We start from the raw sequence: 72,089 nt of genomic DNA on the forward strand, positions 1-72,089 counted from the left end.
GTTATGTAGGATTCTTAGTAAGCATCTTTGTAAATCTTAATGACTGTGAAGTGTCTGTCATGTCTCTGAGGCAGTAATGTCAAAACTCTGATGTAACACAGGAGGAGTGTTTAACAAGACCATGCATTGCTCTCTCTCTCTTCTCTTCAATGAATTCTTCAATGTGAACTAGACATCTGGTGCAGGAACAGGCAATTTGTGGAGGCCTAGAGGATAGGACACCCTCATTAAGGACCAGGGATCTTTCAAGATTTCCTGCAGTTTGGCCTAGAAACTTCCTTGTGCTAAGACTCCTTTCTGATGGGTCTTCAGTGTGCCCAGGGCCTTCAGGAGTTTTCTGGGTGTGCTCAAGCGTGTGTTGGGTATTCTCTGGTTGTGATACATTTGCCAGGGAATTTATGGCAGAAATTGTTCTTCTGCATCTATCTAAAGATCATATTTAAATGAGTTTTAGGAAATAAAGGTTTTTATAGAAACCATTGCAGATTCTCAAATGAGAGACTTCTCACCTATTTTAAAGGATACGATGTCATAATAAGATCCTAATGATCTATGTTTAAAAAAAAAAATTTAATGAGGATGGGATACAGTATGAGTATACCTTGCTTCAGTATGACAGGTTCTAGAAACTGCTAAATTGTCATACTTCTTGAATGGCATTCACAAATGGGATTCAGTGTAATACTAGGTGGCATTCTGCATTTTACACAGTTATTTCAGGTTTACGTTAAAGGCAAAGCAGTTAGGATAATAAATAATTAAGAAGCGGAAATATGTTAGTCTAATGAAACAATCAAAGATATATATATATGGCATGTAAATTTAAATTATTAGCAGATATCCAATCTGGCCTCCCACCCTGCTCGCTGCAGCTGTATGTATGAGTCAGCTCTATACTTGATTATAGATCTTTTTAATTCCTGTTTCTTTAAGGATTCCTGAAGTTACAAGGTAAAATAAAACCATAGATTGATTGAATCTTTATCCTTCAACATAAATACCTTAACAGGAACCAAAAAACAGATGATCATCGGTATAAGCTTATAGGTTCAGGTATAAGCGATCATTTCACAGGGTTAGTCAGATTTTGAGACAGTCTGATCACTCATAGTTAGGGATACTGACAAATTTGCAAGACTCCATATCTGCTATACACTACTTCCAGGAATATTTTATGTTTCCGGGTTGCAAGAACAGCTGAGAGAAACTGTTCTGTGGTACAGAATAGCAGAGTTTCCAGGTGGGTAGAAACTCTTTGGCACCATGTTATTATGAAGAGTGGCTTAATGAAAGCACAACTGCAGCCTCTGTCTGAGGAGAACAGATTTAAAAAGGATTTTTGTTGCCTTTATTCACTAGAAGAAGCAGAATCAGCCAGTCAATGAACCAGAAACTATATATCTGACTGAAGTTCTGTGCTGGGTCTCTTAAATAATTCCTTCGAACAATAAAAAGCAGGTTAGATCTGGTGAGTGGAAAAACAATCCTTTGATGTCAGTCTTTTCTCTTGGATAGATAAGCTTGACTTTTTCCAAGGGGCAGGAGGGAGAAGGTAAACTCAGGTTCAAAAATAAGTGTAGACTGTGGCACACTACTAGCTTTTCTGATGATGTTCTACTTAAATAAAATCAATATAATTTTAAAACATTTTATGATGTTCCTTTGTTGATAGTAGAATATAATTATCTTCCCACATATTTGGAAACCTAGAGATTTATTTTATTAGAAAGGCATTTTTAACTTCAATTAATCTTCTCCACAATACTATAAGTTATATATCTATTTTTATAATTATGTTCTCTGGAAACATCACTTTCTAACAAAAAATAAATCTTGCAGATAGCAGAATTCCACTTAAAACATGAAAGTAAGTTGCTAATAATGGGTTCCAAAATTAAATTTGAGTACTATGATCATTCATTAACAAAGTTTAACCATATGCAAAAGTAGAAACCTACAGGAAAGAATTAAAAAATATTTTTCAGTCACTTTCAATTATTTTCAAAACCAGCTTTTTTTTGCTGTTATTAAGATGCTTATCCTAAAAGTCAATAGTGACTTTGAAAATATGCATGTTAATTCTGAGCATTTTAATTTTCAGTTACTGTTTTTGAATTTTTTGTAGATAGTTAAGTAATGTAAAATTAAAACAAACCTGCATTTTTGAGTGAAATAAAACAATGCAGACTGACTCAAACCGATTGTTTTCCTATTTCTTTCTCCTTCATTATGCCAAAAACGCCCACTAAAGTAACATATCAAAATTATTTTTCAAGTCAGCTGCTCACAAAATAATACCTCTTTTGACCTGCATTTCAATAAGGATCCATATTATTTGGTTTTTATCTTGAAATCATGCCAGATAATCATTGTAAAGTGACATAATGCCTTCTGTCAAGCCCTGTTAAAGGAAAAAATTGTGATGGATACTTGTTTTTTAATAATATAGTTTAAGTAACAAATTTTAAACTGTATTAACAGCAGATGTAGAAAACTGGCTTAGTTCGCTAATGTCCTTTCAATTATTCATTGATAGGATGGTTCTAAACTAGTTTAATACGGAAATTGCTCTGGAAGTAACAACTACAGTGTGCCTTTTTACATGAATTGGTAAGCAACAGTACTCTAACTCTTGGACAAGTTCTGATAATCTGTGATTTATTATTATTATTATTTAGTCATGTATGCTATGTAATGTGTGCTACTTGGACACATTCTAGATCTGCAGAAGAGGTCTACCTGTAAATCAGACCTCCAAAGTCTCTTAGTAAAATCTATGGAAGCTCTGGTTGTATCACATCATTGCAGTAGTCATGCTCTGGGTTTTAGGGTGTTTTTTGTAACACATGCCTTCTCCATCTCATTCCCCATGCAGCAGTGATTAATTTTCATTTTGTGTTTGCTCTTGTTCATACAATAACACTATATGAATTGTATGGTATTTTAATAGTGAATTTTAATTAATGACAGTAGTCTGAAATTTGATTTCTTCAAATAAAGGTTGTACAGGGCTTTTTTTTTTTTTTGTCCAGAATGGATGATTTCTCCTTAAAAACCCCCTAATATCAATAAATCTAAGACAGTATTTCACATATCCAAATTTATGATTCAGTGTTCATTTTCAGAAGTGGCAGTTTCAAAATATATTTGAATTCTGAACTCTCTGTTAAGGAAATTAAAGTGAATTCCTCATTTTTAATTGCAGCAATTAGCAGTTAAAAATATGAGTGAAGTGTAAACTTTCTTAATATTAGCATTTCTAATTATCTGCTGTTCTGTTTTTACTGAGGGTTATATAGCAATTTAATTGCTTTGTAATAACTTGTGAGCTACATTTTCAGAATGATTTTCCTTTACTTCTTTCCTTGATTTACATAATTTTGCATAATGTAGGTTAGGGTTCATGTTCTGCAGGTTTTTTTATAATATCAAGCGCTGAGTTAGATAACTTGAGCTGATTTTTTTTTTTGCTTTATATTATGATCTATATTTGGGCCTATTAATCTTTCACCAAGTTAAATAATAATTTAAATAGAAGAAAGAAAAGCAGGGATAAAATCATACAGAATTTATATACAGTTTCAGTCTTAATCAGTTGCTTTTTTCAAGCCTGTTAAAACACAAGCTAAGTAGAAGACACATGAGTTTAAAACTGCAGTTTTACACTTAAGGCTAAAATGTTATGCTTAGGAAAATTTTATAAAGCAAGTTTATTTTAGAATGTTTCTTCTGAATTGTTCCTTATTCTTTCCACAGTAAATTTTGGTGGTAATGAGTAAACGATAAACATTTAGAACAGTTTTCTTTTGTATATAGAATCCTCTGTGGAGCATAAAAAAAGTCTTCTACAGAAATGGATGATAATAGGCAATTAAAAATGTGAGAAACTCTAGAACGAAAATTAAGGTTCTTGTGTCCAAATGGCAAATGGAACATTACATGAGATAAAATATTATGCTGTCCAAACTCAGGGTTTATTACACATTTTGGGATTAACAGGTCCTGAAAGAATTACCTTTTTTTGTACAATTTGGAATAATAGAATGATAGAATCATAGAATGGTTTGGTGTGGAAGGGACCTTAGAGATCACCTAGTTCCAACCCCCCCGGCCAAGGGCAGCGACACCTTCTACTAGACCAGGTTGCTCAAAGCCCCATCCAACCTGGCTTTGAACACTTCCAGGGATGGGGCATCCACAGCTTCTCTGGGCAACCTGTTCCAGTGCCTCACCACCCCCACAGTCAAGAATTTCTTCCTTATATCTAACCTAAATCTACCCTCTTTCAGTTAAAAGCCATTACCCCTTGTCCTATCCACTACAGGCCCCTGTAAAAAGTCCCTCTCCAGCTTTCTTGTAGGCCCCTGTCATGGTTTAGCCCCAGCCAGCAACTGAGCACCGCACAGCTGCTCACTCACTCCTTCCCCCGGTGTTGGGATGGGGGAGAGAATGGGAAGACTAAAAGTAAGAAAACTCATGGGTTGAGACAACTTGTTCCAGTGCCTCACACCCTCATGGTGCAGAATTTCTTCCTTATATCTAACTTAAATCAACCATCTTTCAGTTTAAAACCATTACCCCTTGTCCTATCGCTACATGTCCTTGTAAAAGGTCCCTTTCCAGCTTTCTTGTAGGCCTCCTTCAGGTACTGGAAGGCATAAGATCTCCCTGGAGTCTTCTCTTCTCCAGGCTGAACAACCCCAACTCTTTTAGCCTGTCCTCATAGGAGAGGTGCTCCAGCTCTCAGATCATCTTTGTGGCCTGCCTCTGGCCTCGCTCCAACAAGCCTATGTCCTCCTTATGTTGGGGAACCCAGAGCTGGACACAGTACATCCAGCTCTGGCCCTTTCAGTCTTATTTGCAATGGTATCCTAAAGAGTATAGGGAATACAGCTGTCCGGTGTTAGTTCTTGTATTCTTTATAATGGGATCATCCTAAATGCATGCTAACAAGGTTTAGCTTTATCAGCCTTTGATGAAACATATGAAACTAATCTAGCTGTAATAAATAAGAAGATAAAATGTGCAAGGTAGATACTTTTGATTATAACAGTTAATAGTTATTTACTTCTTACCTGACTCTGCAGAAAGTTTAGTCTTAGGCACTACTTAATTGCCATTGAAAGGTTTTTTGCATCTTCCTTTGAAGTGTATGGTAGGAGATATTTATACAGCGTGTTATATATATTAGTGTTGTGGTTAAACTGGCAGGCAGCTAAACACCACACAGCCGTTCGCTCAGTCCCCACTGTAGTGGAATGGGGGAGACAATTGGGAACAAAAAGATAAATCAATGGGTTTAGATAAAGATAATTTAATAGGTCAGAAAAGGAAGGGATTATGGTGGTGGTGATGATGATGATGATAAAAGAATATATGAAATAGGAGATGCACAACACAGTTGCTTACCACCCACGGACCGATGCTCAGCCAGTTCCTGGCAGCAGTCCCCACCCCCCTGCCAACTCCCTCTGGTTTATATGCTGGGCATGACATCACATGGTATGGAATATCCCTTTGGCCAGTTTGGATCAGCTGTCCCGGCTGTGCCCCCTCCCATCTTCTTTCTGGCAGGGCATGGGGAGCTGAAAAGTCCTTGACTAGTGTAAGCACTACTGAGCAACAACTAAAACATCAGTGTGGTGTCAACATTCTGATCTTAAATCCAAAACACAGCACTATACCGGCTACTAGGAAGAAAATTTACTCTGTCCCAGCTGAAACCAGGACCGCAAGCTATCGGGATAGCCATCTGCAACTATGGACAGTTTCATACAGATATTGTAGGAGTTGTTGTTTTGTGGGGTCCCACCCCCAGTTAGAATTTTGCCAATGAGAGAGCTAGGTTGGATGAACACTTGAAGCTTTCTGTTTCATCTGTGTTTTTCATCATGGCTAAACTTTATTCATTCATATTTCCGCAGTATCCCATTATATTGCTTGTGAAGGAGCAAAGGAAGTTACATGTTACTTAAATGCCCAGCGTATATTTGGATTTTGCTAAACTTACTTACTACCTAAAATAGTCCTTCCTCTGTAAAGAGAATTTGAAGATGGTGCTTGTTGGTTTAGCAGTTATGTAGTGATATGGCTCAGCCTGTTTTTCTGGTTAGATGAGCAGCTTTGGGTTACACAGTTTGGTTTTTGGTTTGTGTGTTTTGTTTAGTTTGGTGTTTTTTTTTTTTTTCTTTTGTGTTGCTATTCATTAAAGCATGTTTCTTCTGTGATACAGGAGTAGTTCATTAAAAGTCAGTCTAAGGGAAAAAATATTCTTCTACAATCCCTTGTGCTTACAGAAAGAGTTTATAGTGAAATTAGTAATGTGTAGTTAAATTCATGTGAGACTTTTCTTTGCACTTTTCAGAGCATGGTATGTTAACATATTTGGGTGTGTTACAAACTACATACAGCAGCTATACGGTAATTTCCTCAAGTGTGCCTTCACCATAAATCTGACAAAGATGTTTTACTTTGCTGCTGCGTTGTATTTTCTTTGATTAGGTATGTTGATAATTCCTTTATGCCTTTAATAGAGAAGCTGGTATTTTATGAAAGCACTTCTGGGTCGACACGCATACATATAAATTGTCTGTGAAATGACGCAGTAAGGTAATGAGTTGAGTCTCATGAAAGACAACTTTTTCTTTTTTTTTCCCCTTCATTAATATGAGGAATTCTAACAAATGAGATGTGGAATAAAATTTTAACATCACTTGTATATAAACCACTAACATGTGTGGACACAAATGTTATGACAATGTATTTGTCTACGATACACTCTTACAGTCTAACCAAACTGAGTGTTTGTTGTTTCCGTTTTGGGCAAGTTCTACCTCCCCACAGCCATCTCCCTTCCCCCAGTAATACTGACTAGCTTTGTGGGAAATGGAGGTAAATATCTGTATCATTACTTAAACCCAGATATAGTTACGTTATTGCAATAAATACATTGATGCAGTCATCAATTCTGTTAACAAGGAGCAAAATGCAGACAAGAGGTTCTGACAGTTCATGTGTAATTAGTCTCTTGAGGACCTGGCTTTTCCTGTAGCTGGTTCGGATTATAAAAATGAAGGGTGTTTTCTTTCCTACATTGAAAAATGCAGAGTATAGCTTTCTATGTAAAGTATTTTACAGGTTAAAGGGCTAAAAATGTAGTATATAAACATTAGCTGTTGTAACTAAAAAGTTATATAATGTGAATTTTGTTAACTCAAAAAGTTAAATGTGAATTTTTGAGAATGCTGTAAAATATAAAAATACTATCCTCATTTTACTGAGGAAAAGTGGAGATTTAAAGGATAGAATTGCAGTATACAAACTCAGCTAGGTAAAGCTGGGACCAGGAGGGAGGAAAAGCAGCTCTTTAAGCACAATGTCATACTCCTTATGCTAACACTGCTGAGGTGCTTTAGGGAGCTCATGGAAAGCTTTACTTCACTGTGATTAGGAAGAGCTGCATTTTCTTCTGGACTGATGTTCCTTAGTAAAGGACAGTAAATGCAGAAAACATAAGAGGCAGTCCTTAACATTTCAGGGATGCTATCTTATGTTTGTCACTTCCACATATCATCTTGTTGAGATCTGTGGCTTGGGCTTAGGAAATCATATTAATGCTCCTGTACGTGTTTGACCTTCTGCTCTTTGAGTGATTCACATAAATCATATGCTGAGAGTCTTGGACAGATGTGGTAAATATCTCTTGCAGGAGATAGAAGTACTATGTGTGGGAGATGCTGTGCTTTCATAAAAGCTGTAAATGCACAGTGCAGATGGTGAGATACAAGTAAAGGTAAAAATGTGCTCTGAACTGTCAGGAGCCTTATTGTTCCTGTTTTTTGAAAAGTAGTATGTGGACTGGCATATAAAGAAATGGAGATGGAAGAAGTTCATGCCTAGCCCCAGAGCTCACTAATACCTTGCTATTTAAGCCACATTTAAGAGAATGAGGTATATACTCTGTGACACAGCGGAGGAGCAGCACTATTGTAGCAGTTGCTCTTTATGAGCAAAGCAGATTCCAAGGCACTGACCTATACCTGTTAGTCAGAATAGCTGAAAAGCAGCAGCATGACTCTGATGGATTCAAGAGGAATTTCATCCTATTTTTCACTAGGATGAGACTGAGAAGCCTGCATATTGTCTGGAAGAAATACTTGCTTATGAATCCAAATCAGTAGAATAAAATAAGAAGTAGCATGGAGTTACAAAATTTGCAAAGCAAGGAATTGACACAGGATACCTTGTATTCCATATTGATAATCTCATCATTTATTTTGGGCTTATTTTCTCCCTGTTGTGTCTTCATTGCTTCCTTTCTGTTTTGACAGGAATTACAATCCAAAACTTGAAGGTATTTTAGTGAAAACGTTTTCGAGCTTAAGATTTTGTAAAGCAAAAGGTTTTCAGCAATTTTCTTAGGTCTGTTTCTTAGGAAGATAATGGAAACCCTGTAATTTACATAGAATATCTTCTGTTCTAGTTGATTTCCTAACACAGAATTTACAGTCTAACAGAAATTGATTACATGCCCCTCTCTTCCAAGAAGTGTGAATATAATAGCAATTTAAAACTAAACTGGACTAAGCTAATGAGAGCAGCAGTGGTAGCATAATATTAGCACACACTCCTATTTATAGTTTATACCACATAGTAAGGTCTGAATATACGCTTTGTTACCTAAGGTTTTCCTGAATACTGCTTTGCTACTTAAACTGTTTTGCTTCATTCTTATTGTTCTCAATATATTTAGTGCTGAATAAGTTTCTGTTAAGAAGCTTCTGCGGTCTGGCAAGTAGCATGGTAAAACATCAGTGCTTTGAACATTGATCGGACAAACAAAGCACTAGCTTCAAAAGACAAAAAGAAGAAAAGATTGGCACATCTAGAAGCAAAATTGATATCACATATCAATAAATCTGATGTGCCTTGTGGACAGTGATTCAGAAAGGAAGATCACACAGCTGTGGAATTTGTTTAAAAAACTTGCCACTCAGCTGATGTATATAATAGCTGTCCTTGTGGTATACAGATACAGGGGAAAAAAATGAAAGCACTTCCGTTTTGCAGATAGGGAATTGAGAAACAGAGAGAATTGCTGAAATCATTTTTCAAAGTTTTTGAACTAGCAGTTTTGTAATTAAACAATTTAATTTTAAGGTAGAAAGCGTTGTCAGCTGCCACTGACTAGGTGAGAACTGTGTATTCTTATTTCTAAAAATAAGGCTTTTAAAAGTATGTGTTCAGGTGTATCGATGTCCCAGCTTAAAACATTTCAGAATTTTGAAAATCCATCTGGACTTGAACTTCCCTGTATGTTTGTCACATGCTTGTGACAAATTAGTGTAACGATGATACCTTAAGTTCACTGTACAATCATGCGTACTCCAGAGAGCAGGCCAAGGGTAGAACACTGGACCCTCTTCACTTCGTTATTTTTCTCTTCACTGAACATACACTAATGATAAAAAACTCTAAAAGCACGTTCTTTAGCCTTATGGCCAATGTAAAAGCATATTCTTGACATGCCTTTCAAACTGCAACAGGCGTTAGATGAACCAAGTACTGCTAAGTTGCCTAGAGAAGAACATTGCTTTATTCTCGCACTGTCCCTTTGACTCAGCTGAAAAGATCACATAACTGTTTCATGAACTACTTTCTAAAAAGACTTCCATGAATTAGGATGTTAAGAATCCCTTATGTGCCACTATGGATATTACCTTTCCTAAATCTTTCCACATTCATTACTTCTCTTCACGTGTAAGGCACATTCCCTTGGCTTTCTGTTCTGTAATACAAATGGAGAAAAACATGTACATTTTAAAAAGAAGCAGGAGCCTATCAAAAAGAAAACACTCCAGTGCACACAATTCTGCCCTCAGGGACAGGCTGAGAGGAAGAATGAATTACACATGACAGCTGTTAGGGTTTGGTTTTGTTTAATGCAGTGCAGACAGACACTGGAAAGGGTGGCATCAAAATCCCAAACAAAATGAAACCTATCACCAAGTTATCAGGCAGTTGCATGGAAATTCACATTGCTATGGTTGTATTATGCCTGTAGATAAGAGTTAGCATCTAATAGCTGCCATTTTCTTCTTCAGCTGACACAAAGTGCTGTATCTTTCCTTTTTTTTTACCTGCTTATGTGGCATGTAATGGCTGGGAGAAAGTCGAAAGATAATATTCTTCTACACTCTTCACATCTTTTCCTGCAGCACTTTCTACGTGCAAGTTATTGAATTTAAAACATAAATATCTCCAAATCAAGTTTCTGTAATACTTGATTTCCTTTTCATTTTCAATAATGAAGTATTAAGAAATACGCCTAAAAGAAAGATTAAGAAATAGAGCTAAATTTAAGCACTGGTGATGCAAATCTGTTTAAAGACTTTATCACCTGTTAAAGAAGTTGAGGGGTTTGGTGGCTTTTTTTGCATGTTTCCTTCCTCCTTTGCTATAAAGATCTTTTATAATGAAGATAATGAGGGTGGTGGGGGAAAAGAGAAGTAGAACTTGGTGTAGATGGAAGGCAGAGCAAGATCTCAAGCCACCTGTCATCCCAACTAAAAAGCTGTTGCAGGTGTTTTTGAGCATTATTTTTATCGTAATTAATTCAGGTCCCCTCCATCCCCTCCAAGAAATGAGTGGCTTTCTTCCTTCCATTGATCCCCAAAGAATCTTTGATCCGATATTTATAAGTGTGGTCTTCTGTAGAAGAAATGAGAAACTTTCTTTTCTTCCCTTCCCATCTCTTCTTCCCCTCCCACATTTCTCCTGCTGGAACATTTTGGCTGGGTTGCCAGCTAGAAGCAGGCAGGACCCTGCTGACTGCAGGTTTCTCTTGGACAAGTGACACAGCTTGCTTTAAACACACTAATGCCCACAGTTGAGCCAGACAAACAGATGGAAAAAGTTTAAGATAAAGCTCCGTAAGCTCCAATGAGGCAAAAATTATATACTTTTAAAAGTTTTGTTAGCTTTCTACAAAAAGGGCACCCCAGGGAAGGTTCTGTCACTGAATTTTATAGGCCAGGTGTTCGCCTGAACAAAAGCAGAAAGAAAGAGATGTGTTTTGGTTTTTTTTTTTTTAAAAAAAAAAGGGGGGTTTTTGCTGTTTTCTCTGTTATGCGAATGCTTTCACAGAAGAAATCAACAGGGGTCCCAAAATGCAACTTTAAAACCAGCTTAAAAGGCTTCTTTAAAGTGAGTGTTTAAATATTGTGAAGGTTTTTATTTCCAGTTTCCATTTCCCCTATATTTTTTCTGTTGTAGAATAATAGTTTTAGTTGCTTCTGAAGTGCTGAAAATTACTTTTAAGGAGACTTTTAAATGACAGTAGATTTGTTCCCCCTTTCACTTTAGTCTTCTGGATGTGTTTTAGAGCAAGATTTCAAAGTGAAAATAAGTGCGTATGAAACTGCAGTTATTTACAATGATTCATTATTTTTACCTTACTTTATATTCTGACCTGGTTCTGTAGCTTCATCATACCTACTGAACTCCTTTGACTATGGAAGAAGCATACCACTGAAAACAGTACAGCTGCTATTAATGCATAGAGTTAAACGACCAGGAGCAGTGCTGGAATGAGTGAGTAGCTTATTTGAGTCAAGAGAAAAGAAATACAGCATTGTTCTTTGCAAAAACAGATGTAAATTGAACAAAATGTGGAGGGGATCTGTCCTTGTTAAACAATTGAGTGAGTTTCCTTTTTTAAAAAAATTAATACTGCATAAGAATAAGTGTGTAACTTGTGGAATTTGGTGAACAGATTTACATTTCATCAAAAATCGTCTGCTAATTGTATGGGGATAATGCTGTAACACAGGTTAGATACTTGTGATGCTGCTTTTTGAAACATGAAGTTTTTGTAACATGTTTCTTTCTCCATTTCTAAATGTGATTGTGTTGCTCATCTAAGCAGACATAATTGACAGCGGTGGAAATACTACCTTATGAAAGGTAATCACAGTTTAGCTAGTGGCGTCCTCTTGATAAATAATCAAAACACCAGTTGGCTTTCCCCAGTAAGCATAATTATAACTCTTTTCATATTAGTCTTCACAAAGCTACTAGAATATATCCAGTGCTGGCAGGTAAGTACAAATACGTACGGTCATCTTTTCCCAAGAGTGAAGCAGCAGTGCTGAAATGTTTAGTTCTGACTGATTGATTACAAAACTCTGCACCACTAAGGCTCTTGAAGCAGTCAATTTTCTGTGCTTTTGGTTTTTTTTGTTCAGGGTTCCTTCCAGTGCAAGTAATAGGATAAAGCTTATATGGAGCAGAATTACGATTAAGGGAACTATTAAGGGATAATGTTTGAAGGGAGCAGGCTCTATAATTTTGTTGTTCTTTTTCCATAGTGAGAATTTTTCTAGAAAAATATTGGAAAATAATTTTTTATTGCCCTATGTAAATAACAAATCTTTTATACTGTTTCTTAGTTTTTGGTTTTTAGAGCTTTAAAACTAGTTGAATACTAAAGCTTTCTGGTTTGTGTTTGAAAAATAAAACACAACATCCTTTTTATCTGGGAACTGAAAAAAACACTGAAGGCTCTTACCTGTCCCAAGAGCTTTTAGTCTAACGTTGTTCATGTAGAAATTTCTGAGGCCATATGGGCACAGTAGGTTTCACAGAATCATTTTCACTTTCCATCTATATCTAACATATTGCTATGCACATTTGTAACTTGAAAGGCACTAAGGTTCATTTAAGGTTTTTTAAAGTTACCAAATTTCAGTAGATTTCTAGTAGCAAGATGTAAAAATTCTGTACTTGGATGAAATAATATTGTTAATGATTATGAGGTTTATGACATGGATGTTAAATACTGAATAAAAAAATTTATGTTCCATCCTTAATGAATACTTATTTTCTTTTCCCTCTACCTCCCAAACCTTACTTCACCACGCCTAGTGTCTGCAATCTTGATGTACAGGTGCTATATAAGCATGTTTAAATCCCTTTACTTGCATACGCAGAACATGAGGTAGCTATTCAACTAAATATCTGCAGGTCTTTAACTAACCAGAGCTAGAATGTAGATGTATATTTCTCTGTACACTGAGAAATATATTTGAATAAAGTCTCTTACATGCCATACTCCTCTAACAGAGGCAGAACTGTTTGATGCTACTTGCTTCACAGGTTAGTCTGGTTTTTAATGAGGGAAGTAAGTAAGTTGCGATAACACCCTGGAGATCTGGGAAACGGATCCTGGGAAGATGGTATGGTTTTTTTACTAGTGATATGCTGTAAGCTCCTGCTTTAAATACAAAGAATATCTTTCATAGCCACCATCAGTCTTGTGACAGCATTTGAGGATAATGATCTGTAAGCAAATGTACACACAGTAAGTGAGGTTTTTATTAATGATAAACATAAAAAAGACAATGTCACATTATAGTTTTGGACAGGTGTTCAAATACAGGTTAGAGTTATGTGAGCCCTATATCTTATAATAGGGAAGACTTTTCTCATTAAATTTCCTCCACCATGTCTTTATCTTCTTCAGCTAAAATACTGCAGTTATTGCTCTTACCAACATTGCTGCATAGGTGTCTGCCCAGGTTTTAGTTTTGTCTCCTGACTGAGGAACTGGCAAAGTTGAACTCTGTATGCAGGAACTGAATTTCCTTTGAATTTCTTACAGGAATTTAATTATACAATTATAGTTCCTTTTGGCAGGAACTATTCCTTTCCAGTGTGTTCTGTGAACTGTTATCCTGGTAGGTTTTTTTATATTGTACAAAAATATTACTCATTTCCTTGCCTCTAACCTCAGGAAATACTTATATATTTTTTCCTCTTTAATTTACTCCTTTATCTCTCTCTCTCAAAAAAAAATTTACATAAAGGGGTCTTAATCAAATATTGCGGAGTTCTTACAACAACTTACTGTATATCTTATATTCTTCTGTTTAGCTCAAAGCAGTTATAAAGGCTTCATGTGGCTGCATCTTAATGATACAGGATTTAATTTAGATGGCAAGTCCACTTTTCCTTCTGCAACGAGAGTCAGTTAACCTGTAGAGCCTCTCCTGCCTTGATTAATGGTAGTTTATTTTGTTCTGGTTATATCAACCCTATTGACTTATTCTAACCTCCACCTCATGTCCATCTTACTGAATCCTGTTGTGTCAGTCCCTGTGTTTGTAGGGAATAAAGTGCTCTTGGCTTCTTAGATGAAAGAGGCTGCATCCTGTAAAAGCCAGGTACTTCTGCTGATTCCTTTCCTTTTTTCCAGTTTCTTTTCATAGAGAAGGGAAAACAAAATGGAAAAATGAGTCATTCAGATCTCAACAGCTTTTCCTAAATTTTCCCTGCTGACCCAGCACAGCATTCACAGCTAGGAGAGATATCAAGTAAACAGCCACCTAGATTTCGTACCAAGGGCTACATTTTACCATTACTTCACAAGTATGCATGGAAAATTTGTTTCTGTTGTAATGTTTAATATCTGATGATTTTGTGTTCATGGTATTTGTGTTAAAGTTTGGTATCTCAGAATGTATGTTTGCAACAGCTGAAGCATTTGGGAAATTGGAAATTCTGGCTCCGTTATACGTTAATAACAAGACTTCGATGGCAGTGGGATAAAGTTAATGCCAGTCTCTTGCATGAGGCATGTATGATATTTGGAGGTTCCTGATGAAGTGACTAAGTGACATCTGAATTGATATATTTATCTACATGGAGGAAAATCTGGTAAACATTGTAGATTTATTTATGGGTACTTATTTACAAAGTTGATCCTAAATAAGGAATTCCAAAGTAGGAAGTAAGTTAGATTTATTTTTCATGTCTCCTGCTTTTAGGAATTGCTAGTATTGGTGTCTGTAACCATAGCTATCTGCCAAAATGCCTTGACTATTGGACTATTTTTAGTGGAGATACAAGTTGTATCACTATAGTTTGAATTGCCAGGTAGTGTTGCGATTACTGAAACAACATTCACTATATAAGAAGAACAGTCAGATTACCAAACTGTTCCTGATATCCAGGGGCTACTCATGATTTCCATTTAAAAAGCTGTCAGAAATAAAAAAATAGAGCAATATATCATATGTCAAATTGAGTTTGGACACAGTCTGAAGCAATTAGGATTACTTCAGTTAATAAAAAGAACACTCATGAAGACTGAAATGGTATAAGGGTATTAATTTGAAGTGGAGATTATAACTTTATTTTGACATACGCTGAATATTAGCCAGACATATCCCAGAAAACGAAGTTCTGGGATGACAGCGTGCAGTCTGACTGAGCATCTGCCTGAAGCATTCTGCAGCAAATTCCAGATTTTAACATCTGTCCAAAAAAGAGGTAAGGTGGATTTATTATTAAGGCACTAGATGGGTATTTACAGTTCTTTATTACTTATTAGTTCTGCTAATAAAGAACTAAAAAGGAAATAGGGTTATGGTGAGGAGCAGAAGAAAGTTTGTTTTCAAGGTCTTGTCCTGGATTTTCACTTTCTGTTTCATTCCTTTTTTTCCAGGGCAGCAGTAGCTGTGCTGTACCTGTAAAAGCTCATGCTAAACACAACTTTGCCCTTTTCAAATCTTTTTAAACTCCTGCCCAGAAAACCAGAGAAGTCAGAAGCACAAGGCCACCCAAATACATCATCAAGGGACTTAACCTTCTGAAGATTTTCTGTAACGCAGTCTGTATGCAATGGTGTTCAATAGGGGAACACTGGACAGCTTGAAAACCCCATGGAGAAGTGGTATGGCCAGGAGATGACTGAGCAGGCCTCTCTTCTAGGCAAAGATCTGTTTGCTCTCTGCAGTCTAGCATTTAGCAGTTTTACGGATACAATGGAGTGTGTGGGTCTTGTTCTGCAAGCTGTTAAGACACCGATCCTTTGCTAGGATCAATGTAGCTAGACTGATTTAGGCTGAGAACTGGCCATATGCGTATATACACACACTAATGGTAGTTAGGATTACAATAGAGAAATGAATGCAGAATATGTAAAATGGATGAATGACACGATTAGGTATTTGTAGCATGGAAGAGAAGAAGTTTTTTGTAGTTATGTTTTTACATGCGATGCCTAAAAGCACAGTCAACCAAAAAAAGAAGGAAAAAGTAGGGGAGGGGAATAGGGAGGATATCAATGGAAATTCATTTTACCAGAAGCTACTTGTTAGGTAAAAATTCTGGTATACAGACTACCCTACCTCAGTAAAGACTTTGTATTTTCTTAACCTTTCCCATTGTAAAAAGTTCACTCATGTAAGTGTATTAAACAATACACTTTTCCAGAAATGCAGTTAGAATAAACCTGTGAAAAAATAGTGCTAGGTATGTAATCAGTCTTTTTGAGTTCTGTAGGGAGGCAATTAACTGGCAAGTGGTTTCTGCTGATTAATTTACGAGAACAAGAACAAAAATGTGGGATGAATGGCGTTTGGCTACTTAGACCATGGGACACACCTTGAGAAACCTGATCTACTGGGGGCTGATGGGATCCATCTGTTAGAGAAGGGGAAGAGCATCTTTGGTCATAGGCTTACCAAGCTGGTGAAGAGAGCTTGAAACTAAAGTTGCCAAGGGAGGGGAACCTCAATCCATCCCACTCCTACTAGTTTGATGCCAGTGACAAAATAGATGCCCAGAGCCTGGAGAAGGATCACAGGTCAGCAGGAGAGCACCTGAAGAGCAGGACAAAGGAATTCCAGCCTCTCCAGCCAGTAAGGCAGTTTCATGGGAGGCCCAACTGAAATGCCTCTATACGAATGCATGTAGCAGGGGGAATAAACAAGAGGAGTTAGAGACGTGCTTATGCCTGTAGAGCTATGATCTTATTGGCATCACAGAGACGTGGTGGGATGGCTGCTATGACTGGAGTGTTGGAATGGATGGATACAGGCTCTTTAGGAAGGACAGAATCATCAGAATAGTGTTGATACCACACTGGTGTTTTATTTTTTGCTAAGTAGTGCTTACACTAGTCAAGGAATTTTCAGCTTCCCCCTGCTCTGCTGGGTGCACAACAGGCTTGGAAGGAGAATAACCAGGACAGCTGACCAAGACTGGCCAAAGGGATATTCCATACCATATGATGTCATGCGTAGTATAAGCTGAGGGGAGTTGGCTGGGGGCAGCGACTGCTGTTTGGGATTGAGCTGGGCATTGGTTGGCAGGTGGTGAGCATTTGTATCGTGCATCACTTGCTTTGTGTATTATTTTCATTGCTACTATTATTAATTTTATTTCAATTATTAAACTGTTCTTGTCTCAACCCATGAGTTTTCTTACTTTTAGTCTTCCCATTCTCTCCCCCATCCCAACACCGGGGGAAGGAGTGAGTGAGCAGCTGTGCGGTGCTCAGTTGCTGGCTGGGGCTAAACCATGACAGGGGCCTACAAGAAAGCTGGAGAGGGACTTTTTACAGGGGCCTGTAGTGGATAGGACAAGGGGTAATGGCTTTTAACTGAAAGAGGGTAGATTTAGGTTAGATATAAGGAAGAAATTCTTGACTGTGGGGGTGGTGAGGCACTGGAACAGGTTGCCCAGAGAAGCTGTGGATGCCCCATCCCTGGAAGTGTTCAAAGCCAGGTTGGATGGGGCTTTGAGCAACCTGGTCTAGTAGAAGGTGTCGCTGCCCTTGGCCAGGGGGGTTGGAACTAGGTGATCTCTAAGGCCCCTTCCACACCAAACCATTCTATGATTTGTGATTCTAAGATTGTGATACCATGAATTATTTCCTTACTACTGATCTGACTTTTTTTTATTTTCAGTTTATTTTTCTTCTTTTTGCCAGAAGAGTGAGATAAAAATATATCACTAAATATTTTATTGTTGATATCCCCAGACTATGGGATATTGATACATAGGTATGACTATGTTGATATGCCCCAGACTATATGGAGCAACATTAAAATGCAAGAGAGTAAGTGAAAAAACAAAAAATTGAAAATCAGCTTGTTCTCTAGAAGTTAATTCATTATGGTTAACCCTCTTGTAGGTCTTTTGTCAACATTTTTTGTCTTCCATCTGTGCCTCCACTGCTGCATAACATCCTAATAACTTCAGTGAGTTATTTTGGAGATATATTTTTTCTGACACGTGCTGCCTGAGGCTCCTCTGAAAACATCATTCTCCAGATTTTGGCAATCACTTAGTGCCTATCATTCTTTTCCATCCTTCCATTCTTTCTCTTTGCCTTTTGACTACTTTCCAGGCAGCTGTTCTCATTATCTTATCTTAAATTCATTTCAGTTTGGAAAAATGCATCAAGTTTTCAGCAGATCAGTCCCTTTCCAGCTCACTGCCATCCTTTCTTTGCAGCAGGAAGTCTCACTGCTTGCAAAATGCAAGGAATCATATGTGACTCATTCATGTAGTATCTGTCAACTTTTCTTCTTAGAGCACTTGTCTGATAGATCTTTTCCTCAAGGCAAATGTAAACCCCATGTGTTCAAGATCAGAGGAAAACTATGTAATCCCAAACTGGAAGAATAATTTGCAGATGGAATGTAATAATTAAAGAAGGAATTTAGGTTGAGTTGTAAGCATAATCTTTAAGACGTTTACTGGGTATAAAAATCAATCCTTCACACACTTAAGATCTTCAGAACTGAGTTATTAATAAAGTTCCCCAGACAGAAAGAGGCAAAGCGTGGCTATTTGTATAAAAAAATGACTAGGTGAAGTATATAATGGTTTACTGAAATGCAATATTCAGTCATGCAAGTGAAAAATTGGTAATATCTCTTCTTCATATGTGAGAATGAAATGTCGCAGAAGATGGAGAGAAACATCACTGCAAATATTCAGAACTGCATTTCTGTTCTTGCAGCAGCAGGAATCGCAGCTTTGTGTACTTCCAACAGCAGCCTGCCAATGCATTCGTCAGTATGTAGTAACAGTTAAATCTTACTCTCATTATCATCTATATTCTCAGGCACAGTGTGATATACAAGCAAGCAAAGGCTGAATAACTAGCTTTTTTGTTTAGAGTAATTAACTGAATGATCTAAACTACACCTCAGTGTCAGTGTTTCCGTTGTTTTTAGGAATTAATTTGTGCAGCACTTCAAAGAGACTCTGAGCTTGAACATTGAAAAGTGGTGGAACAGACTCTTGCTTTGCCCAGGAAGAAAAGAATTATTCACTTTGACAGAATGAAAAGGTGGACGTGTTTTTCTTTCACTCAGAGGGAAAAACAAATCTCAAAAAAACCATACTCTGTTGCCTTGCATAACACTCACTGGTTTTTCCTTGTCAAATTGTTAGAAGTGTTTTTCCTCCTGTTTATTTACGAGTTCTTTTTGTTGTTGTTGTTGTTTGTGGTTTTTTTTTGTTTCTGTTCTGCGTAGTCTATGCTATGCAAGCATTTAATACAACACAGTTCAAAGAGCAAATAGATAATCCAGACTCCCAGACGCTGGAATGGAAATGGAAGGACAATGCATTTAAAAGTCATGTCCATGTTACTAACATTAGAGATGTAGCTGAAAAAAATAAGTGGTGCTGGACTTAGCTTTCTCTGTCTAGTTTTCTAAATAGAGCCCTGACACAGGTACTAAAGATCCACCATATGGTGAAATTGGGAGAGTTAGGTAACGTCAAATAAGATTAGAAAAACTCTTCACTGTAAGAGTGAGCCACATACATCTAGTCAATACTTGGTTAGTTCTGAAGTGCTCTCTGAAGTCTTTCATCTGACTTAGGACTTAGGCAGACATTTCTTTTCATTTGATTTAAAGAATCCACTTCTGCAGGTACCTGTGAACAACACTCCGTTTTCTTAAATGCACTTTTTATATAAAATGTTCCACTGGCTAGAGAATTGCACAGAAAGTAGAAACATTAGGCTGTTTATAATACCCTCTAGGAGAGTGTCACAGGCTTGGAAGCCCCAACATACTCTTTTGCTGAAGTTGTGGTATTGCATAGGTTAGAATAATGAGATAAAGATTTTTTTTTAAAGCATTACATATTTATCTATGTGCCATTAAGCAGTTATTCAACGAATCATTTCTGAAACAGAGAAATTCCACCTACCCCTGTTTAGCTAGTCTTCCCCTTCCTCTTTTCACCTCCCCCTATGCTATCCATCACTCTAACGGATCAATTTTTGCCAAACTTCTGTTGCCTTGTGCTAAAGACAAAGTAAGTGAGGGAGGTAAAATCACAAAAATCTGGTTGTCATGAAAGCTAGTGGCAGCAATCTGCTGGTTTCACAAGATGTACTTACTGCCATGGGATTTGTTTCAGCATCCATGGAGGAAAAGAAACTCTTTACATCTGTATTATTAGCTTTTAAAGTGGTTTAGACATTTTAAAATTTTTCTTGGGAGAAATCAACCCTGAAATAAATTATTAACAGAATAAAATGTGAATGAAATTGTTTGGGGTAAATTAAAAAAAAAAACAACAAAAACAAAGAACTGGTTCTGCAAAGTTTTATTGGTAATTAACCATACATAATCCTAGGTTTCGTAGCTATTAAAGCATTAAGAGTTACTTTAAGCACAACTACGTTGCCTCAGCTCCTGAATTTATAGAAATGCATCAAAAATATTTTCTGTACAGTAACTTTGTTTCATTTTTACTTTTTTCCCATGCAAACCATAAAGAATAGCCTTTCCTAAAAATTCTTTGTTGTTTTGATAGTCTATCAAATGGAATAAAAAAGAAATATTTGATATAGAGAAAAATTTGCTGTAGAAGAAGTGAATTTATTTCAGTCTTTTACGTCCAATTATAAAACTGAGAGATCATTTCAGGAATGATCTTGGTATAATTTGACACACTAAATCATCATGATAGTTCTAGAAAGGCCCTAAAGGCATACTTACTTAAAGTGCTTAAAGATAATAGCAACTAAAATGAAATAAAATTAACAAAACCTGAGGTCAATACTGTCGTATTTCCATTTCGCTGAATTATTTACAGAGTGACTTGCATTTCTCTGCATGAAAGATATAATTTTAACCAATTTTTAGATAACCAGGCTTGTTACTCAGTTGGAGTTTTTAGCTGGTTCTGTACATACACTCTTAAAAATCAGCAAGATAATTGTAGTTTTGGTTTGGGTAATTAAATTTCAGCCTGGACTTAGAAAATGCTTACAAATACCTGGACTATGCTCAACAGAACATAAAGTAATGTCTTAAGAAACTATATCTGAACAAACTCTGTTTTGAATTAAAGACTAATTTGTGGAAAGGAGCTGAAGCATATCTAGTTGTTCTCAGTGGGAGGCACTGATATTCTGATCTAAGAAAAACATACTTTTACTGTCCCTGCTTTCACAAAAAATTGCCTCAGCATCCTGGAAGTGACTCAGAGAAGTAGTTGTCCTCATGGACAATTTTATAGTCTCTCTTACTGCAAGAACCTGTTAATTTGTGTGACACCATTTTCAGAGAAAAGGCATCAGCAGACTTTATTCCCTGGCAGAGAAGTGATTTCCAGACTCCACACACAGTGTAGTAGACTGTAGGACATAAATACCAAGATTTCTGGCTAAATGCTGTCAAAATACTGCCTGTATTTTATTAATTAAATGCATATACTATAATATGATTCTTATGTAACTCTTTATATAGGCTCTATTGTTCATGTTTTTTTCTTATGTGATTTGGATTAGATAGATGAAGAAACAACAAAATTTCAATGTTTTTGTTAATAAAAATAAATTCCAACTACTTTTTTATGTGGGTGTGAATTTGTGTGTATTTGTATATGTATGCACACAAAACGTAAGTAATAATAAAACACTAGAGGTATGACTTTATATTCCTATTTTATTTGGGATATGTGTAATCATTAAGTTAGGTAGAGGAAATTAAATTCCATTCTAAACTGTATTTTTAGTTTCTTTCTAACCTTTGAGTGGGAAAACTAATTTATATTGGCTTCCCAACTGACAGATGTACCATGAAACTACAGAAAAAATGGGTCTTCAAAGTTTGAGGAAAATTGGGCAAAGTCTGTCTGAGCTTACGTCATTAAAAAAATTACCCTTGAATGAATTGACTAGTCTAATTTTTCTGTGCCATCTACTTTAAAATGGCACAAAATTTCTTTCACGTAAATTGAAGTACCTAAGAAGTAATATACAAATGGTATTGGGAAAATACAGAAGTCAAATAAATCAAATTTAATGTTTTTCTTTTCCCTCCTCTAGTCCTAATCTAAGTGCTCATTGTTATTGAATTCAGAGGGGATGTATTTAGGCCTCAACCCAGCAAACCACTTAAATACATTTTATATTTTAGTTTAAATTATATTTATCACATAGGACTGCTGCCTACAAGTTGATTTACTTTCTTGCAGTGTGTGATTTGTCATTCAAGAGTTATAATTAATATTTCAAATACAACTTCTCTTGAAATTAGTAGATTTCAAAAGTAAGAGTACTTCTGAGCACTGGGGTTAGCACAGTGTTCCAGCTGTGAATTGGACATATGCGTGCAAAGAGTTGGGGACCAGAAAGAGCTTTGAGACAGAAATTACCGAAAAGTAAGAGAAAATATGTATCAGGAATCTATATATGGTGGCAAACTTGTGCTGAGAAGAAATTAAAAAAATTCACTTTTAAAATGTCATTATAAATTATACATTTATATAAAAGTTTCATAAATAGATGTGCTTTTACTTTAAAACTACATTTTTATTGTGTGTTGTATATTCCAGAACAGTACCCTGTACTGAATGCAGGCTTCAGAAATAATCTGCAATGATTAGGCTTCACATAGTTTGAAAAAAAAAAAACCAACCCCAACTCTTCTAAGACAAGTAACTTCCTTTTTGTTAAGCGTTCTTGTTTATTTTTGAATTTATTTAACAAACCAGCTTGAAATCTGAGTGTTTTAGAGGGTTATATAGACTTCAAATTTTTGTAAGTAAACACCTGTTCATATAAAATGGTTGAATTACTACATAAAATAATTCAGTTATTTTTCTTGAGTACAACAATTCATGGACTATTAAGTTTGCAGCAATGTAAACAATACAGATATTGGCAGCCACGTGAGGATCGGTAATATCACTTGGAAGGTCACTTCTGTAAAATATATTGGTTTTAGCAACCAATAGAAGAAAGCTCAGAAAGGGTATGTTTTAGGTATGTTTCCCTTGGGAAGGTTTGGATCAGTAGAGACTTGATTGAAAAGACATATAGGTGTAACTTAAAAAAAAAAAAAAAAGGCAAAAAAAGCTGTTTGAAAGTAAATATCTGGTTTTATATAATGAAATCTTCAATGTTGCCTTATTCTCCTTAATATGGAGGGTTTCTACTAAATTTAGTAAATACACAGGATCCATTTCTACAGTATTATACCATTGATACTTACTAAATTCAGCAAGGTTGTGCCAGTTAGTGCAACATTTGCTCTTTTTTTTATCAGGTGTCGTGGTTCAGCCCTAGTCGGCAACTAAGCACCACGCAGCCACTCGCTCACTCCCCCCACCCCTCTGGGATGGGGGAGAGAATTGGACGAGCAAAAGCAAAAAAAACCACGTGGGTTTAGATAAGAATAGTTTAATAATTACTATAAAATAATAATTATGATAATACTAATAATTATAACAATGATAATATAATAAAAAGGAAAAGGGAAAAAGAAACAGAAACACAAATAATACAACTGCTCACCACCTGCCGACTGACACTGCCCGTCCTCAAGCTGGGATTGCTGCCTCCCTGCCCCGGCCAGCTCCTCCCAGTTAACATACTGGGCATGACGTTACATGATATGAAATATCCCGTTGGTCAGTTTGGCTGTGCCCCCTCCCCTCCTGGCTTCTCGTGCACCCGGCAGAGCATGGGAAGCTGGAAAAGCCCCTGACTAGTGTAAGCGCTACTTAGCAACAACTAAAGCATCAGGGTGTTATCAGCATTATTCTGATACTAAATCCAAAACACAGCACTATACTAGCTGCTAGAAGGAAAATTAACTCTATCCCAGATAAAACCATAACATCAGGTTATCATGACTGCGTTGTAATTTTTTCACATGCACGTGGAAGAAATATCTGTTGTATCAAGTACGGAACTTATATTTTTATTTTGTTATTTTAACAAATATCCTTTTATTATAATAATATAATACCAAAATATATATGTGTGTGTATATATGTGTATGTATGCAGATAATATCTGTAGATACAGCTGTCTATCTCCAGTGTCTCAATGACTACTAAAAATGCTGGAAGTATACTGTAAATACTGCAGATATGGTTCTTAGTGGTCACTGAGCAAGGGAAGACAATCATGCCTTGGAAAATCCAATGAAAGTGGAAAATATGGAGTTTAAAATGTTTTAATTTGATTAAAAATTTTCCCAGATGTGCAGTAGTTATATGAAAGCCAAAACCATGACTCCTAGAAGAATAATCACAAAACGGAGTAGAGGAAGGAAATAATTTGTTTTGCTGCATGTAGTCCTGGAATATTGTTTCAGCAGAAGGTAAAACAGGTTTGAACAGATTAGAACGAGGAAGTGAGAGCAAAAGGTAGGTAATTTGATAAGGAGGAGAATTCAAAAGCAGAGTGTAGGAAAAACTGAGAAGTTTGGGCAGGCTGGCATGAGAAGAGATTACTTCCATGTTTACAATGTTCATATAATTGTTCTAGGGCTTCCTTATCTTTTATGGAATCTAATTTTGATTTTTGACTGAATTAATCTCTTCTGTGTGGGCTTTAAATTAGACTAGTCATATAAGTAATCTGTCTTAGGAGAAAGCATCTGTAACATTCATTTGAAATAACAGAAATATTTATGTGTGTGCTGCAAATTTGTCTTCTGAAAAACATGCCAGAAGAGAGGGGGTAGATAAAAGATGAAGACTCTCCTTTGAGGCTGGTGAGAATACATTTAATGAAAAACCGGTATAAATCTTGGTGATGGATCCTTCGGTGTTTTAAAGGAGACCAAAAAATCCAGTGCCTCCAGTGTCTGTGAGTAAAAGTGAGGTTTCCTAGGTACTTCATGAAATCATTGTTGACCCCGTTATTTAGAGGAGGAAGCTGATGCATATCCCTGTATATATCAAGCCTTGCATGTGGCCTTGAATTGCTTCTTTTACTAAACAAGTTTATTTCTTGATCTTGGGAGCCTCTTTCTGGGTTTCTCTGTGAGTAAATTTCTAGGAAAATCTCATCTACCCTGACGGTTTGGGGAGGAAGAGTGATACTTACACTGGACCCTGCAGCTGGCAAGTTGGCTGCACGTTAACAGAGGAGAGCAGAACAGTATACCTCTGATACATGAAAGAACTGGGATAATGTTCTTCTGATTCAGTTCCCAAGAATAGTGGGTTGCAATAACGCAGTCTGGAAATGATTAGCATACAAATCTGTGTGGGCAGATCCTTATGCAGAATGGGATGTAACATTTCTGAAGAGTGAAAAGCTGACTGACCAGTGTTGGTGGTGGGCCTCTTGCATACTCAGCTTGACCTTGAAAAGCAGAGTCATGGTCAAGGCAATGTTCTCTTCTGGGTAGTTGCCTGACGTGTTTTCCTCTCTTCTGGAGAAATAACAGGGATTAACTGATTTACACAAGGCTATACTCTGGTTAAACTAATGTCAACTTCAGAATACCAACTTTTATGCCTATCTTAGCTTGCAGATATGAAAATAAATGACCACACAGTTGTCTGACTTCATGTATGTGCTTTTTCTTCAACTCTTTTCTAGTTTATTACTGTTCCAGCAGCTAAATTCACTCACTGCTAATCTTCCATTTCCCATTTCCCTGTAACTGACTTTATCTTTCTAACACTTGATTTATCACCAGTATGAGACTCTTGATTTATACCAGGGATATTCATCTTTTTCTAAGACACAACAAAGCCAGACTTCGGCTATGTTTTACATAAACTTCTTTATGTCACTATATATTGCGTTAATATAAACCTTTCAGTACAACTTTCATAATGCAAGCCATTATGAAGGCCTTGCCTAAAGGTAATCATGAGCTGTCCTTTAGCTTCATATTTTAAGTTAATAGTGTGGCAAAGGAACATGTATGTATCAAGTAAGATTTTATCTTTTGTTCATTTTCATTACTGGCTTGCTCCATGTAATAGTGTAAGAAACTGTGAAAAGAGTTGACCTCGAAAATAGGCTACTTCATCAGAATGTGATCATGATTAGTATCATTCAATTGTAGAACAATGTTAGTGATGCCTGATAGCTTTCTGATATTTGAAGTAACGTTTCAAGCAAAAAGAAAAGGTTCAGTAAGACCTGACTTCCCAGAGCTGTTGTCACTTTGACATGAGTTTCTTTGCAGAGGGAGCCTGACCTTACACACTATTGTTTCTGCAAGACATAGTTCATCAACTGCGTCCATGTGAACATGGAAGTAAAATGGTACAGGGGTCTTTTGCTTAAAATTCAGATGGGAGGAGGAAGGAAGGAGGTATTAGTTTCTTACCTTGACTGGAAAGATCTTGGCTGGGCAGTGAGCAGAGCCCAGTGGAGGGCTGAGCGCTAGCCTGTTAAACAGCAAGGGTCTACTGCTACTTGGCAGCTGTGGTAGTTACAGCTTTGGACATAACTGCAAGCCCCAGTAACAGCACAGAGTGGATTAGGAACTGAGCAGTCAAAAAAGTCATTAGCTATGAAAATTATTTACTGTTATGTTAGTTGGAAGAATGGTGTAAAGAACTATTTCGTTAAAGACTTTTCCAGTAAGTAGTAGCAACTGCTAGCTGCAGGAACATAGCATTGCAGCATGTTATTAGTTATTTGTAATACAAGATTCCTGAAGATTCCATAGCTTTTTTTTTAAAGTTCCTGTAAAATAGGACAGGGAGGGGAGGCTTTGTGAATAAAGCAATGCTCGCTATCCCAATAATGACACAAAGAATACACAGAATTGTATAGGTTGGAAAGGGCATTTAAGATCATTGAGTCCAAATGTAAACCTAACACTGCCAGTTCACCACTGAACCATGTCCCTAAGCACCACATCCAAATGTCTTTTAAATACCTCCAGGGGTGGCGACTCAACCACTTCCCTGGGTGGCCTGTTCCAATCCCTGACAACCCTTTCACTGAAGTAATACTTCCTCATATCCAGTCTAAACCTCCCCTGGTGCAGCTTCAGGCCATTTCCTCTTGTCCTATCGCTAGTAACTTGGGAGAAGAGATGGACACCCACTTTGCTGCGACCTCCTTTTCAGGTAGTTGTAGAGAGTGATAAGGCCTCCCCTCAGTCTCCTTTCCTCCAGACTGAACAACCCCAGCTCCCTCAGCCTCTCCTCATAAGACTTGTTCTCCAGACCCTTCAACAGCTTCTTTGCCCTTCTCTGGACACGCTCCAGCACCTCAATGTCTTTCTTGTACTGATGGGTCCAAAACTGAACACAGTATTAGAGGTGCGGCCTCACCAGTGCCGAGTACAGGGGCACCATCACTCCCCTATTCCTGCTGGCCACACTATTGCTGATACAAGCCAGGATGCTGTTGGTCTTCTTGGCCACGTCGGCACGCTGCTGGCTCACGTTCAGCCGGCTATTGATCAATACCCCAAATATTCCACCGGGCAGCTCTCCAGCCACTCTTCCCCAAGCCTGTAGCGTTGCATGGGGTTGTTGTGACCAAAGTCCAGGACCCGGCACTTTGCCTTATTGACCCCCATATAACTGACAGCCTATTGATCCAGCCTGTCCATATCCCTCTACAGAGCCTTCCTACCCTCGAGCAGATCAACAGTCCCGCAGAACCTGGGGTCATCTGCAGACTTACTGAGGGTGCACTTGATCCCCTCATCCAGATCATTGATAAAGATATTAAACAGAACTGGCCCCAACACTGAGCCCTGGGGAACCCTGCTTGTGAGCGGCCACCAACTGCATTGTCTCTGGGCCTGGCCGTCCAGACAGTTCTTCACCCAGAAAAGGGTACGCCTGTCCAAGCCATGAGCAGCCAGTTTCTCTAGGAGACAGCTGTGGGAAATGGCGTCAAAGGCTTTACTGACATCTAGGTAGACAACATCCACAGCCTTTCCTTCATCGACTAAGTGGGTCACCTGGTCATAGCAGGAGATCACGTTAGTTAAGCAGGACGGGCCTTTCCTAAACCCATGCTGGTCAGGCTGATCGCTTGATTGTCCTGTACGTGCCATGTGATGGCACTCAAGATGACCGGCTCCATAACCTTCCCTGGCACTGAGGTCAGGCTGACAGGCCTGTAGATCCCCGGATCCTCCTTCCAGCTCTTCTTGCAGACGGGCGTCACATTTGCTAATCTCCAGTCAGCTGGGACCTCCCTGGTTAGCCAGGACTGCTGATAAAGGATCAAAAGTGGCTCAGTGAGCACTGCTGCCTCATCCCTCAGTGCCCTTGGGTGGATCCCATCTGGCCCTACAGACTTGTGTGTGTCTAGGTGGTGTAGCACATCACTCACCATTTCCCCTTGGATTATGGGGGCTTCATTCTGCTCCCTGTCCCTGGCTTCCAGCTCAGGGGGCTGTGTACCCAACAAAAACACCTGGTCTTAAAGACTGAGGCAAAGAAGGCATTAAGTACCTCCACGTTATCCTCAGCTTTTGTCACTGTATTTCCTCCCACGTCTAATAAATGCTGGAGATTCTCCTTAGCCCTCCTCTTGTTGCTAATGTATTTATAGAAGTATTTTTACTGTGTTTTACGGCAGTAGCCAGATGAACCTCTAGCTGGACTTCGACCCTTCTAAGTTTCTCCCTGCATAACCTCAATACACTTCGATACTCCTAACTTGCCTGCACTGTCTTCCAAAGGTTATGAGCTCTCCTTTTCTTTCTGAGTTCCAGCCAAAGCTCTCTGTTCAGCCAGGACGGTCTTCTTCCCTGCCAGCTTGTCCTTCTGCACATGGGGACAGCCTGCTCCTGCGCCTTTAAGACTTGCTCCCTGAAGAGTGTCCAGCCTTCCTGGGCTCTTTTGCCCTTCAGGGCTGCCTCCTGAGGGACTCTGTCAACCAGGCTCCTAAACAGGCCAAAGTCTGCCCTCCTGAAGCCCAAGGTGGCAGTTCTGCTGATGCCCCTCCTTGCTTCTGTGAGAATCAAAAACTCTCATTTCATGATCGCTATGCCCAAGATGGCCTCCAAGCATCGCATCACCAGCAAGTTGTTCTCAGTTCCTGAACAACAGGTCCAGCGAGATGCCTTCCCCCAGCTGGCTCCCTCACCAGCTGTGTCAGGAAGTCATCTTCCACACACTCCAGGAGCCTCCTAGCCTGGTTCCTCTCTGCTGTATTGTATTTCCAGCAGACATCTGGTAGATCAAAGTCCCCCCTGAGGACAAGGTCTAGCGACCATGAGGCTTCTCCCAGCTGCTTGTAGAATAATTCATCTGCTTCTTTGTCCTGGTTGGGTGGTCTCTAACAGATTCCCACCATGATATTTGCCTGGCCCTCCCCGATTCTTATCCATAAACACTCAGCCCCTATCATCAACATCATCAAGCTCTAGACAATCCACATGCTCCCTAACACACAGAGCTACCCCACCGCCTCTCCTGCCTTGCCTATCCCTTCTGTAGAGTTTATAGCCATCCATTGCAGCACTCCAGCTGTGCGAGTCATCCCACCATGTTTCCATGATGGCAACTATATCATATTTTCCCTGCTGTACAATGGCTTCCAGCTCCTCCTGCTTGTTGCCCATGCTGCATGCTTTGGTGTAAATGCACTTCAGCTGGGCAGTCGTCCGTGTCACTTTCTTAGTGACACCCCTTAATTCCTTCAAGGTGTTTCACTGGTATTTCCCTCTTGGCTCCTATTACCTCAGTAGCCCCTAGCTCATCTCTGTACAACTTTGACTGTGCTCCAGTGAACCTGGTGCATCTCAGAGGCACAGGCTGAGTGCCCTTGCTAGCACCCTGCCCTCTAACCTTGGCATGTCATCCTTCAGCTTGTCTCGGGCAAGCCTGATATTAACTCCCTCCCCCTTCAAGTCTAGTTTAAACCTCTGTCAGTGTTCTCTGCAAGCTCACGAGCAAAGACCCTCTTTCCCCTTTGAGAAAGGTGAATTGTGTCAGACACCAGCAAGCCTGGTGCCGTGTAGGCCATCCCATTATCAAAAAACCCAAAAGACTTGTAACAGAGAACTGGCAAGAGTTACAAAACCATTTATTGGGTGCTTTACAGACTGTTCATCAGTAGCCCCTGGTTTTGGAAGTTAGATCCATTCACAGTAGAGTTTCCTGCCTGGAGGAAAACCTGCCCAGGAAAGGACAGAAAGCATCTGTTAAAATGAGACTGAATTTAATCTGTGATTTCATGTATGCCATGACGAGTGGGTGGACATCTTACATAGGTGTCGTAGCTTTGTAATATTGACACTGAGTAGTGAGCGAGAAGAGTGAGCGAGAGTCACTGTTTTCTCTGTGGTGGAAAGCTTTCTCTTGGAATACTCAGATTTGTAAAACTTAGGGTCTCAGAGAGTAGCATCAGAAGGCACTGAGTGCTGGATTGCTCAGCTTGCAAATGGTTCCACTTGTTATCAAGTGAGCTTAAGGCTTTCTTCACTACTTTAGCTGGAATAATATGAAGACTGCATTCAGATGTCCGTATGGCAGCCATGAGAAGAGAGAACTGTAACTCCTTCAAGAAGATCAAACTGTGGTGGCTGTACCTTTTAACCCCATAACTGGCTTTTACCCTGATCTCCATAAGCCTGTTAGCTTCGTCATGAGATCTTCCAAAGCCTCTGGGGGAGCACTTCCTTTCAGGTCATTAACTAAGCTGTTCTCCCAGACAGCAGTGTCACCCGCCTGTGTCTAGTCATTTTATGCTTAAGTAATAATAATTACAGTTATAGTCTTTACTCCTTTGTGCTAGTACATTAATATTTTTAACTACTTTAAGTAAAAACCAAAAACAAACCCAAAAAACTTAGCTAGGATGAAAAGGAAGTTCATGTAGGACATGAGGAGTTACCGCTTGTATTTAAATACAATCTATGTAGGAGAACTGTGAGAAGAGCTTATGAAAACAGGATTGACATAATGCATTTTTTTGCCACTTCTGACTTGTAGCAGACTCAAATTCTGCCTTGTTAGTTACTAACCTTAAAAAAATCAGCATTCTGTCTTATCACAGTGAAAGCCTGAATCATCACAGGATATTGCAGAATACGTAATGGACAACTGTGTCTCATAATAAAACTTATATTGTAGCAATAGCGGCAGCCTTGGTTTCTTCATTAATCTCAAAAGCACCCACTCTTCCTGTTATGTCAAAAAGGACATATTTAATAAGTAAAATCTTTTTGCTGAGTTTGAGATAACAGTTGAGCATAATTGCTACTTCTACACTGAATTAATTGCTTTTGTGTATTCTCACCTGTTTGGCTGAAACGTGCATTTTAAGGATCTGAAGAATTTAGAACCATTCCAGACACAGTCAAAACAGTTTTACTTTTCGATAATGTATTCCCCAAATTTATTTTGTATATAAACTCACGTTAGATATCAGTTTTTTAGCCTTGTGGCTGAATGTATTTTTTCATTCATATATATATATGTATGTATATTTATATGTAGTAAACTATAAGCTACAAATGGTGTATGTATAGGTTATCTTAAATGAGGTAAGGAATTCCTAACTCTTAGCTTTAGGTTTAACTATACCTCTTTTTGCTATTTGCTGCATGTGATCTTGGGTTAGCCAGACAACTTGTGTGGGTCTTTTCCCAAATATATAGGAAATTATGGTTTCCTTAGCTAGATTTTGGATAGGTACAATGTAGCAAGTGGCATTCATACTAGATGCCAAATATGTAGTCCTTCTGGGAAATGGTAATTTCTCAAATGAGAAAAACATAAAGTCATATAGATTTTTTTTATTTTTAGAGAGAGATGGAAAGAAAGAGATAGATATAAGATGGGGGGGGAAGAGAGAGAGAGAAAAAATACGCAAATTTGTGAGCTACATCCCACTTAACCAGATTTGCATGCCCACATGTGTTTGGAAGATGGAACTTTAATAGGGTAATAGTCTACTTTGAGACAACCCTTAAGAGATACAGAAAGAAGTGCTAGACAACAGAGCCTCTGCCAGAGTTATGAGGAGCTCACATAAACTAGTGTCATGCTTTAAAATTTAGGATGTGTTTACTGGCTTAAAGTATGCTTATGATTTTATAATACAGCATGAAGCTAGGCCTGGGAGAGACAAAGTTGTTTGGCTTTGAGAAAGAAACTTAATCTGAACTGAAACCGACAGAAAACTTAAAATAGTTCAGAGACTTATGCCTTTACATGCTCTTAGTAAACAGAGACTTTCTCTTTCCTCCTTTCACTGTTTGAAAAATACTAAATTTTTAAATGAATGGAGGTGGATTCAAAAACAGGAATCCATCTCTACCCCCCATGAGAAAACAGTAGCAACTTTAGGCTCTCTAGAAGAGCAACTGTCTCCTCACTATATTTATTCATAGAACAATAAGTTTTGACATGAGATCAGGACCTCTAGGCACTACTGCTATTCTAGTTTATTTAATACAGTGAAGGAATTCATGTTAAATATGGAGTTCTTTGACACAGAGTTGAATTGATACCTCTGTGTCTTACTTGTCTTTAAATGGGCTTTAATCATTACAGTTTTGTTGCAATCCATATTATTAATTTCACTTAAGCTGATTGTCCTTTAAATATTGTAATGATGTGCTAAACACTTCAGGAAATGAACATCCATGTCATAGACATCTCCCATTGTCTTACGTTAGCTGGAATATTTTGGATACCTGCAGGATTATTGCTAATAACAGGGAAGAAATTAAATAATGTAGAAGGCTGATAAAAATTCACTGCTTTATCATGGGCTAGTCACAATTTTTTGAACATTTACTATGTCTTACAGTGATGATCAGCTGGTTTGTAGTGTTACTAAAATTTCAAAAGACTGTGTCCTCTCAAGGGGGAAAAAAAAGGGAAATGTCCTTGGTTGGGAGGAGGAGCTAGCTGCCTATCACAGATTGTGGAGCTTTTTAGAGTAGTATAACATAGTTTATTGTATTTAATTGCATAGATATTCTCGAATCAGGAATATTTAAACAAGGCCAAACTAAGAAAATGTTATGTTTTTGGAATTAGGACAGTTCTATGCATAAATATTTACCTACCTGAGTTTGAGTTGGGCAAAGAAACATAATAATCACAACTTTTTCTGTCACAGGTTCCTGCCAGATAAATATGCTAAGACTATGGTTCTGTGCACATCTTGTATTTATGACCTTGATTTCGCAGTGTAAAACTTCTATAAAATGTTTCTGCTTTTAAATAAAAAAGTTGCATTCAAAGCTAATATTATCTATAATCAGTGAGTGTATTTAAACTAATACTGACATATGGATTGCCACTCTTTAATAGCTTGTCTTCTGTTCCTCAAATTCAGTTTCTTTGAGAAAAGGAAAAAACCTCATTCCCATGTGACTTATTAGGAACATATGAATATTCGTTATTTTTTCCTCCAGTAAAAAATAGGTTGAATACTGAAATGTGTGTGAGGTATCAGCATATATTCTAGGAATTTTCTAGTGTGAAAACCGACCTGAATTAGAAGTGCTGGGCCTTGCTAAAAGGTAAGTCTTTGAGTCAGGAACTGCTGGGCAGGAAGAAAGAAGTCACAGAAATGGGAACAAGAGAAAAATATGAAGGAGGTATTTGGCTGAGATCATTACTTGAGTGAAATAGCCAAGGGGTATATTGGATGACCCTGAAGACTCAAGTAATAGAAATGGGATGAAATTCAATAGCACAGCATGGAAGGTCATACACTAGGGGACTAATAACAAGCATATCTGCAATAAGCTAGGAGCTGATCAGCTGAGGTGCAGTAGTCAGTCACAGGATGGCTGTAAGTTTCCGATACGATACAATCCAAGGGTGTGTTAGCTCATATATTTCTAGGAGAGAAAAGGAGATCCACAAACTAGTACAGAGACCTTACCTGTAATATTAAGTATCGTTTTGGTCATCTTGTTTTCAGAACACACAGATTTAATCATCAATAGGTGCAGAAATGTACTGGTAAAGTATCTTGGCTTTTAACCCTTAAAACCAAATCTGAGAGGAGGTATGATTTGTTTCATTTAAGCACTTCAGGGAGGTAAGTATCAGTACTAGACATTCAGTCAATGTGTTGTGCTAGGATATAAACAAGTGCATATTAGGTGTCTGTGGATCAGACTGGGTGGCCAGTAACTGTCAGAGTTGTGATATTCTGGTTTGAACAACCTAGATGAAGTGAAGCTTTATCAATTTTAGATGTTTTGGGATCTGGCTATCTATAATACCAAGTGCTGTAGTGGAAAAAACCTTTTTAGCTAGGTCTGTGGCATTTTTTTTTATTCCTAATTTATCTGTGGAAAGTTACATTAACCAAGGATTTGGACCCATCCTCTGTGTGATCTTCACTGACCGAGAATATGTTCAATCAATTTTTTGATATTCATAAGCAGCCAGTAATGCAAGTCTATGATAGATGCAAAAACATTACAGAAGGAATGAGAAGCTGGGAGATGGATTTAAATAGGAGTGATTCAGGGAGCAGTTTTGGCATGTAAATAGACTTTGGACAGATTGAGGATTAATTTTCAGAAGCTCTTGTGAGTGAAGGCAAAATGGGAAAAAAGCTGTTTTGGAGTTAAATATATTGGTCAAGATAAATGAATGGGTTAGGGTGAAAGAATAGTTTTTCAGAAATGCGTAGATGTTCAAAGACAGCTTCAGGAATTTATTTCTGACTTTGTAACTGAGTAATTACCAATGACATGATGATTATTACCATGAACCCACTTAAAGAGGAGTACTTATCTGCTGCTTATTTGTATGTGATATGGAGACTAGCAGGCTCATTAGCTTTCCTTTGGTCAGCAGAGCAAAAGGATATGATGGAGGAAATTAGCTCTCCCAGTGGTGGAAGGCTCTGACACCTGCCATGGCTCTTCTCCTGACTTGCAGTTGCCTCCTCAGTTTGCTACTCCGGCTGAATGCTCCCCCTAACTCTGGACACATGGTAATTCACATGTGAGCACTTAATTAATTGGTTCATTTAATCAGTGTGTGTGCAGAAAAGGCCTTATGCTAGCAGTATTTCTCCCCAGGAGAGCTTGCCCATTTGAGAGGCATGGTCTCTATGTCTCCTGATAGCAATTAACTACTACTGAATTGCTCCTGCTGAATAATCATGAAATTTGTCTGTCTCGGATCATTTAATGTAGTCTAATAGTGCTTAAATTTAGTATGTTGCCAAACTGAGGCCCATTAGAATCAACAGTGATTTCATGTGCTTTTTGAGCTAATTTAGATAAGTGCCGTACCTATATATGAACCTACTTCCTGCTTGATGATTGCATATTGATACTTGTTTGAATATTTTCACAAATATCTGGGCAAAATTTAAATTTTTAAATTTAAATTAAGAGCCTTTAAATTAAAAGCCTTTTCTAAATTTAAATCAAGAGAGATCAAGATCAGTAACTAAATATTAGCATAGATTTCTGCTTCTGTTAATAGCTAAAAGATAAAAATAAAATTTCTTATTTTTCTACATAATGAGCATATTAAGACTTAATATCATTCCTACCAAATGTAATTATTTGAAGGCCACACTTCCAATTCATTTTTCTTTTTCCTTTCAGGAAAGCATGGTGAACAAAAATATCTAATAGGTCTCACATGTTTTCTCTGAAAAATTTGTTCAGAAAAATAATACTTTGTAAATGTGTTGTTTGAACTAGACAGCCCAGACACACTCACCATTTGACACACTTGAGTGAAGCCTCTGACCAGTAAGGGTCATGCTAAAAATCAGGATCCCAACATCTGAAAAAAAATCACAGTGGTAGTTGTGAATGAAAGCAGTGTTTCTTTAAATCCACTGCTTTTCAAGTTTGTAGAGAGCTCTGACCTCTAAAGCTTTAGATTCTTTCTGTAAAGGAAGTGTTGTCTCTACTGACTAACTCTTGACATCCAAAAAAACAGTCTTTGAAGGCAGAGATCATGTGAGCCTGCATGTTTCTTCTAAAAAACATATTTCAATTGCATCCAACTTGGAATTGTTTGAGGTTTTCTTTTTGAGTTCCAATGCTATGAATAATCCGTCCGACAAGAACTGGGACCACCAGTCCGTTTGGAAAGGTCATCAGCCACTGTCAGAAATTTCAGAGAGACCATTCTCAGGGGCCTTTCAGATTGTATGTCCAGGGCAGAGTATGTCCATGTCTTAAACAATGGAATACAATTAACATTTCAGGTTAATAATGAAAGTCAATGCTGTGTCAAGCAAAACTTTAACTATTGTAGTAATGTAAAAACACCATTGCCTTTCATCTTTGGATTGCCAGACTAGATTTTCCTCACTCTACTCTTGTCTTACACTGTTTTATGTGCACTGACCCCATATGGTAGCATCTAACTCTCACCAATGTAAATGAGGTATGCTAAAAAGTACTTTAAAGCAACACTGACTTGAAACCAGCAAAACAGAAGAAAAAGCTCCCGTTATTTGATACTGAAGGACATTGCTCTTTATAGAAAGTTGCTATATTCTGAATTTTTATACAGCTGCACTTACTTTGAAGAAAAAGATTCTCAGGCAGAGAAAGTATTGAACTGAAATAAGGCAATAGAAGAATAAGAGGTGGTAATTTAAAGTGTGTCTTGTAGCACTTTTTTAACTTTAGTGTAATTTTTGCTTTTACTTCAATTAATTTTTAATTCTTTTCTGAATTGCATCCTTTTGTATTCTTTCTCATTATTCACTAGATAACCTGCATTCTTTTTTTTGCCTAACTTCAGTATAGCCTTAAGTGTTGTCTCTCAGGTAGCGTGTAATGGTCATTCTTAAGGATTTTAAAACTACCTTCTCTTCTTCCTTTTCAAACATTACTCTTACATTTAGTACAAACTCTTCCAGAAATCGTCTAGATTTGTGCTATCAAGGGCCTCTTCTTACTGTTTTCATGGGAGAATAAAAAATGTCCTTAAAACGTATACATTTTGTTTTCCCTCTGTCCCTCAAAAAACCCACCCCACAACACTTTAACCTAAAAAAAAAAAAATATTCTGAAGATGAGTTCTCTTAAGAAACTTAATACGCAAATCCAGATACTTGTCAGATGGAATAAATTTGAGCACATCTGAACATAATTCCTGCCCTACTCATACCACAGGCTTTCACTTCATGTACCTACTTAAAAAACAAAGTCACAGCAAAAGTGACAGAAGATTTGCTCTGCAGTATTTGTGTCTCTCTGAAGTCAAACCTAGAAAAAATTGTCAACTAATCATTGGAAGATTAAAAAAAAAAAAAAGGGCAGATGAAAAGATTTAGTCTGCTAATTGATTAGGTTTTTTAACATCAAAAAAAATCCAGCAGTGTTACTTACTTACCCTGTGCAACTAACTGTAAATGCCCTTCAGAACAACTAATTGAATGTGAAACACCAAGAAGACATTTCCAGAAACACTTGGTTTAAATAAAGACAATTTTGTTTTTAAGGTTTTTAATATCCAATCATGCTTAACTGGATAAAACTCCCTGGATATACTAGTATCCCACATTAATACACAGGTACACATATGTCCTCCTTCCAGTAAAGAAATAAAGTAATAAGCTCAAATCCAATCTTCTGGTTTATATACTGTAAACATTTAGCAGTATAAATAAGTGAGATGAATCATCTTATCAGCTCTCTTTATGACACTAGAATTGCATCAGCAACAGTAAAGAGAGAAAAGAAAATGCTAGTGAAGATAGAGGAATGATGTTAAAAGGTTGCTGAGATAAATTTAAAAATGACCATAAAAGTTCATGCTATATTCACTGCTCAGTGGGAGTTTCAACAACTAAATAAAGGTTACACTAACAGTAAGAGCTAGTACTGCAGAAAGGAAAGTTGCATACCTTTGTTTACAGTTAGTTTATATCAAATGATTTCTATTGTATCAATAATTCATATTTATGGTAGTTAAACTGCCGAAAACTACAATATTTAGAAAAGTAAGCTGGTTTTTGTTAAGAAAGATCAAATAAATCCTTCCCCCCCCCCCCCCTTCTTTTTTAAGGCTGGAACTGCTGAAATGAAAGATTAGTTAAGTTTCTGTTAAAAATAAACCAAGGATATCTTTAGTAGAAATAAATTAATTTAATCTTCGTACTACATATGTCATGGTTATGCAACCAGAAAACAGTAAAACTGTTTATTTTTCCAAATGCAAGGATAGTGGTAAGTAGCCGTATTGATGTCTTTTTAGAATAGAAATTAGAAAATGTATTATAATAAATAATGGCAAACAGAAATCTACCCTTAGCCATGGATTGTGCAAGGTTATTTTAGCATAGAGTGCCTCTGAGAGTTCTAGAGCTTTGCCAAAAAATTCAGCGTGTTGAAATTAATTAATGGGTACCCAAGTTTAAGGGAAGATGACAGCCAGATTTGAAGAGAGTTCTGTGTCATCAGCCTGATATAATTTGGAGGTCAAGATTAAAACAAAATAAAGACATTCTATATTAAGGAAATGGTTTTTATTTATTAAAAGTATTTTATATGACTGCATTATCCAAAGCACTAACTAAAGTCTGAAAGACATTCTGAAGATTTTAATATCCCATTTACATTTTCAGCCATTTGTTTTAAACTGATTTGTCTGTCTTTAAAAGTGATTAATGCATGGAACCTAGACACACTGACTAAATGAAAAAAAATCCCCCTTAGGAACACTTCACTGAAAACATTGTCCTAGTTACTAAAGTAATAATTATAGTGAAAGTTCCTGGAGATAAAATTATAGCAAAATATGCCTCTGAGCTTAAAACTTATTTAGTCAAGCTAAAAATTTAGATTGACCCAAAATTTATTGAGTCAAGCTATGTGTTTACAGAGGTCTTTGTTTGGAAAAAAAAAACCCAACCAACTCGATAATAAATTTGAGAACAAAACCACAAATACATGCCATATAGGAAAGATCTTTTATGTGATTTTTTTAAAACAATGAATTTTTACATGCATATGTTGTCTACAGTGGGATTTTATTCTGATCTGAAGCACACTTATGAGATAGAAGAAATGATAATAATTCCCATAGCTGCAGTCTTTTTAATTAAATTTGCATTCCACCTATATGTGATAGATGGGGAGGCACTTGACAGGAGATTAAAGTTAAATGATGCCCCTTACCCAATAGTTATTTTTGTATGTGATTTTGCAGGTTTCTTGAGCAATAGCTGTAGATTTAAAAAATGACAAATATAAGTATCTGTGTGTGCATGTGTACACACATTTGATAAATGTTAAAAGTGCAGTTTGCATCAAATTGTCCCTGTTTGAATCCTAAGCTTATTTCCAACAGCCTGAAGGCATTTTGGCCGTCTCACATTTTAAATACTAAATATATGTTTAGTCTGAACCTTTTACATGGTTGTTGCCATCCAAGTTCTTACTGCTTCGTATTATGTCATACGTTTTTCAGTTTTTCCCCAATTTTCATTAATGTGTTATTAAAACATTGCATTAAAATAATATTAAAACATTAAACTCAGTTTTATGCATAATTTGGTTTAAAGCTTCCTAGTAATTGTCTGCATATTTTAGAGCAAAATTATAGCAAGCTTTTCTCAGCTGATACTGAAACTCCCTTTCTGAAAATTTATACTGAAATTTCTTGCCTTCCCCATCCCCCTCTGAAAAAAAGCTCATCTTTTTCATTCCTGAACCCTCAGTCTCTGTTCTCCTGAGCCAGTCCCATTAGCTTTACGAAGAAGATAAAATGGAAGAGCTGCATGATGAATTGCAGTACCTATCTTCCTTTGCATGCTTGTAGTAGACACAATTTTTTGAAGGCATGTTTCATTCTCATGCAGGTGCTGTATGTCTGACTAAAATAAAAGATTTCTCACATGGAGAGAGCCTCTTCTGGCAGTTTATTTACTGTCCCACCTCATTCTGTTCACAGTATCACACTGAAATGGTTTGTTTCCAAAATCTCTGCTCTGGGTGCAGGCAAAGGGGGAAGAAAGAAAAAAGTACAAACCAACAAAATTCAAAGGAGACAATTTTTCCCCTTTTATGTGCTTCCAAAAAAAAGATAAAAAATTAATTACATATTTTTCTGCAGTTCTCATCAGAAAATGAATTTAGAAGCTATGAGGATAATCAGCTTTTTCCGTAGCTTTTTCAGCTTTTTACTCTTTTTCAGTAAAAAGAGCTACATTGTGTGGTCCGTGCCATGTTTCACGCCAAGTCTTGCTTATGTCAGTTAGCCTCACTGACATAATTTTGTGTTCTGCCTGCCCCTGCAGCTCTTTATTCAGCACTGAGTTTGACTGAAAGAAATGACAATGAGTGGTTTGAACTTTCCACCACAGGGAATTCTTGGCTCCACTTGAGAGTCTGTAGACATTTGCACTGGGGACTTCACTCCTGTAACTGGGCTGTTTCTGCATTACTTTGATGGTGAATAGTAAGCAAAGAAGCAAAGGGACTTCTTCAGTAGAAGTGTTGCATTCTGTTATTGGAAAATACACTGGAAAAAATAGAATTACTGCCTGTGCAGACAGTATTACTGGCTGTGTTGTCTTCTACTAGTTAGTGAACGAAACATAGTTTTGAGACCCTAGAGAATGCAGAGTAACTATTTTTCCTTGTTTTATATGTCATTAGTGTCAAAGGTGTTTTAGCCCCTATCCTAGGCAACATGGTTCATAATGCAGGCGAATCTTAATGTTTACAGAGCTGTATTTATTTTTCAGGTGTTTAGATGTGTTACCAGACTTCATCAGCACTACTCTTGCGAAACGTGCTCTGGTCTTTGAATATATCCTTAGACCATGACTCTTCTACAGCAGGAATATATAGGTGAAACAACTCTCCTTTTTTCATTTTCTTGTTCATTTAATGTAATAGAAGTTTTCTCTTTGAATATAATAGTAATTGTATTAGGCCATTAATTCCTATTGCTATAGAAGTCTCGGGGAGAGATGCCTTGACATGAATATCCTCAGGGCTACAAAAGGCTTTGTTTTTCCAAATTCTTTATTCTTTTAGGAATTCAAAAGTAAATCCTAGACTTTCTCCATTTATTTTGTTGCTTGGAGGACCAAAGCACATGGATCTGCCATTATAAATACATTGATATGAGGAAGAGCTGTAACCTAAGTGCATAACTCCCCATACAGAGTTCTGAAATCGACTTCAGTGGTATAGCTTATGGTACATGTGAAAAGTTGCCAGTAATTAGTGAACTATCCATATATTGGTATATAGGTAATAAATCATGACTGAAGAAATTTGTTTCTGAGTAACTGTACACCTCTGTGCCCTGAAGTTATTTTCAGTGGGACAGTAAAACTGGATGGGCCTGATGTTCCGTGGATGTGATCAGAAGAGACGGACTAGATACTTTGACATTTACCCAGACTACCTGAATTTGGGTTCCAACAAAACATTCATGCGATGTGAAACAGTTCTACTTGGAAGGTATTGAAAGAGACCTGCTCAAGAATATTTGTTATGAACATATGTGTCTTCATATGTGTGGCTGGTGGATTGCTAATTTGAAAGAGAAAACTATATTCATAGTACAGGAAAAATAAATCTAGAACAGGTTGAGAATGTTTTGAAAAGCATTAATATTGAATTTCTTTTTATCAAGTCTGAAGATTTACCAGCTTGGGTTAACATTCTTTGATTCTACAAAAGTTTGATCAATTCTTAAGTTCTTGGCGTGGTGCTGAGCACTACCTTCCTGGCCACATCTGTGTCATGCAATTGAACGTTCAGATGTTTCTAAACCGGCTAAGACCATGTGAATTCCTCGATGGCAGTGGTGTTACAGGTCAGAAAGTTGTCATGCTTTTGGGCATAGGTTGGCAAGGCTGTAATACTGTTTCCAAGACCTGACATTTGTTCACTTATACCGCCCCTTCCATTTGGATGCACCTATGCACCTGTTTGTACTAGCCTACCTTTAACACGGTGGATTTATCTATGACTTATTCAGCTGAGATCCTTATAACAAAATTCAATGTTTTGGTTTTTTTTAAATGAAGCTGGAAGTTCTATAGGAGTTGCTGTGTTTCCCTAGGTTGTCTTTTGTTTATCATGTAAAATATGGTCTTTCAAACTCTTGTAAATATGCTGTCTATGAGCTTTATTCTAAGAACACGTACCAATTTTCAAAGCAATAGGTAAATTATTGTGGAGGGTTTTTTTCCTTATTTTTGTTATTGTGCATATAATTTAACATAATGATTTGAACATTTTTATTAGCTGAAGTGATGCTATTTTTTCACTGCTTATTCACATGAGAGATACACACTAAACAGGGAATAGTTAGCTACAAATCCAGCAGCCTGTGAACTTGCACAAAGGATTTATTTGTACCTATGAGGAGGTTGTGTCACCTGTAGCATGACATCTGTTATTTTCATGGGTTGTTCTCCTTTAAATTTTAGTTTTGAGGGAAAGACATCTAGGTAAGTTTTAGATCACATCAAAGATTACAAATCACTCAACATATCGAAGGACACAGTGGGAGCAATATATAGTGGTTGTTTTAGTATTCAAACTTAACTTTTACTGTCTGCATATTGTGGTTCTTCAATTTAGTTTGTTAAAGAGCTGTTTAAAGGATTTGTTATAGAATAAAGCTAATTCACTATGTTCCCTATTGCAGTTGAACCATTACCGTTTATCTTTTGTTCTTAAATTTAGTCTCTATGTCTTGAGTGACTTCTGGATATCAATCTCCTTTCTACTGACTTTTTCAGTGGTGCTGAACTGTGTATTTTCTATGGTATTTGGAGGAATATACTTAAAAGAAAACTGTTAGTTTCCAAGCAATTTGGATTTTTATTGTATCACACACATTATTTTTATCAAGATACAGGTTCAAGAGTGTTTTCGGTAGCATGAATGTTTCAAGCCCCAATGAAGCTCATAAAGCTCAAGTGTGTTAACAAGCTTATTGTGGTTATTCCATAGTCTGAGTTCTGTATTTTGGTGAATTACAACTGAAACAGTTGTTAGTTGCCAGCACACCCTACTTATGACATTTCAGTTAGTAACTGGATAGCTGTGAGTGAAATGTCATGAATAAAATGAGCGTTAAACTACATACCAATTCCTGAGAGGTTCCTTAGCTTGTTTGTTTTTGCTCAATATATTGAATGGTAGGGAAAAATCCTATTATTCCAAGCAAGCCAGTAAAACTTAGAAGAATCACAAAGCCATTAAACAGCCTTCAGATAAGCAAGTATACTTAGGAGGTTCTGATAACAAAATATCATCCACCTAATGTGACTTGGGAAGGACCTTTATACATAGATGAGTGTATATCAGAAATAGTAAACTGAAATTTAACCAAAAGGAAAATGGGAACCCTAGTCTCCCTGTCTCTGTATACTAAGCAATGAGGAATAATTTGTTCTAATAATGCTGAAACTAGTGGTATAATTGTTATTTTTATCTGCCTCAGAAATAGTGTTACCTCTGTGGTATTTTTTGCTCTTCAGCGTTGCCTACTTTACATGCCTTCCCTTTTATCCAATATGTGTATCTTTGCATGGGTATGAAAGCAGTAATCCCAGTTCTCCTCTGATTTACAGTCTTGGTGGGTGTAGGTAGTGTGTCTTGTATTTGTGTTGTAAAGCAGGCTTGAAGAAACAGGAGTTGAGAAAGGCATTCCTCATTCCCCACCTGAACAGACTTCAGTTTAAGAATAAGGGGAAATTTATTGAGGGTGTACATGTGTGTATGTGTGTGTATGTGTGTCCACCTCCCCCCCACCCCCCCGTCAATATGAATATGCTTTATGCCTTCTAAAAGCTTGTATTTTCAGTGAGGTTGGTGAAAGTGTTGGTGTGGAGAAGGCTTATTCATGGGATTGCTGGCTGGGAAAAAACCCTGTTAATCTCAAAATCTTCATATCGGCAAAAAGAGGAACATGGGAATGCTACTTACAATGCAGTCAGTAATCTGTTGCTAGTCGAATTGTTCAGTCTTTCTGTTCTCTTTGTTGTCTCTAAAATTGGTTTTAATTGAACTGTTGAAGGTTGTATTCCAGTAGTGACTGAGCATTGTGATTTTTGTTCACAGCCTAGGGCCCCTGGTGCCATCGTGTGTGTGTTTTCTTCCACATCATTTTATTCTAGAGTCATAGACAATTCACACTGCATTGGATAAGTACTTGTTCTCACTATAAACTGAAGCTAAGAAAAACCCAAATTTTAGGCAATACTGACCTGATTTCTTGGCACTTCCTATCTCAACTAAGCAACATAAAATCAGCTCAGGCCAAAAGAAACCCAGAAAAATCCCGAGACCATGCACTGTCACGTTAGTACAGTCTTTGGCCTTTTACTAGTAATGTTAAAAAATCATATTTACTGGTTTATATTTCAGCATTCCTTTTTCTGAGCAGACAGTTGCAAATGGGGGCTGTGCAAGCTCTGCCTTCACACAAATGGATATGAAATGTTTCTAAAAATCTCTAACAATTTTATATTAAGAGTTCCCTAGCTGTTTACAGTTATGTTGCAACTCTAATGCATGTTCAGCTGATCTGCAAACAGAGAGGGTTTCTCTTGATCACTAAAATGGGGTCTCCAGCATGGCAAAGTAAGTTCTGAAAGCACAGGAGTCTTGTATTGCTTCAGTTGTGTCCTGCAGTAATCTCAATGGATATATTACTATGTTTTCTATGCAGCTGTGGATGGAAATACTAGCTGTCATCATTCTTCATGATGATTAATTGTGCAGTAGACTATATTTTAAATTCAAACCATCTCATTAGGTGCTCCATACTAAATGTCAGGACTAGCTAAGTAAAGCTCACCTTCACTAGCTCAGTAAAGACGTTACAATCAAATATACCAACAGATTCCAAAATACTCTCTGGGATGAAGAAGCGTTGCCAGGGCAGTTATTTTTTTAAAGGAGCAAAGAGGGAAAGAAACCAGTGATTTATTAACTTGAGTTTCCTGAGGAATATTGCTTCATGTCAGTGATCCTACAGTCACAAATATCTTCTGTAGTACAGTGAGATTGCAAGTGATGGATGGATGATGTTGGGCATCCAGCCCGAATGTCCTGACAGTGTAATATGCGTGGAGTATGTCCTACCGTTTGAAGACTATATACCACCACATAAAGGTGGTGATGATTTAGATCATACTGGGTGTTTCAGTCTGAACTTTTCTTGCTAAACAGGACTGAAGTGTCCTGACTACAAACAGACATTTCAGAGTGAAGAGAAATGCAGTATAGTATCTGCTAGAATAAGGAACATTAATAGGTGTAAAAACTTTCCTACCCTCCCCTGCTCACAAGCCCTTCAAATTCTATAAATGTACTTATTTTTAGGTATTATGTTTTAAATACCATCTCTTTTTAAGTGTTTGCCGTATAGGACAACTACAGAAAGCCCAGTGTTCTGTTTTTGCCTGAGTATTACACGTTGAAATACCCTATCATTTCTCTTACAGCAGTAATGTAAAATATACCTGTAGTAATTATATACACAGAAGTTAGGTATAATAAGGAGCATATTTGGATGATGTCTTGTTTCCCATATTCCTTTTTGTGTGTGTCATCTCATGCCAATAGGTCTTCGGGGTATAGAACACATTGTCCTGAAGAGTGTTCATCCAAGATATCAATACATCATACAAAGATTAAGTGTTACAGTTCATATTACTGATTTAATGGCTACATGTTCCGCAAATGCATATAATAACCTTTCCTGAGGTTCTTTAGCCTGGAGAAGTGAAGGATAGGAGGATGCCTAATCGCAGCCTTTCAATACCTAAAGGGGACTCACAGAAAAGATGGGGACAGGTGTTTTAATAGGGCCTGTAGCGATAGGACAACGGCTAATGGTTTTAAATTAGAGGAAGGTAGATTTAGACTAGATATAAGGAAGAAGTGTTTTACAATGAGAGCGGTGACACTGGAACACATTGCCCAGAGCAGTGGTAGATGCCCCATTCCTTGATGCAATTGAGGTCAGGTTGGCTTTGAGGAACCTGATCTAGTTGAAGATATCCTTGCTCAGTGCAGGGTGGTTGAACTAGAAGGCCTTTAAAGGTCCATTCCAACCCAAATTATTCTATGATTATGTGATTCTTTTTAATCTACAATCTGTGGTTATTTGGAAATGCATATACTCAGTTAATTACATTTGAGCTTTTGAAAAGCACAGTCACATACAAAGGGAAATGTTTCTAATTTTTCTTTCTAATTTTAAAAAGCTTCTGCAAAGCTTGGGAGAGCTCTGCTTATAACTTTGTTATGAGTTGCTCTTCTGGTTTCAGATGGGATGGAGTTATTTTTCTTCACAGTAGCTAGTATGGGGCTATGTTTTGGATTTGTGCTGGGAACAGTGGTGATAATGCGGAGATGTTTTAGTTGTTCCTAAGCAGCACTTACACTAGTAAAGGACTTTTTCAGCTCCCCATGCTCTGGCAGGTGGGCAAGAAGTTGGTAAGGGACACAGCCGGGACAGCTGATCCCAACTGACCCAATTCCATACCATATGATGTCATGCTCAGTATATAAAGATGGGGTAAGAAGAAGGAAGTGGGGGACATCTGGAGTGATGGCGTTTGTCTTCCCAAGTAACTGTTACGCGATGGAGCCCTGCTTTCCTGGCGATGGCTGAACACCTGCCTGCCCATGGGAAGTGGTGAGTGAATTCCCTGTTTTGCTTGGCTTGCGCACACGGCTTTTGCTTTACCTATTAAACCGTCTTTATCTCAACCCAGGAGTTTCCTCACTTTTACTCTTCTGATTCTCTCCCCTGTCCCTGCAGGAGGGAGTGAGTGAGCGGCTGTGTGGTGCTTGGTTGCTGACTGGGGCTAAGCCACGACAGTTGCTCAGGAGCAACAAGCAGAGAAATTATTAATCAAAGATGCTGTAAGCAGAAAGAAAATAAGGAGTGATTGCTTATCCTAACAAGTTCATTGGAAGGTTGGGATGTGGTTCATCAGCCAGACATCTCTTAATGACTCCTACTTCTAAAGCAAACGTAATTTCTGAGGTAGTTTTTAAAAAAGAAATTCAATTACATGCATGTGCAGTATGAGTACTATGCTGTGAATAAATAGTATTCAGTAATGACATGCTCAGGAGCCACTGTTGCATCACCCAGATTCAGGATGAAGCGTCCTGATGTTGCAACAGTGTCTGCAAAGTTCATGACTCAACTGGTTAATAGTAAAGATTTTTTTTTCTATTTCTGTTGGCACTGCTGTGACAAATAAATTTGTCACAGTTTGTCCATCCCAAAACTGCGCTTGAGATGCCTACTGTGACTGTATCCTGATTCTCAGAAGGTGTACTGAGTTCAACATTTCCTGATTTCTCCAGCAGCAGTGCAAATGAAGTGTAGAAAGAACATCAGAAACCTTTATTTATAATTGCATAGCAGTTAGGTGGGGTGACATATTTCTTACAGCAGGCAACATACGTGATGTTTCTTTGGGCATTCTATAATGTGATTCTTTTTAGTGGATTCAAAGTGAACTGTTATACTATTAATGTGTTCTGTTATTAACAGTAAGGACAAAACAGTAAGCATGGTTTTGCTTAATCAATGTCTCCAACTGACTTTGTTGACATAATTTTACATTGGAGGGTTCTCAGAGTTGTGCAATGTCCCACTAGCTCATAGGCTTTGACTCTTGTCACCTTTCTTAAAGAGAAGGAAAAGTCAATTCTTGAGAACTCTTTTCAGACCTCTAATTGAAATGTAAAGTAATTCTTATTGCTGGGAGGATAAAGACTAGGGCTTGTAGTTGGAAAGTTGCAGCTGAGGGAATGTATCTGCTTAGAGACAGTGCTACATGAAGGATGCTCTGGGCTGCCATTATTTTTGATGTGTGAGACAAAGACATTTTTCTTTCATTCTTAAATAGCTTCATTGTTTTCCACACAAGGGTGGGGTTGTTGCTTTAGTTCTGCAAGAAAACCTCAGTTATGACATTCTGTAATTGTATTTTGAGAGAATCCAAATTTAAAAGGCATCAGGCGCTATTAAAATGAATGTGAAATTGCCAGGACTCTTGTGAAGATTTATTATTTTCTATGAAATAGTTTTGAGGCTATGTTGATAGGGTTGCTGTTGTGGTGTGACTTTTCATAACAAGAGTATTGAAAGATATGACAGATCACTGCTCCTATTTTTGCAGTACAGTTGCAGATCATTTTATGAGAATCTCAGGAGTTGGGAGGGACTGGAGAAATGCAGCCAACTACTTCTGATGGTATTCATTACCTTTAGTAATGATTATTCACTGTGCTAAATCTTTAAGGAAGCAAAACAATAGATAATCTTTCTCTGTTCTTTAAAATATGTGAAGCTGCTGTTAGTTATTAAACAGCAGTTAAAGAGCTGTTAGAATATTTTGACAGTGGAACAGCAAGGGGGAAACCAATTAGAAAATAATCATGAGGCTGAATGAGCAGCTAAAGATGTTGTGCCTATCATAAATGGCAGGTGATGGTTAAAGAAGTTTTATGATTTGTCTGTGTTTAGAAAAAGGTGCCTGCACAAAGAATAGAAAAATTCAGAAAGGCCTTTGTAAGAAATCCATTGAGCATAGATTTTAAGAACAGGGCTTATCCTTACCATGCTTATTTTTACTCTTTACTCCAAGCCTTTTTTTCTTTCAAGTTTGAATAGGATTTAAAACTTCTGAAAATAAGGGGTTTGAGCAAGTCTATTTCCTTCCCTGCTGACTTTTTTTTTTTTAAACATATTTGTCATACTATAAATGTGACAGTGTCTAAGCATGGCAATACAGGAAAAATGATTAAAAATGTTTTTACCACACATTTGACAATTTAATTTCGCTGGGTTGCTTTTTCCTGTTTATATGGTAGGAGCTTCCACCCACTTGGAGGGTGGCCTGAGCTAATTCAGCATAGCTGAAGTAACAGAAATCTTCAGTGGGTCTGGAGAGCAGGAGGTCAAAGGGAGAGGGAAGACAAAATAGGCAGCTGCTACACTCAAAGAAGAGGTATCAGGTGCACCCCTGCAGTGGCCAGTCTTTTTACGTCTGTAGCAAATGCCCAGATGACAGTAGGTCACCTTCAGGATGAGAGTATGAATGAACAGTTCTGCATGGCAATAGTAAATAGATAGCTTTCTATATCTTTCTGTAGTGAACAGATAATTCGCATAAAGGTAAATATCCGTGGTCATTGTATTCTTCTGTTTTTTCTGATTTGTATGTACACCTCAGAAAATATTTAAGTAGTTTGGAGGAATGCCTCACCAACAGGGTTAATGGTTTGCTATGTCAGGTGCTCGCCTGTGTTTCTTTCCCCTGTTCCATTCTTTGTTATGCCTGTGCATACAAAAGGCTGACGATATGCTGAGGCAGAAAATGCTCTGCCTCATCCCTCCTAATCTCCCATTACTGGATCTGAAAAAATCACACTTTGTGTAATTACACAATGAAGGAGACAGCCTGTGCATCGGCTGTGCAGCTCAGAATTTGGTATTTATGGACAAGTGAATTAGCTAACCTAAACAGAGTAACTAGCTGATAGGTAATTTATTCTGTGTTGAACCAGGGATTAACAAACTTTAAAAATTCTAAATTTTTTAAATCTCTTGCACTGTATTTTGAGGTTGTAGAAAAAGAATACAGATTCTTTCCCCTTAGTCTGAACCTTGTTCCTTTGCATTTCACAGTACACATTACTTTGTAAGCAGATTATATTTAAAAGAAACTTTAAATAATTTTCTAGCTAAAGAGGTATCTTTTGGATTACAAGGAAAATCAAAAAAGAAAACAAAAAGAATGACATACATCTATCATAAATAACATGTATTTCCATTATTCTTTTCCTCAATCTCTAATGAGCAGAACAGGAAAATTCTATCATGTTAAAATTAGAAATGAACTTTTGAACCTTCAATGGTGAAAATTAATAAAACAGCTCTGTCCTCTGGTTGATGCAATAAATGATATAATGCCAGTAAGAAAAGATTGTATTGCAGTGTGATTTTGAGTTAGAATGATTGCACTGCACCACCAAACACACTGTAGTTAGAGTAATCCTATTAAGAAGAAGTGGAAATATGAATGGAGACATTTGTTAAGCGAGTATACACACAGAAAGATGAAATAGCGCAGTATTGGTTTCACAGGGTAGCCTTATTTTTGTTTTTAATCACGCTGTCACCTTCCCAGAATATATCCAATTTTTTTCTAATATGGCAATTAGAATTCTGTTCTCCTATAATAACTTTGCAGTTGTTTCTGTGTAAAATTTTATGTGTATAGTATTATATAAAGAGTATAGTCTCATAAGTAAATATTTGCATAGTCTACCAGTTTGTAGCTGAAAGGAACTGAGGCTTTTTTCTTTTTTTTTTTTATAACGCTATGTGATGACCTATATTTTTCCATAGAAGTTGCTCAACTGGAAAGTTCTGTCGATTAATTTTATTCTGCTTCTGTCCAGGCGCATTCCAGATTAACAGAAAATAAAAAGTGAGCATCTTTCTCAGCCTTCTAAAATGACCCAAGATGTCAAACATCAGTTTTGATTTGTAGAAAATCAGTGTAATAATAGTCTGTGTGAGATCTTACATAAGGGGAAAATGCGCACTAAAGCTTAACAATTCTTAGTTTCTTATCTGTTTGCATCAAAATTTTGTTTACTTCCGTATCGATACATTTTAAGAAGTCTGTGTTCATTCTTTGTGTTTCCTGCTTTTAGGTATCTCAGGACTAACAGCAAAAGGAATAAATACATTATTATCTTCCTGTTAATAAATTGTAGGGTCTTCTGCTGGTGAGTTACTAGCGTGACCATTTCTGGTCTTCATCCAAGCAAAATATTCTTTGATGTTTCATTGCTATTTTGCTTTTGGTTATTAATGAAGGCCATTCATTCAACCTTTCAACTGTTTTTTCTGATGCTTTTTCTTTTTCCCTCTTTGCCCCTCCTGTGCACATGCTTCTCTTTCCATTTAGTTCTTTCAAATCATAATAACTTTCTTATATACTTACATTATAGGCAAGATATGTTTGCAGGTTTCTCATTTCTGACTAATTTTTATGGAAGTTTTTATGCGTAAACACAAATGTAAGTTGCTCATTAAGCAATTCCTAGGAGTAAACATGGGAAGATAGGGATTTTCTGGTCTTCAGAGTTTAGGCTCTCACTCTATTAAACCATACTTCAAAGAAGTGAAAATAGATTATTATGAAATCTTTCTCTGTAGGAAATTACACTCTCTATCATAAGTTGGATAATCTTGGGACAGATTCTTGCTAAATCAACTTTGTGTACCTATGCTTTGTTTTACCCCGTTTGAGACACATGATCTCCAAGAATTCTTACAGAAATTACTAAGAAAAGCCAATAAGGAAGTGGGAAATTAAATGATGATAATGGATTAGCAGAGGGGGACTAGTTCTTTGTGGATAAAGGAGGATCTCCGAGTGGAACGTTATTGCAGCAGATCAGAATATAAGGTGCAGTCAAAAAGATTTAAACTGAGAAATGCTTGGGACTAAGTTGTTAAAGTACATAGAAAATCTTTGATTTTTAAGGTGAAGTCTGACAAATATACATATATATTGAAAATTTAACTTCTAAAATATTGTCTGGAAATTATTTTAGTGAGTTTATTTTTATCGTACATTGTACATAACACACCATTAACTCTTCTTTTAGAGTGTCTACTTGTTTATGACAACTGTTATAAATTGAAGTAACTGTGGAAGGAAGTCTATGTTCATCTGTCGCTGATAGCAACAACCTTCTGCTTCTAATGAATAGCCTAATAGTTTTCTTTTAGGTTACCTGATGTTTAAATTTTTTTTTTCTGCTGACTGCAGACATTCTCATGCATCTGTTCCAAAAAGTTTTTTGATATTTAGAAAAAGCTACAACCTCAGCATTCATGAAAGTCTTGCTTAGAGGAGGGGCCAGTCAGAAATAGTGCCAGTGTTATGGAAATTCAACGTATATTTTTGAATTCTCTGATCAATGTTAGAAAATTAAAAGCCATTTTCAACACCTCCCATAAAGACTCATTTCCAAAGTCAGTGATGGTCTATGGAGTTTGTATTTCTGTAAGCTTGTTCCAGTTATCCACGTCTGAGATGCTGTGAATGATAGCTGCCACAGACGGAGAGCAAGGAAATGCACTAAATATGGAAATAATGTTTGTCTGTCCTGTGCTGCCAAATTGGTATGTATGGCCATGACCTTACTGGAAGAGTAAGCAAAAAAAAAAAAAAAAAGAGAAAAGTATCTCCCAGTGCTGGAAACTGCATTATTGAAGCACAGTATTGACTTCCTCACATCAGTATCTTCATGCATTAACTTCCTCAAGCTTTGCACTTCATTAAGGATCAAATGGTGCATTCAGGTGAATTTGAATTTTGACTTTTTCTCCCTTGATATTTTAGTTCTGTTAAGAAAAACAAAAAGTCATGCTTTTCATTTAAGCTGATGCACCTTTATTATGCTGAATTAATGTGTCCATCTATCACTATTAATTCAACCATCTTTTTAAGTTAATCGTAAAAAGTAGTATCTGTTGGCTATCTCTCATTTAAACCAGAGTTTGGTATAAATAAGAATTAATCCCAAACTTTTTAAAAGTGAGTCCAAAATCTGTTTCAGTTAGACTACATACCAGTGGTTTAAAAGATGGTCAGTATTTTCCTACTAATTTGAAACCACATTTTTTGTGACACAGTGATGCAATGTTTATTTCTTGACATTCTTTTTACATGAATGAAAAATTATCTTCCTGGGCTGATACAATCAATTTGTACCTCCAAGATAATGAATTCAAATATCTATGCTACAACATACCTTGATAAGAACATAGAGAAAATATAAGCATGGTATACTAACCTGCGTACAGTTTCTTCCAGTGTTAAAAGACCAAGGGGCGAAACAGAAGCAACACTGCTTAATAATTAAAGCATGAAAGTGCAATTCAGATGTAGAGCTGTGCAAGTAAATCACCCATGGATATGTACTGTAACTGAAAATAACTTGTGTTACCTATGCAGCTACCCCGTGTCTAGTACTTGTGTATCATGATTCGTTTGACAGAGTACTGCTGTTCTATGTAAAACATGGGGAAAAAATATTCAGGTAAAACACTTGGGTTTTGTTGTCACTGATTTAGGGAACAGGAGTAACACCACATGGCAAACTTTCCCTTGCACTGCTCAGAAACTCTGATAAGCTGTGCATGCCTTCAAAGTAATAAAAAACAAAGTACATTATGAAGCAATTTCAAATATAAAATAAATTTGAGGGATATATATGCTAGCTGTATAGTTGCTTCAGGACAACAAAAAGAGAGGCTAAATTCAACAGATAAATACATTTGTTACAAATTTTGGTTTACAAGGATGACATATATTTTAGAAAACTATGTGGTATGAGTATTTCGCACTGAAGAATGGTGATCCCGAACATCTGCATGAGTGACCTAAACTTAGTTGATAGAAAACTCCCAGCACAAGCATATATAAGACCTTCTGCCCCCTTCCGCCATGTGGATGCCTGGGTATCCTTCCCACCGATTTTAGAGTCATTTGGGGATAGAGGCATCTTGTATCCTTCTTATTCAAGGTTCTGCTTCTATGTAGAGTAGAAGAAAAGTGATATGGAGATAAAAAGAAAGCAAAAAGGAAGATTATGTGTAATACTTGGTTTACTAGTTTCAGCAGTCACCTAAAACTGGAGTTTAGGTGAAGTCCTGAGGTCCTGACATTACTGGGTTTTTTATAACAATCTAATGTAGAATGCGTAAGTGATCTTTCATCAGGATGTCAGTCCTCCAGATAATTGGGGTTTTGTTTAGGGTTTAGGGGAACAGTGCTGCTGTTCCCAAGATCTCTTCCCATGAGGAATGTTTAAATTCCTTTTTTGACTGAAGAGACACTGCAGGTCATCTAATTCACCTCCTAAACATGGTGTCGGGGTCACTGGCACTTCTGTCTGTCTTTGGTCTTAAATGTATCATTAAACAGGCCAGAGCTTAGAACTTCAAAGTTAGGGTCAGCTGTTAGAGGCTGAAATTGTAATACTTCAAAATACACGAATCAATAAGATCTGGAACAAAATACGCCCTCAAGAAAATAGGGAAAAGTCAGGTCCATACGTCTTTCACTCTGTTTGGTACTTGTTTGCTAGGAGTGTACAACCACCTGGAAACAGACACTCTCTGAAAAATCATTTTCCACCCAAACAACTTGAAGCCTTTCAGAAGGTTGGATTTGTCAACACCATTGACTTCTGTGCCCGAATATACTTTGGATGGGAATGAAATATTATAAATTACATATATGAAGTTCTGGGGAAAAAAAATTAAAAAGACAAAAAATGTCACCAGATTTCAAGGGCAGTATTTGCTCTCACTGTGTGTGCAACTGGTGTGATGGTCCACAGTTATTTATAGTGTTTTTTCAGGTATCATATGCCTGTTATGACTTTGTTGATAGAAATATTACAATAATATCACTGTGTTGCTGTTCAGTTGTGTTTTAGTGTAAGGACAGAGCAAGCTTTTTTTATTAGAACAGAACAAATAGATTCCATCAATGAAGATAAGTATCTATTGCTTTCAGGGAATTTGTATATAGTGAAATCTTACCGGAAGTCAAACTCCGTACTGCAATTCATCACATTTGTTTAGACTCTGATGACTAATAATTTAGTGCCATAAGTTACTTTCTGTACAGTAACATAACCTTAATGGGATTCCAGAATGATTCATTTGTAACAGGGAAGAAAGATACATTTTGTGCATCACACAATATAGGTCAAAGTTGCAAAATACTCTACCTAAAAGATTTATCGATTTGTAAGGTTATTATTGCGGTTCATCCAACCTGTTTTACTGCTGGAGGCCATGAGCTTTCCTGTATGGTGAAAATTTTTTATGTTGTCCAATGTTTTAATCTTTAAAATGTCCATCAGCAAAATCTTTTTCAGTGCAGTAGATAAAGAATTAGGCTCAGATGCAGAGATCACTGTTCAGCTTAAGGCTTCCAGGAAATGCTTTGTGATGATGTAGATCTGATATGTTTGATTACCTTCCCTTCCCTATCAGCAATGCAGTGTTGGTTAGGTGTCAGTATTTTTGAGAAGACCAGTATTTTTAATTTCCATGTTCTTCAATCAACAGATGCTTCAAAAGTTTCCCATGTCCCATTTTAAAGATAATAGAAGAGTGATTTAAAACTGAATACCCCATCAATTTGTCCAGTCAGGCTCCTGAGCTGCATTTGAAAAATGAAACTTCACACCTAAATCATCTAGTGACCTTGGGAATTAGGTGGCTCATCCCTGAATGGTTGCAGTGCCTTTTCATTCATGCATTAATACACTGATGGAAGATGGAGGAAGTTGATTGTTTATATTTCTGGTTGACAGAAAGAGTTGAATTTCAGTGTTCTCTACTTGTTTGTTGATTTACAAAAAGTTGTCGGTCCTGCGAATTCTCACTTTGATTTCTCTACCCAGAAGTGTTCCCAGTGGGAAATGCAAAGGCTGTGCAATCAATATTCTGAGCTCACATTTCTTTCCTACTTTTTCCTGGAAAAGTCCCCTTCAGTCTTCTAACCTATAACCAGCAGTAGCTGTGCCACAGCTCCTTCCTGGTACCACTCACAGTTTAAGAGTGAGCATCTGGTGGAGGCGAGGGGAAGACAGCGGGTGTGTACTTGGAGGGATCGCAGTCAGCAGCTGTGTGACTTATGCGCATGCACACAAGCACACGAAGTGTGACAATGTATTGGTTAATATCTGTCTTTCAGTTTGCTGCCTGCTAATGCCCATATGTTATATTTGAGAAGCTGTGAATAATCATTCCCTACTTACTGTTTTTACAGCTTTATAGATGTGGTGGATGGGATTGGCTATAAATATAGGGACCTGGTACAGCTTTAGAACTCAGGGTGTTCTTCTGTCAGTCAGTCAACTCTCCAGGAGATTATGGGTCTCATATTTGTCTTTTCATATCTGCCAGTTTATACATCAGATAATTTGAGTATTTAAAGTGCATCTTTATTCTGGTTTTGAGGTACCTGAATCTCATATGAATTTGAAATAATTTTTGCATCTCTGCATATTGAAAAGCATTGAAGGTGAATGCACTTTGGAACGAGTCAGTGGGATAGCGGTATTTTCCATTCCTTTCTTAATATTATCTAACATTCATTTACTGTGTCTCATGTGACTCCATTTGACTCTTCTTTGACACTTAAAAAATTAATATTGGATGATTTATTATTAGTTTCTTCAGCCTCCTTTCCATTATTTTAAATTTTTTCCCCTACTTGTCACGTGACAAGTTACAAGAATAGGAATAAATATTGTTCTTCCTTACAGTTTAAAACTTAATTCCATAGAAATTCTCTGGTAGAGTTTTATATAAAAGACGGTTTCACCCATGTTTGGGTTGGGTTTTTTTTTCCACACAATTCCATTTGCCATCTTTTTTACTTCGATGTAATTTTTTTATTGTGTGCCACAGTTTTCCTTTCACGAAGATCTGAGGTGCTTGCAGGAGCAGTATCATATACCAATATCTTAATTTAAAAGCAGGAATGTGTGTCACACACTGTTTTTTGTTGCTTTGTTGCTTGGTGTGTATTTTCTATGTGCTTGTTTGGAACAGTATGGTCATATCATACTTCATTATTTGCTTTCTGAACTTCCAGTGCTTATGTTACGTATGGTTTTATTTTCTCCTTGTCTTAAATTTCAGGAAGGAAAAGTCAAGAGATGTTGGCAATAGTTGTGGAGTACAGTAGAAATGTTTCTAGAGCTATATATAATGTTTGCTGATCACTTTCAGGAAGCTTTTGGGGTGCAGAGGGGAAATCCATTTTTCTCACTATCCCATCCCCACATTTTCTCACTAGATGATAGAACTCAGATGTATTAGGCAGGAATACAATTTTTGATTGAATTTTGGCATCAGTTTTCCAATATTTTTTTTAATAGACTGAAAGGACCCAAACCTGACTAGTAGCACTTTTTACTTGCTTTTCTAAATTTAGTGAGAAAATAGGGCTTTATTTTGCCCTTTTCCCCTTTTCAATTCTCATGTTCTTAAAAAAAAATAAATATAAAAGGATATTCTAACTTTGCATTTCAATGATTGGACTGGCAAATTTCAAACTGGAAAAAGGCATTGTATTTGATATTTTTATTTTCAGTTAGATTCTGCAGCTTACAAGTTAAAATAGCTGAGCTATGTCTTGTTCTGAAGAATACCAGGGACACAGGATCTCCTGGATTGCTAATATGACAGTATGGTAGGAATTTACAGTAACATTTTGTAAAACTGCAAGTAGACAGTACATAACTTCTAACAGGCTGTTGCTGGTGCTTCCATTTCAGTATGATGCTGTTCTTTGGTAATAGAAATGAAAGCACATGTGACATCCAAATAGGAAGCAGAGAATGGTAATGAAAAGAAAAATAAACTATTGATAAGTTGTGAATTGAATAATTGCTAACCTTCCTGGCCGCGGTGACGAAAATCTTAGCGTCTAATGATTAATCAGTTTGCTCTAAATTTCTGATGTTTTAAGCCTGGGGAAATCCAGTTGGACATCCAATGTGGGTGGAAGTATTTGATGATTTTGTCAGTTCTCACTGCTTCAGGTCAGCAATTACGCAGGCAGAGGTAGCCTATTCCAACAGGATGACTGAGAGAACTCTGCTAATTTAAGAAATTTATTAATATGTTGTCTTTAGCATTTCTCAATTCTGTGTGAGATGTCAGATAACTTAATGCTAAATAAGTCATAAAAAGAAATCAATGAACAGGATGAATAACAAGAAGACTATTCTGTGATTGATATTAAAAAGGACACATACACATACACACACAGAGGACTGTGACAGCCAGCTGTGCCACACACAAGGTGCTGCCTTCAACATCACCTCCATGCAGGACTGACATAAAACATAAGCAGAGACAGCCAAGTGCCCTCCTCCTCTTCGGCCAGTAGAGACTGAAGCTCACTACTGACAGCACACTCTCAACACTCGATTCACACACACACGCACATTAGCAGATCCCTCGAGTACCAGCATGACCCCGCTGTCTGTCCAACACCCTTGACCAGTTCCCAGCCTACAACTCTGGCCTGACTCCAGCTGCTGGCCCCAGATCTACTCACGCTGGTCCTCCCAGTACCTGGCACTTAGTCCCTGCAGCGCTACACACACACACAAACATTATTGAGAGTGGGATTACACAGAGATAATGAAGAAGGGATTTAACATGAAGACAGGACAGACCACGGTGATCATTCAGACAAGCGTACTGACCAGCTCCATTTTACAAGGGATCGACCCCTTTCATACTCCTGTCTGCCTGTTCCCACTTTGTTCCTCCCCCATCCCCTTCTCCTGCACATTCCCTTGTCACTTTGCATAGCTCCAAGATCTCTGGCAACACCCTGGACCCTCAGGATTGCATCCTTATCAGCTGCAAGCTCCTGGTTTGCCTGCAGTTTCTTCATAGCCTGTGAGTTAGTGTGACTGACCAGGTTTCTTTCTGGTTATTGTTTCCTGTTTGTCTGACAGGTTTGTGTTACCACATATTTTGAATTTGGCTTCACCCTTCTCCTTAGTATCCCATTTGGCAATGCCTCAGATCATGTAATACAGAAATAAGCATTTCTGCATTCTCGATATCTTCATCAATTAGTGTGACTGACCAGGTTTGGTTCTCCTTACTACCTCCCTTATCATTTGTCAGTCAGATTTGTGTCTTTCTATGTTCTCATTTATGGCTTCCCTCTTTTCTTATTATCCCTTATCCCCTATTATTATAGATCACTGTCTATTGTTCTTCCTTTTAAAGTTGACCGGCAAAACACTGAAAGCTTATACTTTTGTTTCTTTCTATTCTAATCTATTTCAAACACTGTGTGTAATTGGGTGTCATTCCTGAAATGGTTTGTTGTCAGGTGATCATTGTATAATGCCCATTTACTGATTGATCATTGCACACAGAAAGAAGCTCTCCCAAGTCACTTGGAGAATCTAGACTGAAGAGTTCAAATTATTTACATCTCTCATTGTCTCAAAGCCTTAATGGTGTTTTATTCCTGTAATTGCAAAAGGTTTCAAAAACAGATGGGACCCTACCTCCAGATCAGTCATACAGCTTTAGGCATAGACGCAGTCTGCCTAAGAAAGACCTTGAAAAGAATGGTGGTTTGTGAAGGAGAGGCAGTTTGAAGGAAATCAAGCATATTTCATTTTCTGTTACATGCACACAAAAAATTCGGTTTCAGGAAATTTCAACAAAAGTGTATTTTCATGTAGTCTTTCTTCTACCTTTGACAGGAGCCTCAGTCTACAACTATGTAGCCTAATTGCAAGCTTGAATGAGTAAGTGCACATGCTTAAAGAGGAGTGAAAGAATACATTATTCTTTACAAGTGTGCAAAATTTATGAAGTGTAGACTAGCTTTTCAACATTATTATCCTTATAACAGTGAGGTCATACAGATCAGAACATTATTAAGGCATAAAGCTGGGAAATCTGGCAAGAGAATTATTGGCAAATATTTACTGAAGTGTACTATTTCACTCACTCATCTATTTCAGCAGCACTCCTCTTTTTTGCTTGATTTTCCTGATCGAAACTGCATTATAACAGTGTGAACACTCACTGTATCTCTGTCATATGTTGATGGTGACTAAGTCTTGAATTGCTTTTACCAAAATCTGCCTTTCATTTTTCTTGATCACCAATCAGGAAATGGAAAATTGCCATGAAAGCCATACATCTTCAATCACAATTACTGACCACCACTTGGATATCACCTAGCAACTGTAAATGTTCAGCATAAGCTTTCAGCCCAGAGGAATGTTTGAATGCTTTCAAATAATGAATGCCTGAAGGAGTCATAATTTTCCTGCAGGTATTTTGTGAGAGGAGGAAGCAGAACGAACTGAAACACACATATGCAAGGGTATCAAAACCTTTTGCCTGTGGTCTCAGACAATTAGCAAAACTCCCTGTGTTAGGCGAGAATCCCATCTATGAAATCTTATCAAATCCAAATGAAATAGATGTTTCATGTGTGGTGAGCTCTATAACCTCATATTCCTCGAGGACACATCTGTTACCGTGTGTATTTGCAGAGAATTAAAAATTTGCTAACATAATACTGGTGAGCTGAGCACGACCAGAATCTTAAATAAGATTTGTTTGCTTCATTCTTCAAAAATAGAATCTAATGATGTCTCCAAATGCTGCAAGTTTCCATCCTGTTTGTTTTTCATCTTGCAGTGTTAATAACATTCCGCTGATCAAATTCACCTACAATTATTTTGAAAGCTCCTGATGCTGTTGGCTTCGCCTTTTATTAACCAGATAATAAATGCTTATCTTTTTAATACATGAGGATGAATACCTCTCAAATGTAAAAACATTCATTTTAGAAAAAAAAAAGTAGATATCCTTTCTAGACACGTGTTGTTTCTTCTGAATTTCTGTGAAGTTTGGCAACTTTCAACATAAAACATAGTGCCTTCCTTGTATTTTATCTTTTATGTCTTTCATTGTTGAATGGATAAGCAGTGAAAGAGGTAAAGATGGAAGGATGGATAGGGTAAAAGGCCCCACAATTTAGCTGTTACATTATGGGACTATTTACTTCCTTTATTGTTCAAGTTTTTATTTTGTCTTGGATGTTTTGTCTTTGTTAGCTGAACATGCCTATACCAAGAGGTGGTTATTTATTTTTAATAGCTTCAAAGGTACTTTGACCGTTTTTATCTTCTGTATTTTTAACTTATCCCTAGAAGATCTGGACAGGTGATGAATAAGGAACTGATGACAGTGTATAATTTGTCATGGAACTCACTTTGTCCCAACACTTTAGGCTTATCAATTATATTTTTTAGCAATTTTGGAAGTTCAGAGGTGCCACTGCAAGGTGTCAGGTATTCAGAAGTCATCATGGCTTAAATCCTACTGCTTTATCCTTACTCTCAACTTTTAAAGATTCATATTTAATTTGAAAACCAAATAGTTTGCATGACAACTTTGATGCCATTCTTTTACCAAATAAGTCCTTTTGTTGGTTGATGTCAGTCTTTTTTCCTCCCTACTTGCTAGATCACACTGCTCCAGGAAGCTTATCTTAGAGCTGAACAAGAGCAATAATGTGGCTAATATATGCCATTTAAACAATCAGAATACACTTTGTGTCCAAATTTCAATTCTTCTTGTCCTAAATCTAAAGGATTTTTACTTTCTCTATTAACTCTGAAGCTGTTTCTTCATCTTCTTACTATTAAAATAAGTATATAAATGATAAACATCATACTTTTTCAGTGTAATGTGAATATGCTAATCAGTAACAAATTTGCTTTTCACCCAGTATATATCTGTGCATCCTAGCTTTCTGTTGGTTAATGAGAAATCTTGGCTTGAAACGTATTGGTTTTGTTTATTTTCTGTGCTTTTTTTGTCATGTTCTTCTTTGGTATTTTGCATAATTCAAGCTGAACTTCACACACCCTAACTGCAATTAAAATATTCTAAAGGCTGAGCACCGAAAGTAATGGAACTATTTCTAACTACCGTATAGATTTTGGATGGAGTCTGTCTGATGTATACTTTGCTACGGTAGGTGTGTTTTACTGAATCAAAGCTTTAATCTGTGCAGGTAAAATGTGTGAAAAGAGTCAATGAAGAGTGAGGAAAAGAACAAAAACAGAAGTAAAAAGGAGTTTAGCATGGTCTTTCTGTACTGTGTCTGTGCTTAGGAATTACAGACACAGGTTTACCTTCAGTTCAACTGAACAGCGTCTTGCTTGGACCCATTCTAGTTGTACCACCAGCAGTACTTTGTAGTGCCATCAACCATGAAAAAGGATACCTGAACACAGCCAGCACTCACATACTGAACTGTATGAAGTTGTTAAGGTACGCAGGCAGATGGACAGTCTTGAGAGGGTGGTGGACAAACTGAACATTCCCTAACACAAGGTACGAAGCAAAATAAATAAATCTAGAAAGAAACACTGTGGCATATTAGTTAATTTTCAGTTTGGGATAGGAGCAAATGCACAAACTTGATGTTGCGGTGTTTTAAAAAACATAAGGTGATGGGTGTACTATGTTTTGTTTGTATAGGGGAAGTGAATAATTTGGAAAAGGCAAAAATTATTTGATTAGGTTGGGATAATATTGATATAATATTATAATGAATGAACCATAGAGGTAACATGGTAAATGAAAACAAGGTCTACAGCCTCAAGAAGATAACATTTCATCAATAAGCTGTTAGGATTGCTGAACAGTTTATAATAGCAATTAATAATCCTTCTTAAGCAATTAAGGATGTGCTTGGGAGAAAAATCACTGCAAGCTACACAATATCCAATAGTTTTCACCTCTACTGTGGAATGATTTAATTTTTTTTTTTCTGGGGCACAGAATCTGGCTGCTTCAAAGGATGATGAATCTCATAAAGCTAAGCTTGTAAAAAAACTTTATTTTTTGTTCAAGTTGCAAGGAGACTACATGTCTTCTCTTTAAAGTCCGTGACAAAAAAAAAAAAAGTGAACCTCTTCAGAAGTATTAAGTGATTCGAGTTATTGAACTAAAGCCTGTGAGCTGCTTAAACACAGGAGCTTCTGATTGACTTCTTTTCTTTTCTTCCCACCTCCCAAGAACATGAAGGAGAATAGCGGTAGTGATAATATACTTGGGTATTTTTTGCATAAGTCAAGGAAAAATATGTACCACAGGAGTGCTGAAAAATTTTTGACTTCAAGGGAGAGTTCCCAGGGCACAGTGGGGAAGGCACCACAGTTCACATGATTCATTTACCTCAGGGGTACTTCCAGGGAGAAAATAACTTTTAAAACTTTTTGAGATCCCTGAAAATTCTGAATCACCAGGACAAGCAAAAGAAAGAAAGAATCAGAGGGCTGGAGCATTCAGTTGGGTAATGTATCGTTGTCTATAATTCGTGTCATTCATTGACAAAATTCAGTTCTTGAAACATAGCAGATTTGCTCATGTCTGTACTACAGACTGTGGCACAGGCTTAAGAAGTGATGTGTGACTGTTGACCTGCTTTCTGGCAAGGTTTCAGCCAATGGCAGGTGGTGCATCCCAGGTGATATCCTTCTCAGGTGATATATCGAGAGCAAGGGATTATTCCTAATTGTTGGTATAGATAAAGCCACCCTATTTTGGGAAGAAGGCTGAGACATGAGGAGATCAGTATCATTTGTGCCTGTGCACAGAGAAAGTGTCATACAACATTTTATTTTTGAAGATGTGGAACATCAGCACTACTTCGGGGTGTTTTGTGAGAAATTGAGCTTCAGGAAAGAAATCAGGTGTGGCTCTGTCTCATAAAACAATTATAATTTTGTTACAGTAAGGATGAGGTATCCAAACGGGACTGATCTTTGCAAGTGAAAAATAGGGTTCCCCCTGAAGTAGGTAGCTGGGTTAGTTACCACAGAATTAACTAGATATTTTTAATCTTATTTCTCAAGTCTGTACAAGTCCCTTTCCTCAGTACAGAAGTAGAGGATTTTTTCCATATTCAGAATTCATTACAACAGCAAGGAGAGTAGTTTTGTTACTTGGAAACAACTTCTTGTGTCTTTTGTTGTTGTAGCAATCAAACTCGGAGAGGAAGTATGGCTACACAGCATGGTTTATAAATCACTTGAGCTAAAGTAACTTTAACAAAAGTTAAGGTTTTGTAGACCTTCTCAAAACAGTAGACAAACAACCAAACAACCCCATCTCCCAAAGGGAAAAAAACCCAAGCCAACATGAAAGCAACACAGGAATAAATAGTGCACACAATTATAATGACTTCTATTAATATTCCTGATAACCAGTTTAATATCCAGCTTTCCTGGATATTCATCTGGAAAAAATTATTTCATGTGTGTTGGTTCCTCTGTAAGCATAACACTTGGTCTTAAAGCCCTTTAAATTATATCTTGTTATAATACAAAATCATCAAACTAAAGTAATATTTATGGGACCTGGTCCAAAACCTTTGAAAGAGGCAAAAATGTTCTATTATTTCAGTTAGTTTTGGATCAAGCCCATTTTTTCATCAGACTTGTATGGGAGAACTGGGGTTGATTAGACTCATGGCTTTACAAAGTTACTCTGTATAAAGCTGGTTAAGGAAAGAAAGAAGAAAAAAGTGCTAACGCTCTGTAGCAAGTTAGTTCAAATAACTGCATAGTGTTGATGATTTTTGACATTCCCATTATTGACCATCTATTTCAATAATTCTCAAAGTAAATTCTGGTTAAGTATACCCTATTTTTACTTTCAAGATTACACAATAGGTAATTTTCAAGGGAGTCACAGTTTGGTTGTGGGGTTTTTTCGTATGATTAGCATGAGCATACGGAGGTACCTGAATATTTCATTTAACTGGACTTCTGTATAAGAAGAACACCTCATGGATATATAAAAAAAATATATATATATTTTTCACGCAGGTATACTGTTGCATCTATTTCTAGAAATAATACTTTATTTTAAATCTGTACCTTTAAAACAACAGTACTATTCCAGATAGTAAAAAATTTTGGAAGATAATTAGGTTAGATTATATCCAGTCATTCCCAATTTCTATTGACACCAGTAGGTCTGGGAAACACAAGCAAACGTCGGTGCTGGAAGTGCTTTTCAGCATAACGAATCACTGCAATAGCGTTCTCCGGTCTTTCCTCTGTAAGTCCTCTTTATGTCATTAAGACAGCTCTTGAAATAGGCATTACTTAACTTCTAGTGCTTGTTAGTTTGTTTCTATTACCAAGATAAAAGCCAAATATTTTCTTAGATGTGGAGTGTATGCAAAACAGATCGAATGCAGGTAGAACTGTGTTTCTATGTGCTGGGATTAACTGAGTAATAAAACGCCTTCTCAAGGTCATTTTAGTCCTTCGTTTTTTTTTCTTTCAGCTTTTGCTGCTGATGGTTTTTTTTTAGTTGTAAATATCGTTAGGAGATATTTTAATGGTTGAATAGACAGACTGTGTAGTTTTCAGAAGTAAAAACAAATTAGGTGACTTTCCTTTAGTGACTCATTAGAAGGGTCACTGATTATTAATTTCTACTAAATGACTGCCTAGCATGGTAGTAACTTTGTCACCTTAGTGACTCAGGTGGACTGCAGTTTCATTCACAGACTTTCACTTTGATTGTGAGTAGGCAATAGAAGAAAATGACTGGATGTGACTTCTCAGCTGGCTTGGCAATAATGCAGCTGGGGCTAGGAATAAAAAGAATAAAAAGTCTAGGGAAAGCTTCAGTTCCTGTACTTAATTATTTAAAAAAGCTGCCTAATTGTAAGCTTTATCTCTGACAGTTGTCAGATGTCTTCCTGCAAGTGAAGATCAAAAGGAATAATTAGTATGTAGTCTCTTTGTCCCCCTGGCTAACAGAATTTTTTTTTAATCTGCTAAAATGTGCATTGACGAAGTCCTTAATGGATGGCAGTGATTTTCTCAGGTGAAAGTTTCCTTTCATTTTATCTAATTCTGTCTAGTTCTGGTTTTCAGACAAGTGGAGGAGTAAGAAAAACTTCCCTTTGTGTAGTTTTTAGCATAATTTCTTCAGCAAATTGACAAAAGGCTCCTGCTGTGAGAGAAATGTTTCAGCATAGTTCTTTTTCTCTAATGTAGAACAAAGACCTCCCTGCAAATGTAACTTCGAGCTTTGAAAATATCAATAATGTGTGAATCCCTTATTTCTTTCCTGTTTTATTCCTAATTAAAGCCTTAATTGGCTCCCAGCATTGAATATTTTGGACTTGATTAATATCTGAAATATGCAAATATATGAGTTAATTCAGTTTCTAGGTAAAGCAATTAATACTTCACATACCTCTGCCCTTAAAAACCGGGAAGGCAAGAGGAGACACTCCTCCTTACTTGAGGAGTAATGGGAGAGAGGGTGAAACATCACTGGTGGATGTGGAAGGGTGAATTCCTTTGGCTTGCTTTCGCACTTGCATTCAGACCACCTTGCTTAAACAGTGCAGCAGGAGAATCACAGATGAATGAAGGATATTACAGCTCACCTCACTCCTTGTGTACTGCTACCTCGAGTAACAGCCAATGTCTTCACCACAGAAGTCTGGGAGACTGCTGAGCTTGGGTCAGGCACTTGATCGCTTTTATTATTTCACCTGAACCCTTAGCTTTTACCTGTTCTCTCTGTTCTGCATGGCGCTTCACCTCTGCTCTCCTGAGCTCCTCCTAAAATTCACTGTGCATTCCTTCGCCCCTCCCAAATTATTATTTCTGAAAAAACATAGCTTTAATGATGGGCTGGTAGCAGAAGCCCTCCAATGACTTCAAGTTCTACTTCTGTTAGCAAATAAGGGTATTGAACTGAAAAGCATATATTGTTTATTATCTAGTAATAAAAGGCATGTACTAATGAAAATATAAATTCAGAACTATTAAAAAGAGGTAGAACCGTGCATGCATGCTGGTCATGCTAAACCTAATACAGGCATAGCAGAAGGCTGAAGATCATTCAGGACAGCTGAGTGCCAGACTATTTCAGTTCACAGCAAATATATAGATTTAGTCTACTTCATACCATGCTGTAACATGAAAGACAACCAAATAGTGAGAAAATTAAGCCAGTGTACAGGCATTGGTGAGGATCAGAAGGAAGAGAGCCATCAGAATAGTTTAGAGTTGTAGAAAAATAGCAGATGCTAGAGCATAACCGGTCACCACCTATGCCCAGTCCCCAAGTTCATTATCACAGAGTAGGTTAAAGCATTTGAAGATTTATATAATGAATCATAGAATCACGGAATCATAGAATGGTTTGGTTTGGAAGGGACCTTAAAGATCACCTAGTTTCAACCCCCCTGCTATGGGCAAGGACAGCTTCCACTAGACCAGGTGGCTCAAAGTCCCATCCAACCTGGCCTTGAGCACTTCCAGGGATGGGGCATCCCAGCTTCTCTGGGCAACCTGTTCCAGTGCCTTGCCGCCCTCATAGTGCAGAATTTCTTCCTTATATCTAACTTAAATCAACCCTCTTTCAGTTTAAAGCCATTACCCCTTGTCCTATCGCTACATGTCCTTGTAAAAGGTCCCTTTCCAGCTTTCTTGTAGGCCTCCTTCAGGTACTGGAAGGCAGCTATAAGATCTCCCTGGAGTCTTCTCTTCTCCAGGCTGAACAACCCCAACTCTTTTAGCCTGTCCTCATAGGAGAGGTGCTCCAGCTCTCAGATCATCTTTGTGGCCTGCCTCTGGCCTCGCTCCAACAAGCCTATGTCCTCCTTATGTTGGGGAACCCAGAGTTGAACTCAGTATTCTAGGTGGAGTCTCACGAGGCCAGAATAGGTGGGGACAATCACCTCCCTTAACCTGCTGGCCACGCTTTTGATGCTACCCAGGATACAGTTGGCTTTCTGAGCTGCAAGCACACATTGCTGGGTCCTTTTGAGCTTCTTATCAACCAACACCCCCAAGTCCTTCTCTTAGGGCTGCTCTGAATCCATTCTCTGCCCAGCCTTTATTTGTGCTTGGGATTGCCCCAACCCATGTGCAGGACCTTGCACTTGGCCTTGCTGAACTTTATGAGGTTCACATGGGCCCACCTGTCAAGCCTGTCAAAGTCCACCTAGATGGCATCCCTTCCTTCCAGCGTGTTGACTGTACCACACAGCTTGGTATTGTTGGCAAACTTGCTGAGGGTACACTCAATCCCATGTCGCCAACAAAGACATTGAACAGCGCTGGTCCCAGTACTGACCCCTGAGGAACGCCACTCGTGACTGGTCTCCACCTGGACATTGAGCCGTTGACTGCAACTCTTTGTGTGTGACCATCCAGCCAATTCCTTATCCGCTGCATGGTCCATCCATCAAATGTCTTTCCAATTTGAAGACAAAGCCAGTGAGTTGTATCTTCTTCCCATGTACAGATTTGCCCTCATCTATTTCTACTTCTCTCTGAAAATATGCTAATTCTTTAGATCCTAGGGCAATTTTGTCAGTGTTTCAGTTTTTTACAAGTCTCGTAGTCCTGAAACTGAAAACTCTGTGATTGATAAAGGGTAGAGTGTTGCTGTTTATGTATATAGAAACCCATGAAAATATGACTTCAATATATCTTAAAGGGTTAAGACACAGAAACCACACAGAAGTCGTGTTATTGTAAACATGAATGCCTCATAAGTCCAAATTAAATCTCCTCATTTATTTATACAGGTTGTTCATGTATGCACGTATACACACTCACATGCAAAACGTGTCTTTTAAAAATATGCTTTTGGTATTAGAATATTTTGAGTTGCAAGAGCCTTCCGGCATTCAAGGAATGCTTTTCTATGGGCAGTAAATTTGTGTATATAAATTGGTTTTAGGCAATCTCAAGTAAAAGATTCAATAGAAATGTAATAAATAAAAATCATATTTTACTCTGGAGCATGTGTGTGACTATGGGAGTCAAGAGCTAAGTCTTGTGGAAAGCAGAGCAGAAAATGTAATTATGGCCTAGTGCTCCATTGTACTCCATTGTATAACATTACTTTTTCAGCAAAGCCTAAATTAAGAAAATCAGAACTGAGGAAACATCATAAGCTTTTTAAAACTTGGAGTAACCTTTCAGTTGTTTACAGCTGACAGTCACTTATATTTACAGAAATATTATTTAAAGGTATATTAAAATAATTACAATACTCAGTGAGAAAAAGATATCTTTTTAAAGACAAATATAAAGGTGTAGAGAAAAAATAGAACAAAGCAATGCAGAAAGAAAGGAATCAATTAACATTCTTCCACATCTGTCTATAATTCTAGCAGTGCAAAATTGTTAGGATTTAACAGGAAGATAGAGCATTTTTCAGGAGTGGGAAAAAAAAGGAATACTTACCTGTATAGTAATAAAATGAATTATTAGTCTTATGGGATACATGTGACACTGACACATTCCTATAATGTTACAGTCATAAAGGCTATTTCAAACAGAGCTGCATATCTGAGAAAAAGAATCATCAACTTCTTACCTGAGAAAAGAAAGAAAGAAGTGAGAATGATAATAAATTGGACGGCTGTGCCTGGGCTACTTGGCGTGTGTACGCCCTAGGTCTCTTGCTGCACCCATCATCCAGCTGTCAGGGTGGAAGGACTGTTCCTCTTCTCATGGAAACTACTGAACAAAAAGGGGTTTGAGATGAGAGAGCCTTCCTACATCCCCAAAGACTTCAGCATGAACTATGGGTGCAGGCAGGGAACGCTCGCTGATGCGGGAGCCTAGAAGCAATTCAGATATAGCTAGGTAATTCTCTCCCAGCCTGAGGGCAACCTAAGATAAATGAGGAGTTTGGCCATTTTAGAGATACATGATTTGATGTCTATGCTTTCAGATATGACACAGGCCCCTGTAACAATTTTGTCCTACATGCATACACTTCGCAGTCCCTTTTGGCTCCACAAAAACCTCAAAAACCAAATACACGCACACACACACACACACACACACACTTGGTTTTCCTTACTTAAGTCTTTGCATTTTGAATTTTTATCTGTATTTTTTTAAATTCATATTTCAGTGGCAACAGTTGTGTTCAGTTACTATTTTCAGTCCTGTTTATTGTCACCTACCTTCCCATTATTCAGTTAGACTGTTTTTTCTGATTCATCAAATCCCACAGAAAAACTTTGTCATTTATTCTTTCTTTTTCCATTTCCTTCAGATCAGTTGAAATGTAATATGGTCTACTGAGCCAACTGAGTCTGCATTATTCAAGACCAGAGAAACTTTCTAGATAATTTCTATTACCTTTTGCTTTCAAAAGTAATCAGTGGCACATACCATTAGTAGTTTTCTAGTATTGATCCATTCATCATTTATGACTCGTCCATGATACTTCACTCTCTTTCCTCCTTTAGGGACAATGGCAACAGTTCCACTCATAAGTCTCCTTTCATGTTCCACATTATTTTGCCAAATGCATGTTGATATTTGGATGGCCAAGGCAAATTTATGCTTGGGCAACTAATGTGATTTTGTCTTATTATCAAGCCACTTTAGTTCCTGGAAGACATCCAGATTTCAGCATGTGACTGTGCCTTTTCATAGCCTTAATATTTGCATTTAAAATGACCATATGTTAAGTGTATGTAGTCCAACAGAAGTAATCAAAAACAGTATGAAAAGTAGGTTGTGTACAGCAGAAAACCAATAGCGATGCTTGCAGTTATATAGTTTTAATTTTTCCAGACACTTGCAGTTTATTGTGGTACTACTGAAAGTGCATAAACTGCTCCATTGTTGGTAGCTTTGTTGTACAATCCTTTCATCTGGACAGCTGTTTTGAATGGATTACAAGTAGTTGAAATGGACTCACTTTCCCTAGACAATGCGTTCTGCTATTTCATCTGTGAAGACATCTAAGTATTTCTCTCCCTAGCTCATAGCTGTTCTTTATATATTGAAAAAAGCTGTATCATTTTATTTATTAAAAACAAAAAAGAAGCTAAAGCAGCCAGTTTAGTGAAATACCAAGGGTCACAATCACCTGTGGTGAAATCTGTGAGTTAATGGAGCTGTATTCACTTATACTCAGCTGAACTTGGCATAATTCCTGAAATATAGCAAACCTGAAGAACAGAGCAGAGAATAAGAGTTTAATGTAAGGAAGTTGCATTTAAACTACAAGCTGCCTGGTGTATAAAGTTCTACAGATTAATAAGGGCAACCTTTCAAAAGTGTGATGGGGATTTAGGTGACTCACACTTAATAACCTGGGTTTTTTTATAGCCTTGTCATAGGCATATCCTTAGATAAAATCTTAATTCTTGATCAGATTTATAGAACATACAGTATCAGATAAATAGGTTACTCAGGGTCAGATACGTAGAAGGTCTCGTAGACTTCAGTGACAATCGAGCAAGGCTCTTACTGTCCCTGTCAAATGGGCTGGTGACTGATGACATCGTAGTTCTGTAGCCTAAATTGGCATAAATTGGTTCCACTGTGGGTCTTGCTGTTCCCTCCATGCATCTCACTGATAACATCTCCCTTGTGCTGACACAGGCATTCATTCAGCCATGCACTACCCTGGGAACTGATCTGGGTTAAAACTGTTTTGAAGAGGTTATTTCTCAACGTATGTTATTTTGCTATTCCAATTCATCGTGCAGCTTCACAAGCACCAGGCAATGGCACTCAGAGGAAGAGCTTCACAGTGGTAGGAGAAAGCAGCTTGGAGTAGGGGCAGCAAAGGGTAAGACCTCTCCTGGTGTTACAAATTCTGGCTCATTCTTGCTCGAGGAGCTTGTTAAACAACATTGTTAGTCATAGCAGTTTCACTTTTTGCTGTGTTATTGCTTGATCTAGCAAGACTTGAAGGTATTTTTTATTCTATCTGAATAAATCCTTTCTCTCAATTAGATGTAGCTCTTACACTGTAACACATTATCACAGAGCATCATCTGAACAGAAATTTGAAAATGGTGGTTTCCTCCTTCTCAAACTCCTTCTTTATTTAAGGATACTTTTCCCTTTTACTCCCCTGTTAAATAATTGTTCTCATGTCTTGATGGAAGAATGTAATATATTTTTCCTTTCTTATTGTTATTTTCCTTTAAAAAACAATATGCAATGCAGAAATATATATGGTCATTATTTGGAAATAATATAAGACCGGGCAACTGCACTGAGCAGTGAGAAAATTGTGAAATGGTATTGTAACCCTTACTTTTGTGTTCACATGTAACTTATTTATTTCTTAATTAGTTTGTATTCTCTTTCAAAAGTGAGTCATGTAAATCTTATATTTTATCCACTGAGGCATGGGACAGTGAATGACACTGGGTACTGTTATTTGAAATATTATGCAGTTCTTTCACCTGCTAAGGAAATACATATGAGCACTTTTGGTGATATTTCACATTCCAAACCACCTAAACAGAGTGTTTGACAAAACCAGACCTCTGATGGGGGAAAAAAAAGAGGGTGGGGGGAATATCAGAAACTTCCAATTACTATACCTGATAAAACATTTTTCAAAAAATTAGATAAACTCCCTTGAAAACAATTTGACAGTATTGGATTCTGAGT

This window comes from Phalacrocorax aristotelis, chromosome 4 (genome assembly GCF_949628215.1).
Source record: "Phalacrocorax aristotelis chromosome 4, bGulAri2.1, whole genome shotgun sequence".
Lineage (NCBI taxonomy): Eukaryota > Metazoa > Chordata > Aves > Suliformes > Phalacrocoracidae > Phalacrocorax > Phalacrocorax aristotelis.